Source organism: Rhyacophila brunnea, unplaced genomic scaffold (genome assembly GCF_057557595.1).
Source record: "Rhyacophila brunnea isolate RB1 unplaced genomic scaffold, BYU_Rbru_1.0 scaffold_23, whole genome shotgun sequence".
In the NCBI taxonomy this organism is placed as follows: domain Eukaryota; kingdom Metazoa; phylum Arthropoda; class Insecta; order Trichoptera; family Rhyacophilidae; genus Rhyacophila; species Rhyacophila brunnea.
In genome coordinates this window covers 28,250,247-28,311,194 of record NW_028232893.1, presented here as the reverse complement: position 1 = coordinate 28,311,194, position 60,948 = coordinate 28,250,247, and the positions used below count along the sequence as shown (strand labels likewise).

Below are 60,948 nucleotides of genomic sequence, written 5' to 3'. Positions count from 1 at the left end.
TCTGCTGCTACAGTCAACGTTTTGCGCATGTTTTGAGGAACATGCGCCAGGATTGAGCGTCTCAACCGCCGCGGTAGCCAAACCGCCGAGATGTAGTGCGTATGGTTTAGGCACTTTGCATACAAAAAACAATAGGCGGCCTACCGCAAGTGCGTATGAGCTCTAAAGGCATATCGCGCGTTCATTACGGCGTGATCGTGGAAGTCGTTGGAGCGCAGTGGCGCACCCAGGAATTATTATTGGGGGGGGGCCAAGAAGGAGAATGTAAATTAGTCCCATAGGCTCTTTTTCTTCTTCATATAAATATTTTTACATATTTTCACAATACATGGCGATATACATAAGGACATTTTCAACTAGTTGAAAATGTCCCTCTGAGGCGGACGAAACCGGTCCTAATCTATTTAATAAAAGTGGAATAAGTACTAAAAAAAAATTACGTTTTATTAAATTAAAACAACAATACAATATTTATTCCGAATTCCACCGAAAAAAATGTTGTTTTGATTTACACCACCACCGTAGTGGGTGTAGTCGTTCTTTTCGCAGAATGTTGCAGATTTTTGGTATTTTAATATTGAGGTTCCAACATATTAATTGAAGATGGACAAAAAAAGAATTATTGCCTTTAAATTATATACAACCTACTCAATACAACACAGCCTTATATCTCGTTTATCGGTCTTTTGTCTATTGCACTCGGTGTACCTACACCATGGCCCCCACATCCTGAAACGGGCCCTCAGGCTAGGGCAGTGGTCAGCAAACTGCGGCTCTTTGGCCCTTTGAGTGCGGCTCTGCCACAGATGCTCTCTGTCATATTTGAAATGGCTACAAAGAAGAAGCAAAGAAAATGGAAGAGGATAACCGTAAATGTAATGTTGAGTAGACCGAGACTTTGCGTTTATTCAAAACTTAAATGGCTTCCCGACCTGTATTTATGTGTCGGGAAAAATTGACGCATTCAAATTTAGAGAGATACTACAACTAAAAACTAGTAATTTTGCGCTAAATATTCTGTCGATGATGCAAGGAAGAAAGCAGCTGAGGAGAAGAGTCAAGAAAAATAAAGTTCTGTATTTAATTAGGTACTGAATAAAATCTTCCAACAATGTTAATATTGCAAGTTTTGTGGTTAGTAAAAAGATTTCCAAGAGAGGTAATCAAGAGTAAATTGAGAAATCGATTTATTGATGAAAACCTGGAATCGTGCTTAAAATTAAATCAACAACATACGAACCTGACTTACCCAAACTTTACAAGGAGATGCAAGGCCATTATTCACATTGAAATTGTCAGTCATTGTCATGATTCAATTGTATGGATACCTTACTTACATTTTAATTTTTATTAATAAATAAGATCATTATTACGTATTATATTCAGTTTTATTCAGTGTACCTACCTATAATTTAATTAGGACTTTAACTAAACTACCTACCTATATAATTTAAGTTTAAGAAATTTGGCTCTCAAAAGAAATCTCAATCGTTGTACTGTTGATATTTGGCTCTATTGACTAATGAGTTTGCCGACCACTGGGCTAGGGTATTTGACGGGCCCCCTATCCACCGCTTAGATTAAAGGCAGTGTGAAACACTACATTAACGATTTTCAAATTGTGTTTTAGTTCAAATTGAGGGTACTTATACAGTGAATTATTGGCGATTTTCAGTACGTCATCTACTTTAATAATGGAGCTGTCGACACATAATAATCAGAAAATATATTGGACATTTATATAAATTAAAATGTTCATAGTCATGAAGTATAACAGCGCCGCAGGCGACTTTTTTACTATTAAAGCTAATTTATGATATGTGTTTATCTCACTTATCTGGTCAACCCGACACGCCGGGCCCCCAGGCTAGACCTGTCAACCCTCCCCAGCCATGACCTATACCACTCCGGAATTCGGGTGGACACCGAGAATTTCATTAGGGAACGGGTTTCTAAAAAAACCTGACATTAGTGTTTCGAAATTTTTGTATTAGAAATTAAAATCTAAGAAATATTACTAAAAAGGATGCTGGAGAATTACAAATTATTTTTTGCCGTGTTGTTTGTCTAAGCCCAAGGTATAGTTTTTTGGCTTTCGATTTCAATATGTAAAATTATTCTGATGATTTTCATATTTTGGGGGGGGCCAAGGCCCCCTGCCCCCCCCCCTGGGTGCGCTACTGTTGGAGCGTACAACAATTCAACGGTTTTAGCAAGGTTTTAGTAAGAGTGTATTATTTTGACACACTGCATTTTGACATTTTAGCTCAAACACAGTTTCGTAAACAAACCATTCTTGAGATAAAACAATTCAATCAAATCCTCCGCACACAACATGACCAAAATATAACGCGTGAACAAGTTTAGCTTTATTTTTATACAAGAAGGCATCTGTAAACACTTAATTTGTACATTATACATGGATATACAAATAAGAAGTATTATACTAGCTAAGCTTGTGAAGGCGCAAGTATTAGTTTAAGTCAAAATAAAAAAACGAAAAGTCTGGGTATATGGGGACTATAGACGGTGTTTTGATCACCTACTCTTAATTCGTGAATTACGTCAAAACTATCCCGATGATTTTAAAAATTATTTAAGAATGAACAGTAGTTCATCATTTGATTACAGATTCATCCTCAATATCCCCGATCTCCTAATCCATATTTGACATGTTTTACGTTGGAAGCTCTTGGTCCTTCGTGAAGAGCAGCAAATCGTAATACCACAATGATGGCTCATATACCTACTTCATCTCTTCCGCCACCGCTACGTCGATTTTTCTCTACTTTTTTTTAACTCCTTCCGAAAAAACCCCCTAAGGCTTTGAAATTTGTTTACTACAAAGCCTCTATTAGCCTCGGGAAATCTTCTCTCTCTGAAGAAAATATTAATTATTTTTGCATACGCCACTTCGCGTAAATTTCTATTTTCATATGAGGCCGATTTGATTCTCCACAAACATGGGAATATTTTATACATGTCCATAAGGTCCGTAATAAATTGGCGAGAGAAATTGCGAACGTCTATTTGATACGAACGTACCAAAACGATTTGACGTAGGTACGGCACGCGTGAAAAATTGAACGCGACCAACCCCACTCTTTCCGCTGGTCGTTATGCGACTTTAGGCATAAAGCCCATTGACGCAGCGAGTGCGGCGCTCGCGCAAAATTTCTACAAGTGGCGCGTAAATCATCAAAAATACAACGTAATCAAATACGCCAGCGCCCACTGGACTTAACGATGCCTTGCGCGCCGCCTGCCGCATGAGTCACCGTTTTTCGCTTCTCGGCGATACGATTTAATGAAAATACAAAGAAGTCCATTCATTGAACACGGCTACCAAAATTACGCTGCTTGAGGCGTCGTCGATCGACGGGCCAAAAGCAATTATTTAATAACAGAGAACCCATTGTTTTATTTTATTCCGTGTCATTATATTTCGCTGGTTGAATAATGTCGTCGTAAATATTTATTACAAGCCCCGAAATAATATAATATTTTTATTGCTTTCTTATGAGAGACGCTGTAAAAATAATTGCTTTGTGCTGCTTGGGCCGCTTATTACATAGGTGAAGGGTAATGCGCGGCGAGAGACGTGTGATTATGGTTATGAATACACCGACTTCGCCCGCTCGACGCGTTCTGTGGGCACCATCGCTTAGACACACGGTCATTCCCGTGCGACATCGCGCACACGAGGTTTTTACGCAGACAAGATTGTGTCTATGCAGGCCACCATTCAATGTATTTTCAGAAAAATATTTATAATAATCTAAGAGAATAAATAATAACACAATCATTATAAAATAAAATCTATTAATTGCACCACAATTGAACTTAAGTATATCTAATTGTTATTTTATAATGATAATAATTTTAATCGTGAATATTTGAAATCAAATCAGCTGCACAATATTTTTTTGGAATAATAGATGACGGCAACACTGACATTTGCTTGTCACTTTTTTATAAGAATTTGTGAGAGCAAGTGTTATGAAAATTGTTATTGTGTTTTGACCCCCGCAATAATCGTTATTTTTCTTTAAAATCGTAAATATAATCTAAATTATACTACACTAAATGTCAGATCTTGTATCACTGTGTGTTATTCGCATTGAAATGGACGAAGACGCATCTTCTAATGGTATGTTTTTATTGTCTACTTTCATTGTTGTTTGTCTACCAGGCCTTGGCATGGCTCGTGTCTGCGATGACGATTTCGACATTATTGATTCGGTTAATAATTTAATCAGATTATACTCCATTGTTGACATTCATTACACTTATTATACGAAAACAACTCGATAATCAGTCGTTTTCTTTGTGATTGAATTCGAAATTTAAAAGTCCTTTTTTATAAGTAATTTAAAAATACATATTTTTCTGCCAATGACGCGCTACATAATAATAAATTTGTTCTTCTTCTTATTGTGCCATCCCCTAAAGGAGGTCGGCCACCATCAAGGCGATCTTATCTTTGTCGTCTGCTACCCGGAACAGTTCAGTGGAGCTGCACTCTTACCAATCACGGAGGTTCTTAAGCCACGAAATGCGGCGCCGTCCTCTGCTACGCTTACCGTTGATCTTTCCTTGAATGACAAGTTGGGGAATACTGTACCTTTGTCCTCTCATAATGTGGCCGAGGTTCTGTAGTTTCCGGTGGCGGCTCGGCGACTTTCTAGGTGGCGGGGTTTATCCATTAATTATTAAATATACATACCTACCTACTTTCTCATATTATAATTTTATTAATGAGGAAATGAGTAATTTTTCAGGATAAATAATATAATTACCTGAGTCGTTTCACAATCGCATCTAAAAAGCGTGCTTAAAAATATTAACTTAATTAATAGTAATAAATAGTACGCAGTTACCATTACAGCGAACGTTTTTACTCACCTAGGGGTTATTTGATTCGCTCCCCAGTATGCGTATACTAACGCTAATGCATTCACTTCCTTTGCGGAACGAGATTTGTACCGCGGCGACGGATTGTGCCTGAGTGACCCCACCCCAGTCAGCGAAAAATAGACGCCATAGCTTTCAATTTTTACATAGGTGTCACATAGCAATATGGCGTATTTAATTAAATGAATTATTTTAATACCGCGTAATCATCATTATGTTATTACATAACTTACAATCGTTGCTTTATTTATTTGTATAATAATAATAAATATGTCTATAAAATTACGACTGGTTGAGATGGATAAAATAAATTAAATAGTTCATTTAATCGCGTTATTAAGTAGGTATATTATGACAATGATACAAATATGGTACGTGAATTTTTGACATGATAACGATGTGGGGATGGTCCCTACAAACCCTTAAGGTAGAGCCGCCGCTGGTAGTTTCCTGGTTTTGATCACATCTCGAAAGCTTCAAGTCTCCATGACATCTCTTGGTTTAGCGTCCATACCATAGAAAAGAATTGAGAGAACATAACAACGTACCATACGCAGTCTCAGACCTAGGTTAAGGTCTCGATTGCTAAGGAGGCGTCTCATTTTGAGAAAGGTGCTCCTTGCGATCTCAATTCTAGTTTTTATTTCCTGAAACTTTATATGAAATTTATTAGGCCATGTAAATTTTTATTCGGTAAATGTGCCGCAGAGGTGGCCATGAGATTTTACAACTTTCTTTTTAGACCAAACCAAACCTAACCTAACCTAGTCTAACCTACCCCAACCTAATATTACCTCATATAATCTAATACCCCGTTTACACGTGCATGGATGTACTGTGCACAGTAAGAAAAAGTTTGGGGAAATATTTATTATCCTGCAGTTGGCAAGATTGCGTGCATAAATCAAACAAGATTGATTGAGCAAGTAAGATTATTTTTGATCTGCGCCTCCGCAGTAGAGCGATAGGGGCGGGGCGAACATGCAGGTAAAAACATGAACTACTCATTTTGAGCTCCGATTTTCAATACGACCTGTCAGATAGTAGTATAAAATGACAACCTCGTGTCTCGCTTATTCTTGAAGAATGAGATTGGAGAGACAGTCAGCACTTTTACGTGTAAACAGTTATTGTCATGACAGTTTAAAATAAGCACAATTGCCAACAGTAATTCCATGCATGTGTACAGGCGCTATTAGTTTGTGATAACGATGCATCAAAATGTATGACAATTTCAAATTTTCAACTAACGATTATTGGATCGAAAAGCCGATGCGCCGACAGAAAAAGGTATTTGTTATAATTGTCTACATGAAATAAACTGTTTTCGTAAAAAAAAATAATTATAAAAGCTCATGGCCACCTCTGCGGCACAATTACCTTTTATTCTTTTCAAGCGACATAATGATATTCGAAATATATTATTAAAATTATTCACTGCCAATCCCTGATCATGCCCTGCCGAGACCTTCATAATATTGTACGAAAAAAAGCTACACGATGACTCACATTTTAAATTTTCTCCCCCCATTTCAATCAAAATTTGAATATTTTTTAAATTAGGTACGTAAATTTATAGTGGAATTTATATAGAGCTTCCTTGCTTGCACAAGGCGTCTGTTATTAAATTGTTTATTAGTGGAATGAATCGATGAAACCAAAGTATAGTGTTGCAATTTAATTGATAAGGAGGCAAACAAGTGTCATGTCGTCTAGCTCAGTGCTTCTCAACCTTTTTACACCTGCGGACCACTGAAAATAGGAGAAACGTTTTGCGGACCGGACTGCTAACACAGAAATAAAAAATATTATTTATATAGTAACATACAGTGACGTCCCGTGGGGGTAGGCTGTAGGTAGTAGATTGAGCGTCGCTTGGGGGCGGCAGTTACTCGAAGGGTGGCAAATCGAGGAGAATCATTTGGAATATATAGAAATAGCTACCTAAACTTAGTAATAACGAAAATATCTTTCCATTAAAAAATTCAGCTCACTGGTTTTGTCGGGTTCGCGATATCTAGTATACTTACGTTGGCCTTGGACGTCTTTGGTGTTCAGACACGATACGTGCAGATTTGCGAATAATTAGTCTGATACTTTGTTAGTAATGTATCCATACACCACATTTCTTAGATATTGGACTCATGAACGAATGATAAGTCATTGGTAACATATGATAACGGGCGGCTCTGGTTGTGCAGTGCTTAACCTTTTTACTGCCGGTAGGAGTATGGCGTTCCGTTCACGGAAAAGTTCGCATCTTAAGACGTCATTGGCAGCCATCCGGTTATTAATAACAAAAACACAATCCACAAACACTAGCAGGTGCACGAGTTTTGAAGATTTTATTGGATTTTTTTTAGGCATTTGGATGCCAAAAATTTGCAGATCACTGGTGAGAAACACTGGCTTAAATGATGAAATGCCAATGGGCCGAACATCAAAAATAAACATTCTAACTTCAGTAGTAAGAAATTGACGGTAAATTCAAATGTTTCATTGGATCACTCATTATAAATAATAAAATATTCTTTTGTTTTAGATAACGAGTCAAAATGCATCAGCGACCAGGATGTGAGGAGTTCGCAGAAGATAACGGTTGAGACTTATGCCAGCAAACTGGCTGGACCTCAGCAACTTCATCTGCTTCCGATGGGGTGCTCGCGGGAAAGTATGACAATTTTCTTTTATACCTTACTCGACCCTTCATAACAGATAAACTGACGTATCCTAAAAAACATGCTTCTAATACCTTCAACCGTTGACTTTTTTATATAAAATGAATCTTCAAAAACATCTGCTTTATATCAAATTCGTTGTTTAAGGTTCCTTGGCTCCGAACGATGACAAATTGAGCGGCGCCGACGGCACCAGTAATCAGGAGGAGACAAAAGACTGCGAGGAAGTGGACTTCTTCTTCGGGAATCCGCTCGTGGAAGTCACTAAAGGGATTCTTCATCTATACAAGGAGAAGTAAGAAATGGATCGATATCTATGGTACGAGGGTGGGTCAATAATTCCTTAGAAAAAAGCATTAAAACAGTTTTTATTTTTGTATTTTTTTTTTATTTCTCAACATAATCTCCTTGGAGCTCAATACACTTGGTTAGACGTTTCTCAATTTTTTTTAAACCGTCAGAAAAATAAGTTTTCGGAAGGTCCTCAAAATAAGCATTTGTCCGATCGATGACTTGTTCATTTGAAAAAAAACGTTGTCCACTTAGCCATTTTTTTAAGTTTGGGAAAAGGAAAAAGTCACTGGGGGCTAAATCTGGCGAATACGGTGGGTGGTCGACCAATTCGAACTTCAATTCTTCAATTTTAGCCATTGATCGTAAACATGTGTGAACACGGGCATTGTCCTGATGAAAGAGGATTTTTTTCCTGTTTAAATGAGGCCGTTTTTCTTCAATTTCGTTTTTTAGCTGGTCCAATAAAGATGCATAATAATCCCCTGTTATTGTTTTTCCTTTTTCCAAATAGTCAACGAAAATAATTCCACGTGCATCCCAAAATACAGTAGCCATAACCTTACCAGCTGATTTTACGGTTTTCGCCTTCTTTGGACATGGTTCGCCTTTCGCAATCCACTGCTTTGACTGTTCTTTCATCTCGGGAGTATAGTGGTGTATCCATGTTTCATCTACAGTCACAAAGCGACGAAAAAATTCATCCGGATTGCGTTGCATGAGCGACAACAGGGCTTTAGAGGCCACCACCCTATTGCGTTTATTGTCGACTGTGAGCAAACGCGGCACCCATCTTGCAGAAACTTTTTTCATGCCCAATTTGTCATGTAAAATAGAAATGACGCTACCTTTTGAGATCCCTGTAACCTCAATTATCTCACTCAACTTTAATCTTCGGTCACTTAACACCATATCGTGGATTTTATTGATCATTTATGGTGTAGTCACCTCTACAGGACGTTCTGAGCGTGGTTCATCCTTTGTTGATGTACGACCACGTTTAAATTCATTTAACCAGTTATAAATAGTTGCAAGTGAAGGAGCAGATATGCCGTGAACTAAATCCAACTCATTTTTTATTTCCTTTGCTGTTAACCCTTTTATATTAAAATGTTTAATAACAGCTCTAAACTCAATTTTCTCCATTTTTGTAAACAAGCAAATTTTTTTTTTAAACGTACGAAAATAAAAAACAACAACCCGACCAATCTGATTGAAACTTCGCAGCATACTGAATCGGTAGTGCCGCTGCATGAAAACAAACCGCTTACAGTACTAGTCGCGCCACCTGTCGGCTTTTCTAAGGACTTATTGACCCACCCTCGTTTTATGTTATGAGTGCAAAAACCATGACTAGCTCCAGGCTTTGTGCGACAATTCTTTCCGTCTCAGGGAGGTTCTTTCCTGATGCAGATAGCAGTTAACAGTTGAGGTGTCATTTTTAAATCTAGTACTTATACGTTTTATAACTTTGCACTTTTTACTACACTGATACGCCTCTTTGCCTGATTACCTCGCATAAAATTAGATCAAATGAATAAGTGTATTAAATAAGGCTCTAAGTACCAAAAAGTAGTATTGCCTGTAGTTACAAAATACCGAGTCATTGCAGTAAAATTTCATGAAGCAGACCTTTTGAAAAATGTAGTTTTACAGTGTGAAGCAATCACGACAGCTTCTATAATTTTAGGTATTAAGAACTCGCACGTGTCAACACACCATCGTCAGCTATTTTATATTGAATGCCGTTGACCACTGCAGTGCTACTTACACCATTATAAATAAAACACGCCAACGGACTTACAACGTCGATAGGTTTAATTATTTTGCTGTATTTTTTTTACTTGCATGAGGCACTTAGACTATAGTTGAAGTTGTTGGCGTTGGTATGTAGAACATTTTTCTATAAAAATGTCAGTTTTTATGTTTTTGGTACTTAGCGCCTTAATTAATACACGTATTCAAATGATATTCATTTGTATTATTTCAATTTATTTATTTTTTAACATATTGTGGACATTACAAATTATAAGTTTAAGACGTTCACAACATGACATTTAGAAACAAAGAAATATAAAACAGTATTACATAAAAAAAGAGATAGATCAGTATAGAGATAGATAATATGCTATTAAACTGTAGAAATGTGTAAATACAAAAAATATTAATTAGATAGGTACAAGAAAGTACATCGGATGAGTTAAGCAGACACTATTTTAAGAATTTATAAAACAACGTCCACCTATACTCATCCTCACGTAGGTGGAATATATCAACACCCGAAGCAATTTCGTTGAACATAGTTATCGCCCTGCCAATTGGCATTACCAGTGGCAGGTTGGTTCTGTACCTTGGGAGAATAAACAACTGATGGTCTCTATTTCTAAGATAGTTATCAGGGGCACACAGGTCAACACTGCCCAGAATGGCAGAGTTCTCAGTTATACCTCGTATAAGTCGTAGTTCTAATATATATGTAGTAATAAATAAATAAATAGAATATCTAAAAAATATATTTTTAGAATTTCTTTCATCATTTTCATCCTAGAGCCGGAGTGCAAAGTTATGAAGCGTATTCTCTACCATTCATTATAATATGGCTTTTCGATCTATGGTCAAAAAATATTTTTTGGTATATAGAAGCATTGAAAAAAGAATAAAAGGCATGTAATACTATTTTATATTTACCTGATTTTTGTTTACGATCCGTATGTATAAAATTTTACACCTATCCCTTCTGTTTCAATTTCGCCACAAGTGTGACGGGGGCCTCTTTCAAATTCATTTTGTATTATTCATCCGAAAAGCAGCTACATAACACTTAAGCCCACTTATACTCGATCCGAATTAGGATGACAACATTCTGTCGCGCTTTGATATCTCTTTCAAGCAATGGCCCAGAATATTTTAGCGCATTACCACATGGTATCTAATATCAACATTTGTCAGTATGATGTAACATTTAACAAGCACTGGTGGGGTGGTATTTTAATTTTTTTATTGGTATGTAACAATAGCGAGGGGTGAAGGTGCGCTGTTATGATTTGATATAAATAGTGCACACCAAACTTTGTTAGTCATACTTATTTGTTTTTCAATTGAAATAAGAATACAATTTGCAGATGGTGCTGGTTAGTTTTTAAAATTCAATTAAACCCTGCCTAAATCAGTTTAGGTACCTACCTATGCTATGGACGATCTGACAATAAGAGCGCACACTTTTTCGGTCGTACTTATTTGTTTTCGTTGAATTAAAAATATATATTACAGATGGTTTTAGTTAGTTTTTAAAATTTATTAAGCCCTGCCTTCATACTTCCTGCCCATAATCGATAAAAAATATTCTTCTATCTATTAAATATCTAAAATTATGTATGGTTTAATGGTATAATTTTAGATATTTTATAGATAAACGATTCTTTTTACTATTATCTACTATGGTTTGGATTTTTTTCCGATCATGTCCGATCCTGATAGGATTATATGGGCCTCCACAGAGTGAAGGTTTGTTTTGACAGATTTTGTTTTTTACGAAAAATGGATGTCAGCCATTTGCTCAACCTATTAGGACTGATTTAAATTTGGAATGACACATTGAAAAACAATATGTGTACTTACCAGACCCAGGATTCGAACCTGGGACTTATAGTCCAACGCTTAAGCCGAGCGGCCACCGTGGGTGTATGGTTTGGATTAGGCACGGTTTAAGGTGATTCATCAGTGAAACAGCAAATAATTTTCAACCATAGGCGCGGCGAAATTTTGCACTCGCTCCCATTCGGAGAGAGAATGTAGAGCTGGAAACACGTCATTTTGCTTCGTGATGCGACGGCCGTAATAATTCTTAAATCGTGTAAAGATAACTTAAAACGTTACCCATTTACTTTAAAAAGAAAACATGTCAATGCATATATTATTATTGTTACTGATAAAACAATAAACAGAACATTAAATGGACACATGTTGGATTTATAAGACAAATTATATTTGGTTTGACATGCCTCATTTGCACCCGCAATCCGCGCATCGCCTAGCGACGATCTTTTTAGACCGTGTCTCAACTGAGGTATGGCCTTAATTGAATTTTAAAAAACTAACAAACACTATCAACATATTAATTGTAGTCTTCTTCTTCTTTCTTTGGCCATATCCGCCCCTTAACTGGAGCATATGGACACCACGCGGCGCTCGCCAGTCTTCTTGCTTCGTTCCAGGTCAAACCAGCATCCCGTAGCTCCGCCGTATACACTCTGTAGATTGTATTTAGCGGCCTTCAAGGTCGCCAAAATCCGGTCGGCTTGAAGAACAGGCAAACCAGGTTAAAGTTCTCTTCTGGCATCCGCAGCACTTGGCCGAGCCAGGTCCAACATCGCCTCTTCACTTTCAGCGTGATGAGAGGCTGCTTGGTGCGTTCTCTTATCTCCTCGTTGCTCCTAAAGTCATACCACTGCACACCCAGTATTCATCGCAAACATCTGTTTTCGAAGCTCAGTATACGGTTGCTCTGAGCCTTCGTAAGGTGCCATGATTCGCTACCGTAAAGCAGCACCGTCAGAATGCAAGCGTCGAATAGGCGGCATTTGGTTTTGACCGAGTACAATCGTGAGTCCCAGACATTTCACATCAAGTTGAATGTTGCTCCAGCCATTCCCATTCGGATAGCGAACTCTTTCTGCAAAATGCCATCTCCCGTGATGTGTACCCCCAGGTACTTGAAGCTGTCGACGCTCTCGATGTTTTGTCCATCGCTAATCAGAGGGAAATCTGGATCAAGACAGGTGCTTTTGCACAAGACGTTGGTTTTCTTCGCGTTGATTTTCAAACCAACGCGAGAGGAGTTGTTATGCAACCTGTCAATTGTCTCTTGAATGCCCTCGATTGAGTTGTCGAATAGGACAGCATCATCGGCGTATTCCAGGTCGCATAGCTTCACCGTGGGGGTAACAGGTATGCCTCGGTCGGGTGGTATTGACTTCCGTAGTATGAAGTAAAAGAGAATGATAAAGAGAAATGGTGCAAGGACACAGCCCTGTCGGACTCCGGTCGTGACCCCGAACCATTCCGTGACGGTGTCTCCAATTCTGACACAGCAATCGCTATTCTCGTGCAGGCTTTTGATTATGGCAATGATCTTGGGAGGGATCCCGTATGCTTCCAGTATCATCCAGTGGGAGGGGCGGTGCGGACTGTCGAAAGCCTTCTCATAATCCACAAAGTAGCAAGCCATCGGACTGTTCAGCTCATGGCTCTGCTGGAGAAGACATCGAAGGTTGTGGATTTGGTCTGCACACGCTCGACCAGGTAGAAACCCGGCTTGGTTTTTCCTGAGGACGTGCATTATTGGGTCCCTTATTCTCATCAAAATGATGTTTGCCAAAATCTTTCCCGGAACACTAAGTAGCGTAATGCCTCGGTAATTGTCGCAGCTTAGAGCGTCACCTCTTTTAAGAAGTGTGATGATTTCACCGTTCACCCAGTCCCTTGGGCATCGTTCTTCTTCCCACACCTTTGTCATCAGATGAAACATAGGGTGCAGGATTGCGCTCAAGCTGTACTTGAGGAACTCAGGATGAATCCCGTCTCCCCCCGGCAGTGTTGCCATCTTTTTCTATGCTGATTATAGTACAAAGGCGTAAAAATTATAGTATTTCCAAAAAATATATAGTACAGGAACATTTTTCGTCTTGAATCCTTTAAAATTATAGTATTTTGGTATATTTGGCGTAAAACTATAGTATCTTACATTTTTGGCAGAATTAAAATTATAGTATTGTACTATAATTATAGTACGGTTGGCATCACTGCCCCCCGGTGCCTTTCCGTTTTCCGGTGTCTTAGTTCAATGAAAACAAATACGTTTGACTGACAAAGTTTAATGTGCACTATTTATGTCGGATCTTAACAGCCTACCTCCACCTTTTGCCACTGGTAGGTAGTGTTCTTGAGTTGTTTTCTAAAATAAGTTATTAAACGACAGTGTCGTGAAATTATTGTCAAATACTTGATTGAATTATTTATGGATGTAACATACGTCAAAGATACGCCTACACAATGTTGCATTATATCATATAACAATGACAGCATGTCCAATTCAGCTAACAGACTTTTTACAGCCTATAATTATTACATGAATTTGACTAAGTATAGGGCCCACGTGTTAATAATTAATTAACTGTATTTATAATTTTTTTGAATTGCAGCGATTTGACCGACGCATCTGCCGAGGCACCTTCCCGAATCTTGTGTCTCCTGGCCGTGCCGGCAGCCGTGAGCTGCCGAGACCTGTTAGCGTTTATCGCCGCATGCCAACAGGATATTCAGCACGTGAGAATTCTGCGAGAGCGCGATTCGACGGCAGACAGATACATGGCGTTGCTTACGTGAGTAATTTGATAATGTTCATGGTAAATCACCGGTGTACATGTAGAGCAGTCATCTTTGAAGCCATGATATGATTTCCTCAAGCTTCCTGAGTGTTTTTGTAATTGTTGAACTTACTATAATACTAAACACACACAGTTTGACATACGAACGGAGTTCATTTTTATTTTATTTTCCCGCAGGTTCCGCAGTCGCGGCGCTGCTTTCGAATTTCGAGAGACATTCGGCGGCATGCCATACAGCAGTCTAGAGCCAGGTTTCACATGCCACGCCGCCTGGGTCAGGCGGGTCGAATGCTTCCGGGGCACGCCACCACCGCCCGTGCCGGCCACGGAACTTCCCACGTGTCCAGTTTGCTTAGGTATGGATTGAATATTATGAAGCAATTGATGTCCTATAAGTTTTGAAGTCACAGAATAATCTATGACAGTAAGAATCGAAGAAGACTAGCGAAGCGAATAATTTAAAAATATATGTGAAGATACGGATAATCACCACACGGACCTTTGCATTCAGAAATCCGGTGACATCATGAGGTAAAGTCCTTGTTTGAATGTTTGCACTGCAGCAAGAATTGTTAGCATATTTTCTAGGTCATATATCGATTCAATTAACAAACATTTTGGGGTTTTTCATAATTAGAAATTTTCCTGACATATTCACAAACCGAAATAGCACTGACGAAGAGTGAAAGTAGGCTGTTAAGATCCAACATAATAAACTTTGTCAGTCATACATATTTCATTCCATTGAATTAAGACTACAGATTGCTGATAGTGTTGGTTAGTTTTTAAAATTCAATTAACTGTGCGTAAACAATTTTTTTTTTCACAGAACGCATGGATGAGAGTCTGGAAGGACTGCTGACGGTGCAGTGTGCTCACGCTTTCCACGCAGGATGTCTGAGCGCATGGCGGGACGGCTCGTGCCCCGTCTGTCGGTGCGCGCAGTCTCCCGACCCGCCGGCCGCCTCCGAGTGCGCTCAGTGTGCGGCCGAAGGTAATTCACCATTAAACCATATTGATTTGCAATTAACAATGTCAAATCAACAACACGGTAACTGTTCAATAGGTGTGTACAAACTGTGCTCCTGTATGACTGAGAGACTTGGTATCTTGCCGAGACTTTGTTTAAATGACAATTCATTGGTTTATGAAAGTAAGGTATTCTGATTAATTCAATTGTTTATTGTTTGACAGGTCGTACAGGAGAAGCGGTCGAAGGAGGGGCACTTTGGATATGTCTGATCTGCGGCCTGGTCGGATGCGGCCGGTAACAAAATTATTTATTTTTAGCTATGCGAAAAATTAAAATTTAATACAAATAATCATTTTATAAGACAATTTTCATATCACACAATTTCTTTTGATGTCCTCCCAACTTATCTATTGATGACTTGAGTACTTGATGACCTGAGTAACTTGAGTACATGAGTAATAATTACAAGATAAAAAGAACTTTTTATATACCACGTTTTTAAATTTTCTGTTGAATCATATAAACTTGACAATTCTATGTATTAATAAAAACTTTTTATTGTACTTGATTGAAATACTGAATAAATATAGAATACTGAAATGTCATTTTGACATTTCATATTGATTTCCATAGTAATGCACGTATAGGCTCTATGTTACGACCGTGCTCCCTGGATAAACGTCAGATTTTTATACTCAATACTTGAAAGCATCTAAGCGAGATTTTTTGAGCATAGACAATCATCGAAAAAATCGCTATTATATGGCGAAAACGCTATTATAAGCGTAGACAATAAGTACAAATAGAAAAATCATTTACAATGTAAGTATAAAATTCAAACATTTTAAATTAACAAAATTCTTCGTTTTCAAAAATCAGTATAGCATAATAGAGTTCGCCAATGCATTTCATAAAATTTAAATAATTATAAAGTAACCTAAAACATTCGTGCACACACCAAAGCGAATTATTCGCCAATCAAGCTCGTATTGGCTTACGGGAAAGAGCACGCGACGTTCAGATTTCGGAAGGGAATTAAGTTATTATCTTACAAAGTTCAATATGGAGCGCTGCGATTGTTTGACGTTTCGGTATCGAGCATTCAAATAATATATCAATAATTTTATATTATCATTGATACAATTATTTGCTCCGACACTGCCATCCATTCGCATTTACCACGTCAAAATAACCCGAAAAAAGCACCCGCATCGATATGGAAGGTCCGGTCAAAAGAGTCTCAAAAAATAGCCAAATATATGACAAATTGATGGCTTTCATTGTATCTTTTGATCCCCTGCGTGAATAAATGTCACGTTTGTTCATTAACAACAGGTAAGTAGAGAGCATTACAGCGGCATAGGCTTTTTTTGAGACTCTTTTGACCGGACCTTCCGTACCGATGGCGGGTACTTTTTTTGGGATATTTTGACGGGGTACTTGGTGAATATTCGCGTTGGTTTGTGCGAGCCTTAACCTTCACATAAAAACGCTCTAAATAGATAAGTAGGTATGCGAAAATAAGGAACATTTTTCAAAATAACGTTATAGAAAACAATATTTGATATATAAAATTGAGCCGTGTTAACTAAACGACATTGTTATAATTTCTTCAATGGCTTTTATTTACTCTTTGATTAGTGATTGTTCTTATAAGATTGTAATATTTATATCCATAGTCAGTATTCCGTATTAACGCATTACCGAGAAAATTAAGATTAAAAAAAATACGAGGTTAGTTTGGTATAATATTTAATATGAAAGATAACACGCTTCATGCATATTTATGATATGTATATTATGCCGAAAGGTAAGTTTTAAGTAGGAAAAGTGGCATTTTAATGAAAACCAGTGACGTTTAATTTCAATCAGTGTGAGCCGTTTTATCGAGGCTATTTGACCGGGCCATTTGTTTGTGGAAGCGAAATATTTAATATCATAAACTGGAGCCTGTTTTATTTATTATACATTTAATTAAATGAATATAAATTAAATACGGAATACTGACTATGGATAAATATTATTAACTTATAAAAACAATCACTAATCAAAGTGTAAATAAGAACAATTCAAGCCTTTTTCACTCGTATTTCTTATTTTATTGATTAAATTTGAGTCGAAATTATCTGAAATAATAACAATATCGTTTAGTTATGTAACACGGAAATTTTTTATACAAAAAATATTGTTATCTATAACGTTATTTTGAAAAATATTCCTTATTTTCGCATACTTACCTACCTTTTCAGAGCGTTTTTAGACGAAGGTTTAAGCACGAGTGTCTTTGTGTCAAAGATTACTTTATAATTATTAAAATTTTATGAAATGCATTGGCGAACTCTAATATGCTATACTGATTTTTGAAAACGGCGAATTTTATTAGGTAATTGAAAATGTTTGAATTTTATTCGTTGTAAAAGATTTTTATATTTGTTCTTATAGTCTAAGCTTATAATAGCGCCTAAGCCATATAATAGCAATTTTTCCGATGATTGTCTATGCTCAAAAAGTGACGCTTAGATGCTTTCAAGTATTGACTATAGAAATCTGACGTTTATCCAGGGAGTACGGTCGTAACATAGAGCCCACGTATATATTAATAATTTAGTTGCTAGGACCCCCTTAGCAACCAACAATAATAACTTTCTATACAAAACAGAATTTACTGAAAATGAATTCAACTCTGCTTAAAAATGGCTTAAAGTATTAAAAGAATGCATTGTCGTCGTGTTCTGATATATTCTAAAAGTTTCAAATGTCCAGCTAGTCGGGAAGTTAGTTAAAAATCTTCAATCGTCCAATACAAATCTTGGACAAACAAAAAAAAATATGTACTGAACACACAAGATAAAATTAGTACTAGACAAAAAAGAATACGAGCTAATAAAAACGTGGTAAAATCTATACCGGACAAACAAGAGTACGAGCTAATAAAAACGTGGTAAAAATTAGAAAGAATTATCGACCGATCAGTCTGTTGCCAATTCTGGCACAAAGCTTTCACAAAAGTACTCTCCAACCGCCTAGAAATTGTGCTAGACGAGAACCAACCGAGAGAGCAAGCTGGATTCAGAAGAGGCTACAGCACAATGAATCATTTATACAGGTCGTCAGGAAAGTTATAGAATGCCATAATGAATATAGACTAAGAGTGGAGTTTCATTGATTATGAAAAGGCATTTGATTCTATCATGAAATCCTCAATTATGTACGCATTGGACAACTAAGGAATCTCTAGACGCTATATAAACAACCTGAATAACATTATATACAGTGGTGCAAACAGCCAGTGTAAAGCTTCATAAGCCATCTTGCAAGTTTCCTATTTAGCAAGGGTGTCCAACACGGTGACACAATCTCACCCAAATTATTCAACGCTATTCTGGAAGATCTAAATAGCTGCAGATTGCGTCTTAAACATATTGTCGAAAGCCGTTCCTTTATCTGTAGTCTTTGGATTACTGTGACTGGTTCGTCCTGTGCTCTGTCTGAGAAATATGTAGCATTCGACGCCGACACCACATCTCAAAGGCATCAATTGCCTTTCCTCCCTTACACTCAGGGTCTATGAAGTAGTTTCACTACTAAAGCCTTTCTATCCACTCAGCATTGACAATAATCCTATCATTTGCAGATATCAAGCTGGACACGCTGTGCAACATTTCAAGGCGTCAAATCATACGTACGCTCTGCAATTAGGATCCAATAGAGTGTGGGACTACGCCGGTAAGTGCAGCAATCACATATTATTATATTGTCACTTCTATACAACATAGCTGGCATCATAAGCTTAAGACTGGTTGTCACCTTCCGCATTTCACGCAGAAAGCCATGAGTCAGGATTTTATAGTGAAAGAGAGTGTGATAAATAACAATAAGCAAATCATGAATGTAGGACTCAATGAACGTATTTATTTTTACAGATATTTTACTGTCAGCAGAAACATAATACTATATTGTTATAAACCTTAAACTTCATTACAGAAAAGGGTGGCTTCTTATAATATCGTCTCTGTTCTGGCAGAACACACTAACTGGAGAATACTAGTTTTGAGTAATTTGACTTTGAAGTTGTTAAAATGTTTGAAATGGTCTATCATGTGAGTTTATTAAGTAATCGTAAAAAGGATGACTTTAAAATAAAGACGGTTTATTCATTAAGAAGGTTTCCAGACGGTAAAGTTTGAAATAAGGAACATTTTGGTACAACTAACTCAATATGTCATTTTTTCGAATTAGTGTCTTCTGCCAGAACAGTGACGATATATTCTTTCCTGTACCCAAACAACAAATTGTAATTGTTGCGTTTACCAGTGGAGATTCTACATAGAGTACACTACACTTTGTCAGTCATACTTATTTGTTGTATATTTCTGTAAATCAGGTCGAAGAATGGAGGTAGGCTGTAGAGAATCGATATAAATAGTGTACACTAAACTTTGTCCGTCATAGTTATTAGTTTTCATTGAACTAATAAATACAAATTGCAGATGTAATTGGTTAGTTTTTAAAATTCAATTAAACCCTACCTAGACTACACCATGATGGTAGAGGCAGGCTGTGAAGATCTGACAAAAATAATGTACACTTTGTCAGTTAGTCTTATTTATTTTCATTGAACCAAGAAACAAAACAACAAATTGAACAAAATTCAATTCAACCCTGCCTAAACCAATATCTATTATGGTTTGTGTTAAGCGGGATATATACTTAATCGAATTTTAAAAACTATCTGCAGTTTGTATTCTTAGTTCAATGAAAACAAATAAGTATGTCTGACAAAGTTGAGTGTGCACTATATATCTAAGATCTTCACAGCCTACCTCCACCCTTCGGCACTGATGTCTATATTCTAATTATTATTATGTTTAATTGAACGAATATTCAGAGATCTACTCGAGTAACAACTCTTGACAATTTTATTTTCTCTCCTTCACACTGGTGATCGTCTGTCAGTGTTCCTTCACACTTTCTACTCGGCTGATACAAATAGGCTTGAGATATGAATTTAAAAATCAACAGAAATAGTTTGGTCAAATTAATCAAAGCTACAATAGGTAATATATGTTATGATCTGGTAATACCTCTCTTTCCAGGCGATAACTTCGTGCATCGTCTTCTTCAAAACAAGGGTGATGGTAAACTGGTGGCGACGGGCGGGCCGACGGACCCCGACACTTGCTATGGCCCACCCGACCAGGAAAAGATTGACTCAATTCAGCTGGAGTGCGCCCACCTCCTCACTACGCAGTTAGACCATCAGCGCCACCATTACGAGGAGATATTAGCCAAGTAATACCACAAAGCTGCATTGTTAAAATCTTGATCACTCAATCACTTCTTGATCATAATTAATGTATTACTGTGCATCTATTCTATACACAAGACTGCTATTGTCGGTTATCGATGGTAATTTTTCGTATTCTTGTATCAAAGTATTAGCACTTGTACCACTTACAATAAGTTAGTTTTAATTATTACAATAAGTGCTATGTTTTAACAGCACCTCTCTTGGCTGTGATAAATTTTAGAGCGAGATAGACAGTTTTGACTGTTTAGACGGCCAACTTATTAGAGCTGAAAGTCTGGAAGTCACATATTCAATATTTTGCAGGACAGCAGTTTTAACATAATTAATCTGTCAAAAAACTCACTCGCATTTGGACTAAAACTCCGTATGTTAGAATTCCGCACTTTTGCAATTAATCTTTTTGCTACTTATAGCTTAAAGAAGAAATGCCTTAGATTGGACATCCACTCTTTCTGCTCTAAGCCGTCGTTTTAGAAGTAAGTATTTTGAAAACCATGTGACATTGGACTCCCAAATTTTAAGCATTAACAGAAAGTGAATACACATTTAAATCTGCATACTTAACTCAAAAATTATAAAAATGTGACTTCCGCACTTTCAGCTGTATCGAAGTATTATAATTATTATAATATGTACTTCGATACAAACATATGAAAAACTACCCTTTATAGCTGCCGATAGAAGTCTTGTATATAGAATAGATGCGCTGATCAAAATCAATAATCTATTTACTGTAGTACTTTGCAATTTATGACAGGAATCTTGAATTTGAATATTCTATTGATAATTATAATAAATTATGTGTTGAAATATGTATAATTTGCTTTTGTTTTAGAGAGAAAGCGGCTGCATCGTCAGAAGCGCAGGCTCTTAAAGAGAAATTGGACGAAGCCGAGCGCTCTAGAAACCAACTCAGCAAGAAAATGAACAATCTCACAGCCAAGTAAGTCATTTTTAGTCAGTCAACAGGAAACCACTGATTGTCGACTGTTTCATCAATTTTTATCATTGTTATACCTGCGGGTCTATTCTATACACACGCCTGCTTTCGGTCCGCTACGGCAGCTAAATTGGGTAGGAAAGTATATTTACATTGTATTCTTATACCCCGTTTACATGTGCATAGATTTACTGCTTTGCGGTTGAAAGTGGGAGGTGATGAGGTGATAAAGGCAGCAACAGTGTAGATGGATGTAGATGTTTATTGTCTTGATGCAGAGTACAGAGAGTTACTATGGTTGGGAGTAAATATTAATGGTGCAGAGTAATTGGGGTAAGCTCACCTTCAGACCGAGCCGTGATTCAGTAGTGATGATGATCGAGTGGAGTGACGAGTTATGGATCGTCCTTACTTTTTATACCCATTACATTAATACATTACAAGACTCATTGTCGCAATTAAATAAATCATAATAGACACTGTTGATCTAGGTTATGACTGAGTGGTATCATTATTACACTACCGGCAGTCGTATTATTGCGGCCATATCAAGAAAATGCACTTGTAAACACTTATTATCGTGCAAGTTGCAAGATTGCATGCATGGATCAAAAAAGTTCAGACGCTTCTGAATTTTCACATGACAGTTGGAATATGTGCGATATAGGTATTATTATTTTATTGCAGAGTGTCGTCGCTTCAAACGCAGCTGGCGGAAGAACGCGTGATGGCACAAGAGGTGATGAAAGCTCGCGAGGAGTTGACTGCTCGCGCTAACACTAGCGACGCGACGATAGCCGACCTGCAGGAGCAAGTGAGGGACCTGGCCTTCTATGTGCAGGCATCGAATGCCATAGAATCTCGCACCGACTTCCAAGAGCTTCAGGGCGGCCAGGCAGGAGTGGCGCCCGCACAGAAAAAGAAAGGGAACAGGAGACGATAATCAGTACTCACCGGAATAGCAATCATTGAATTTTTGTCTTCGTTAATAATATATAGTATTAATAACATGGTGTTTGTCTCCTATTGTATATTTTGCTATGATTTTTGTGTGGAAAACGGTGGTAAGAATTGAGTTGTCTAGTGTCATAACTCACATATTCCAAAAATTGAGTTTTGAGATAATCGCAAAAAAACACCCGAGCACTGTTTTTTGTAATTAGAAGAAAAGTGTTGAACTCCCTTGAATATTGATGAGTGAGTGAGTCGATCTACATTTTTTTTTAGGCTGCAGGCTTCAGGCTGCAGACACACAGCACACTATGAGAAATAGAGCTCCCTGATTAGTTAGAAAGGCATTGATGACAGAACTGACATTCATTGAAAAATGTGAGTTACACCAACAGTCAACTTTGTCAACGATTTTCACATGGCTTAAAGTAACTTTTGATAGCCAACTATTTTTCTTTACATAGTTTAATGCCTTTAGAATCACTTGGTATATTCAACTCAAAAATTACAAAATTGCAAAATATGAGTTATGACTCGTGCCGACTCAATTCAACAAATAAGTTATATTTGGATTGTTGGAACGATGAATGGGCTTATGGCTTGAAACAGTAATAACTCAAATAAGGCTAGGCGCGCGTAAATGATTCAGGAATCGGCCGATTAATCGGACTCGACCCATATCCTCGGTTGAAACAAATATGGAAGTTATAAAAGTCACACGTGTCATAATTAATGATTGTGTCAGGTTTTAGTTCATCGGTGTTTATGACCACGATTGTAGATTGTAAATTTTAAAACGTAACTATGCTTAATCGAGTTGACATTTTACAAAATGATAACCGATATATTATATAATATTAAATTCTGCAGGTTGGTTTATTATTATTAGTCAATAGCTATTTCGGTTGCAACAAAAATGATCTGATTCACTGTTTAATTTAAATAATAATCGTCGCCGCTGTCATCCAACTTCTTCGATGGCGCTACAGCTCAAGTCGAGCCCTGGCATCCTCCACCGCTGTCCTCCAGCCGGAATGGTCTTCCGCACGTCTTTTCCAGTTTATGATTTTTAGCAGCTGGTTGGCATCTTTTGTATTGTTGTCACCCCATCGTGTGCGTGGCTTTCCCACTGGCCTTTTCCCCCCTGGGTTTCCTTCGAGGATCATCTTCGGTATCCGTGACTCAGGCATGCGCTGGACATGGCCTGCCCAGTTTAGCCTCTGGAGTTTTATGAAGGAGGAGAGTTTTGAATCTTGGTATAAGCGGTATAGTTCCGTGTTGTACCTAATTCTCCACTCCCCACCATCATTCATGGGTCCGTAGATCCGCCTCAGGATCTTTCTCTCAAAGCAATCCACCATTTCAGCTGCTTTCACATTTAGTGTCCATGACTCGCACCCGTATGCAACGACTGTGCGTATGACGGTTTTATAGAGCCGGGTCTTGGTTTTTCTATGTCATCCAACACCGCTCTAATATTTATTATCAAATTATGTATCTATGTATTCCTAATTTACTTGCCCTGTAAGAATGTTCGATTTGTATCAAGTGTTCACAGCATTTTTTCCATTTATTCGGAGTGTAACTAAGGAATGAGGGCACTGTTTGCAAACACGGCTTGTGCCCAAAATCATATGCGGCAAAATGCAATAAACTGTTTTGCAGACTAATCAAAAACTAATTCATATAATTTTTTTTATTTCATTTGTATTTCATTAATTTATAGATTCCCACGAGCTATCAAATATCGATTATCTATTAAGCGTTGGACTATATAGCCGTGGGTCCCAGGTTCGAATCCTGGGTCTGGCAAATACACATATTGTTGTATTTGGAGGAGGCCTCTGTGGAGGCCCATATGATCCTATCAGGATCGGACGTGGTCGAAAAAAAAAAAGTAGTAACATAATATTTGTTTTACTACATGCTGCACTTGCAATGACATGACTAATAAAATTGTAGGTTATGTTGATATGTTTGACGTTTCAATACAAAATTTTGGTGTTCGGGTGGATACGCCAGCATGAACATACCCGAATTTGACTGACATGTCTATCAACCTAAATTTTCGCTGTATTACGAATTTACCAATTATTGGAGATAGCCGCTGATAACCGCCTTGTGTATGGAATGGCTTCCGTATTAATTTAAACCAATGAAAATAACGGAGACGTGCTAAAGTGCTAATTGTTAAAAATAGCTGCGCAGGCTGGGTTTGAATGTGAAAGTTGGATTGAACTGTTTCGGCAACTTAACAATTTGAATTAATCCGCCTATGTCAAAATGCATCCAATTACGTATCTCTAAAATGTTAGATCACAAAACCCTTAAGCTGAGCACCTATTGGTTAATGTGGAACGAGCCGTCTTTGAAATTAAATAATTATGGAATAAGCTACATTTGAAAGTTTCACGTTATTTTGATTTGATTTGTTGTATTTAATAATGCCGGGTTTGAGGCTACTGTTGAGAAATTCCTATAAAGTGTATTTTTCTTTACAAAATGTCAATCAAGGTTAATTTTTTAACAATTTCGTAACGAACCGTGTTTGCAAATTTGAATAACTGAAGTTCTCCGTATTCATTGTTGCTTTTTGGAGTACTGAATAATGTGCTCCCTGTCACATCTACCGCTTCTTTCTTTTCCCGCATTATGCATCCCTGAATTGTGCGAATAGGTATGCTTGTTTCGTTTTTCGATTTAACAATATTGTTATATTTAATAATTACGAGATAAAAAGAACTTTTTATTTACAACGTTTTAAAATTCAGTTGAACCATATAAACTTGACTTGACTAGCTTAAACGATCAAAAAAATTTGTACTTGACATGTCGTCGGTGTTTTGTAAAAAGGGCGAATTAACCAAAATGTTATTTTACAGGAGGAGGATTTTTAACTTTTGACACTTATTTGTTTATCACCTGTGGATGATTATAAATATCTAATAAGTTTATAATAAAGCTTAGAAAGTATAATGTCATTATAATAGGTATTATTATATAATATTTTAAAAGGCCTAATATGTCACATTTGCTTTTTATTTCGTAATTTTAATTAATTTAATTTTAGTCGATTATCGTTTTTAAGTGCTTTCCCGTGGAGATACAAATTCGCTGTTTTTACACAACAAATCTAGTGGGGTACATATTGTATTTTCGCCAAAATGGTTGATTCACCCTTTTTACAAAACAACGACGATGTCATATTGATTTCAATATTTTTTTTATTTTTATATATTAATAATTTTGTTGCTAGGACCCCAGAACCAATAATGGTGTCGAAATAACTTTTCATACAAAACAGAATTAACTGAAAATGAATTCAATTCTACTTAAAGATGGCTAAAAGTATCAAATGTCTAGCTAGTCGGGAAGTTAGTCAAAAATCGATTGCAAGATTTGTACCGGACAAAAATTACTGGACAAATAAGAATACGAGCTAAGAAAAACGTTGTAAAATTGTATTGTTTTTTCATCACTTCTCATCACATCACCAAAAATATTCTATCGTGTTTGTCCTTTTAAAGGTTTTTTCAATCGAGACTAAATTAAACGAGATAAAACTGTAAATTGTATATTAATGTGTCGTGTGGACTGGCACCAATGTTAACACAGCCGAGGTCAGGGATGTACTAATTGGTTACATGTAAATTATACGTAAAACATTTCACCGTGGAACAGTTCACCGTGAGCTTTCTTCTTTCGGAAAGAGATGACCGCATATATTACACGGTCTCCAATTTTATAAGATTCAATATGAACATTAATTCAATTTTCATAGCTGATTCCGACAAGAACCGTATTTTATTTAACTCATTCAGCGCTGATGGCACAGCTGTTGTGCCCTTATTAGGGGGCCATTAGATATAATTAGCATGTTATTTAAATGGTCTGCGGCGAAGCGGTTAAAGATGAATTTTTTGTCAGTACTAACGACCCACAGAGGTTGGACGGTCTTTATTATACGGCCATATATTTCCGATACAATATTTCACGGTGAAGTGTGATACGGCGAATTGCATACGTATAAGTTTCCGGACACGGTACTAATTACCCCAACCTACTTCATGCGCAAAAAAGGAGATGTGCTTCTGCGCAAGTTCATGCTTAAGTGGTTTAGCTTTAGTGTGCAATGAAACATAATGTTATGTACACACATATTAGTATTGCATTGTGAAAAGGGCTGTGCTTGTGGTAGAGTAATTTAATTTTTTTTATGTAAATTTGCTTTACGGCACTTAGGATTTAAATGTATAATGTCAACAAACAATTGCTGAGCTGAGTATTAAAATGATTGAATTGTAAATTCTACATAATTAATTGTTTTCAACAATCTGGTAACGATAGCCGAGCGGTTTACGCGTCGGCTTATAATTTTGTGGGTCCCAGGTTCGAATCCTGGATCGGGCAAACACACATATAGTTTTTCATAGTATGGAGACAAAGTATGGACCTAATAGGTTGAGCAGAAGTGGCTAACATCCATTTCTCGTAGAAAATCAAAAATTTGTTAATACAAATCTCCACTCTGTGGAGGCCCATATAATCCTATTAGATTCAGACTTGGTCAAAAGAAAAAGTATAATATACGTAGGTATATATGTAGGTATTGTTCTCAAATGTTCCATAAGATTCCACGATAAAAAATGCCATTTCTTTATATTTATGTAGTATTTTGTATTGTTTGAAGGGATACATAAGCCCAGTCACACTTTGAAAATCGTCTCGACTGGGATATAGTCATAAATCAAAACTGTGCGCAACACACGGCAAGCCAAAATGAATGACGAAGTGTGACATTATGGGATGATACCTGCTGCATGTCATGTGAAATTTGTTGCATGCGACGTGTGATGTTTTTTCAAACTAAAAGGTTGCAATCATGCAGTGTGCAGCGGTGTTTTGTGAGCGCCGACATATTCGACGTATTGCAGTTGTGGCAAGTTTAGATATGCGAGTCAGCCAACAGTGGCAGAGAGTGGAGATAGGCTGTGGAGATCTGACATAAATAGTGCACATTTATAGAGCAGATTGATGCTTAGAAAATAATATTTCTTTAACATTTTGAATATATTATATTATTACTTGTAAGTATTTTATTATATAGTTTGACGCAATAGGGAAATCTCTGGTGCCGAATGAGTAATTTGCTGGGGGGCAATATTTTACCTCACCAGTAATTTGTATTCTTAAATCAATGAAAACAAATAAATTTGATTGACAAACTGTAAACTATTTTTGTCAGATCTCCAAAGCCTACTTCCACTATGAGTGTTTTTTTTTCGACCATGTCCGATACTAATAAAATCATATAGGCCTCCACAGAGTGGAGGTTTGTATTAAAAGATTTCGTTTTTACGAAAAATGGATGTGAGCCACTTGCTCAACCTATTAGGTCCATACTCGGACTAATACACAAATTGAAAAACCATGTGTACTTGCCAGACCCAGGACTCGAACCTGGGACCCATGACACTATAGGCCGATTTTTAAGCTGCTGTTTAGGCAGGGTTTAATTGAATTTTGAAGATTGCTTACATCTGTAAAATTTTATTCTTAGTTCAATGAAAACAAATAAGTATGACTGACAAAGTGTAGCGTGCACTATTTATGTCGAATCTAGACAGCCTACCTTCACCCTTCACCACTGGTAATATGTCTCTAGCATAAAAGGATATATCACTCTTGTGCCCGAAGGGGTGATTTGTTTATAGGCATTATATTTATTATGTAAATAAATCTGGGAGTCTCAGAATTTAATCAAATGCTGACATGTAAGATTTTTGAATATTAAATAAAGATATACATTTTATATGAAATCTCTTTATTAATGCATATTTTAGCACCTGTCCTAATTCAGATTTCCCCATAATAAACGAACTGGCAAAAGTTCAGACTCTTGACAGGTTTAAATACTTCTAAAGCGAGCTCACTATCGGAATGGTAATGGCTGGGGCTCTTTGAATAAACCTGCATGATTCCATTCATCGAATTTCGGTTGCATGACTCTATCAAACGTGGACTGGATAAATAAAACCAAGTAATACGTAATTTGTACAAATGTTTATTTCATCAAAAATAATATAATTTACAAAAATATTCCTATGGCTATCAATAATTTCACAGAAATACATACCTATACAAATTGTGAGTATCGCAACGATTTTCAGTGAAAGAAAATCAAACATACTTTATTGATTTACCATATTATAGGATAGACTTTTAGCTAACTTCATGTAGGTTTAACGCATATACAATTTTTGACATTTAGGCCTTCGCTCATGGAGAAACTAAATCAGACGAACTGGCTGCTGTTGGAACTCATAAACTGGGCAATGACTGATGCTTCGAACATGGCGCTACTGAAACCCACTTGCAATGATAATCGCATTACCTCAAACTGTCAAACACATCGTCTTTCCTACTTCATTCTAAGCTTTATCCGTAATATATTTACGGGAATATTCTGGCAGCCTGTAATTATACAGGCAGGAGTATTTCTCAACTTCTGCCACAAATTTTAAATTAAAAATCGGTTTGCCCGTCTTTAACTTTTGACATCTTGACTTATTGCTTGTTCAGTTCAGTTCAGTGCTACCAATTTTGATAAGAAAATATGATTTTTCATCGAATCCACTGATATTGGGAGATACATAAACTAGATACTGGCTGGAATTTTAGTTTCAGTCTGGTTTTTTTGAGTATTCTCGTGAGCTGAAGGCCTTAATAAAACCATCAGAGCCGTTCAACAGTGTGCCTATTAGTATTAGGCAGTAAGCAGCCAATGAAGTGTCAACAAATTGGTGCAGCAGGTGAGTTCAAACTGTACATAGTCAGCAAAAGATTTCAAACCTCATTGACTAACCAATCCTTCTTCAGCAGGATCGTTTACAAGGGGCACTTTTATTGTTCGCATGAAGTAAATCAATGACTTTCAGGGAAAAATAATGTGTCGCCGAGGCATACTTAAAAAGACTCTTGGCTCAACGTTAAATGCGTACATGATCTGATACAATAAGGATAGTAAATTGTACTATAATCTGCTCGCTAACTTGAGTGTGATTGAGAGATTGCGATTGAACATTCACGCAGTCTGAGCGGGAGGATTAGTCGTTGAAAGCGGAGCAGGTAATCTCTTGACGGCAGGACGGTTAATTCCGTGTAGACTGGATTCGTGTTTTTCCTTGTGGGCTTTTCTGCTGAAGCGGGCGTCACAAAGAGAACACGGGAATCTCTTCTCTCCCGTGTGGGTCACTAAATGTTCTTGTAGACCGCTGTAACAAAAGAAAAAGTGATTTTGTAATACGCTTAATGTGAAGAATGGTTCACGGTCTTTAAGTATACTGAAGATATTTGTAATACCTAAGGGTACGTATATATAAGATTTAATTAATCATAGTTAGGTCAGTAGCTCGGGAGATAGAGCAGTCACCCGGACAATGAAAAATTGTGAGGTTCAATTCGTTCTTGGCTTAACTTTTTTCTAGGATTTTTTCTACTTGTGTCTGTTTAATAATGAATAAAAAAATAATATAATATTGCTTTTGATGTATGTACATCTCGATAGTCAGATGGCAGAAGGACCAATCTACACATTTTAAATTTTGAAGTTTTCTTCCACAAAAGTTGTTAAATACAGTAGGCGCTCGGTAATCTGATGTTCACCAATCTGGCAGGTCCAATAGTCCGGTATTTTGCATCGCTCGGCAGTTCGGTGCCCTTCCAGAACTGCTGAGGAAGTTTTGAATATTGAACATGATATTGCGACACAACCTATTATCAATATGATTAAGTAAACAATGTTACCAATTTTTTTCGTATGTTTATATAAACTAATAAAAAATTTTTCTGTGCAATTTCCTATAGGTGAAAAAATATGGGTGCCGGATTACCGGGCGCCTCCTTTAGTTACATTAATCTACAATGTAGCAAAAGGACACAATATCGTCTCAGCCCCCAAATCTTGAAGCGGACCCCTGGCCAGGATATATCGTACCCCCGCAACTAAACCGCCACAAGCCCAAATTCGTCAAGTCCAATAAGGCAATATATATATATATAATATATTTTATTATATATATATATAATATATATATAATAAGGCATCAAATTCAAGTCAAATAATTACAAGATAAAAAGAACTTTTTATATACTACGTTTTTAAATTCGGTTGAATCATATAAACTTGACAATTCTATGTATTACTAAATACTTTTTTTTGTACTTGATAGAAATACTGAATAAATATAGAATACTGAAATGTCATTTTCACATTTCATATTGATTTCCATAGCAACGCACGTATATATTAATAATTTAGTTGCCAGGACCCCCTTAGCAACCAATGATAGTGTTTTACATTTTACAAATTTTTTCCGAAATAACTTTCCATACAAAACAGAATTAACTGAAAATGTATTCAATTATGCTTAAAGATGGCTAAAACTATTAAAAGAATGCATTGTCATCGTGTTCTGATATATTCTAAAAGTTTCAAATCGCTATCTAGTCGGGAAGTTAGTTAAAAATAGATTGCAAGATTTGGACAAACAAGAAAAAATTTGTACTGGACACACAAGAATACGAGCTAATAAAAACGTGGTAAAATTCATTCAGTATCTAGATATATTTTAAAAACACAGTACAAAAATGCGATAGGTAAAAACTTCGAAGCTGATTTTCTCTATTTGACGTTTTTTGGATTGTGGCAGTTTAGTTGCGGGGGTGCGATATGATAGGCTCTACTTAGTTCACCTTCCTTTTTACTCGTATTTTCTGTATTTTAATTTAAATATTGGTAACAATAAATATTTATGTCATGTCATAAACGCTTCAAATTTGTAATGTGTCATGTATAATAATATATAAAATAAATTTGAACTGTATGTTCACTCACAAGGCAAATACAAAGCTTTTGTCGCAGTGCGGGCAGTGGTGATTCCGGATATTCTCGTGTCTTTTGAGATGGTAGTACCGAGCCTGAGGGGAGACGAACGTCTTTCCGCAGTCTCCGCACAGGAAGTTTTTCTCTTTCGTGTGAAAATACCTGAAAAAACACGTATAAACAGATTCGTTAGTAGTCACACGTAATTAATCGTAGACCAATCAAAAGTGACACAAATCCGAAATTTCAGAAAATTTTATATGTAGGTACATTGCTTCGTATATAGAGGGATGTATATTTGATGAAATTGTTCGCAGAGTAAAGCTAGGCTGGAGTGATTTTGGCCGCCTGAATAATGTCTTCAAAAGTGACCTTCCACTGTGCCTAATGCGCAAAGTGTCCAGCCAGTGTGTGCGTCCCGTAATCACATATGCCTGTGAAACATGGACCCTAAGTAAAAGAGAGATCCAGAAACTTAGAGTAGCTGGCCATAACGCGAAAGGACAAAAAGGGGAATGAGTAGATAGGAGAACAGACAAGGGTTTGCGATGTAATAGAGCTTGCTAAAAATCTCAAATGGAAATGGGCTGGACACATAGCTCGAAAGAAGGACAATCATTGGACAAATTTAGTCATCCAGTGGTATTCAAGAGGTACAAAACGTCCGCAAGGTAGACCTATGGATCGATGAAAGTTCTGCGGAAGTATGTGGCAATGCAACGCACAGGACCGAGAGAAGTGGAATCAGCTTGGAGAGGTCTTCATCCAGTAGAGGATAGATTCAAGCTGATGATGATGTCATTGCCTCGATAGGATGTCAACCAAAGTTTTTTAGAGTTCTTTACTTGAGGCAGTGTGGACAAAATCTGTGGCTTTATCCGACTGCTCACAGTCTGATACTGAGATTGCCCACCATAGAGCTTATGTCCGACAATAATTCCTCGTCGATAACCGGAAGCCGCTGTAGTCGCATATGGAAGACTTCTCAGTGACGTACCTGTCATGATGAAGTGTGTTTAAATAATGTATCGGCTCTCTTTTTAGACTCCTTTTCTTCTTTGCACTAAACCAAAAGTGTACTAATAATAATTTTAATATCACTCCTGATTCTTTTATATATATTTTTATTATAAAAAGCATCAAATTACGTAAATTCATAGATCCGTACACCACGGAAGCGTAAAATGAAATGAAAAATTTAAGGGCGTTCCTTATTTCAAAAGTACGATTAACTGCATAGGAGTGGCATGTTAGTTCACAGTTTTAACACGTGGACTAGAAGTTCTTGTTCGACAATAGGTCTTACATATCTGTTTCTTTTATCATAGACAAGTAGCCGCCATACGAGTTCAATAAATTCATCATGAATATAGGCACTAACCTGATGTGTACAGTGAGTTGTTGCTTATCTCTGGCAGCGTGTGAGCAGTACTGGCAGATAAAGTTTCTTTCGTCTGTGTGTACTTTACTGGAAAAAAAACATGATTATGAGAAACGAGGCAAGTACATAATCTAAATTATAAAATTTAATTTAATTTAATAAAATTTGTCACTCAAACGTATTTGTTTTCATTGAACTGACTACAATGGGTAGATAGTGTTTGTAAGTTTTTAAAATTCAACTAAAGCATGCCTAATCCAAGCCGTAGTAGATAATACGAGGGTGGGTCAATAAGTCCTTAGAAAAGCCGACAGGTGGCGCGACTAGTACTGTAAGCGGTTTGTTTTCATGCAGCGGCACTACCGATTCAGTATGCTGCGAAGTTTCAATCAGATTGGTCGGGTTGTTGTGTGTTTCTCGTACATTTAAAAAAAAAAATGCTTGTTTACAAAAATGGAGAAAATTGAGTTTAGAGCTGTTATTAAACATTTTAATATAAAAGGGTTAACAGCAAAGGAAATAAAAAATGAGTTGGATTTAGTTCACGGCATATCTGGTCCTTCACTTGCAACTATTTATAACTCGTTAAATGAATTTAAACGTGGTCGTACATCAACAAAGGATGAACCACGCTCAGGACGTTCTGTAGAGGTGACTACACCAGAAATGATCAATAAAATCCACGATATGGTGTTAAGTGACCGAAGATTAAAGTTGAGTGAGATAATTGAGGTTACAGGGATCTCAAAAGGTAGCGTCATTTCTATTTTACATGACAAATTGGGCATGAAAAAAATTTCTGCAAGATGGGTGCCACGTTTGCTCACAGTCGACAATAAACGCAATAGGGTGGTGGCCTCTAAAGCCCTGTTGTCGCTCATGCAACGCAATCCGGATGAATTTTTTCATCGCTTTGTGACTGTAGATGAAACATGGATACACCACTATACTCCCGAGATGAAAGAACAGTCAAAGCAGTGGATTGCGAAAGGCGAACCATGTCCAAAGAAGGCGAAAACCGTAAAATCAGCTGGTAAGGTTATGGCTACTGTATTTTGGGATGCACGTGGAATTATTTTCGTTGACTATTTGGAAAAAGGAAAAACAATAACAGGGGATTATTATGCATCTTTATTGGATCAGCTAAAAAACAAAATTGAAGAAAAACGGCCTCATTTAAACAGGAAAAAAATCCTCTTTCATCAGGACAATGCCCGTGTTCACACATGTTTACGATCAATGGCTAAAATTGAAGAATTGAAGTTCGAATTGGTCGACCACCCACCGTATTCGCCAGATTTAGCCCCCAGTGACTTTTTCCTTTTCCCAAACTTAAAAAAATGGCTAAGTGGACAACGTTTTTTTTCAAATGAAGAAGTCATCGATCGGACAAATGCTTATTTTGAGGACCTTCCGAAAACTTATTTTTCTGACGGTTTAAAAAAAATTGAGAAACGTCTAACCAAGTGTATTGAGCTCCAAGGAGATTATGTTGAGAAATAAAAAAAAAATACAAAAATAAAAACTGTTTTAATGCTTTTTTCTAAGGAATTATTGACCCACCCTCGTAGTTAAAAAATATTCATTTATCTACAAAATTATGCCATTATATCATACATACCTAATTTAATTAAAAGGTATCTAAAAAGAAACTTACAGATGCAATTGCAAGCGGCTGTTGATTGGGAAGGCCTTCCCACATCCAGCGTGGGTGCAGCGGAAGGGCAGCTGGTCCTGGTGCCCCAGCAGGTGTGTGCGCAGTGTCGCCGTACGCAGGAATACTTTCCCACATATCTCACATTTAAGCTGAGAGTCCCTCTCTGAATGCTTTGTCTTATGAGCATACTCCGAACGGAAGCCTAAAAATTATTCATATTAGCATAAGAACTCCAGATAATGGACTCATATTCAAGAATACTCCACACTAGTACCAGTGGCGAAGGGTGTAGGTAGGCTGTAGAGATCCGACATAAAATTATTTAGTCTATGGTTGCAAAGCTGACGCATTGGTATGATGCCAAACATAAAATTCGCATCAAATGCAAGCGCAATATTTTCGGTAGCGGTTATATTGCGAATAAAACACATTGGTGAGTGGGCTCCTTAAAGCGTTGGGAAAAAAGGGAAAAAGAGCACACGGTGATATCCTAAAAAACTTAATATGACAACAAACAATAATTATTGTGAACGTTTTTAACGGCGTAAACAAAGAATAGACAATAACAAAAAGTAGATGTGTGTTGCAGTCTTACTTTTTTGGCATATATCACAGAAATACGGTTCCCCTGCAATGTGCGCCTCCGCATGTTTTTTCAGGGTGTATTTACTCAAAAAAAACTTATCGCAAGGCTCGCAGTGAAAGGTCTTCTCAGGCATAATGGATCCACCGTCCATAACAGCACTAGCTGCATCACTCCTGCACCTGAGTTTCTTTTTCTTCTTCTTCAATTTCTTCCTCTTGACTTTAGGCGCGGGCATCTCGACGATTGCTACGTCCTCGGTGCCGTTGTCTACTAATACATTCTCTTGGCTATTGATGATTGGTTGTAGGCTATTTTCAGTCTTATTGCTATGGTCCATTTCATCGTCGCAACTGCTGTTCTGAAGATCGGGAAATTCTGACGCATCGTCAATGTCTGGCTCATATTTGACTTCCAGCGCAGTTGATACTGAAAGGTAATTAAAAATCAAAAAAAGTAGCCAGTGGTGCAATTATTTTCCTCGCTTCCTATTAATTTTTCAAAAAAAACTGTGCCATTCAATGAAAAAATGTTATTCATACAATAATTATTGTAAGAATTGTATCCACTCACTAATATTATGGAAGTTTCATTGATAAAAAATGTGCTCGCCATATCGTCGCTGTAGGATTGGTTTGTCGAATAGACCAAATGTCAAATGTTCAGAAGATGAAAAACAAATGTCATTATCCTATATTTAACCACATGAAGGTATTTAAATTGTTATTTTTAGAGCATATGAATGCTGTATTCATTACAAATTAATTTAAGGAAATGGATGGTTCTGGTCCATTTAGATACAAAAAAACATTCTGCATTAAAAGGTTGATTTCGACAAAAACAGATATTCAACAAACCAATCCTATAGCGACGATATGCCTACCTTGATTATACATGTGCTCCTGATTAAAGCTTAGTTGGGAACTCCTGATCTAAAGTTATTGATATTTAGGTACTTTGGCAATCAGGATAATTATACAGTCGAACTCGGTTATTACGAGGAAGATGGGACCGACTGAATTTGCTCGTTATAAGCATTACTCGTTATATAACATCTTTCGCGCCACTTTCCATTTAAGCATAGAACATAAAAAATCTGAAAACCATCGTAAAAATCCCCGAAACAAGTATGGTATTTATAAACTACATAAGAAGTTGTTTATTGTAATAAAATGCTGAGCCGCCGGCGCTGGTAGGTACCTCTTGACTTCACAAAGCTTGGATTTTTTACATGCAATTTCAACCATATGTGTGGATACTTTTTCAATGTTGTCGGCAAAAAAACCAATTAGATACTTAGACACTTAACTAGTGTCATAAACGTAATCCGATTCCGGCGGCATCAGTCTAGTTAACTGCCCGGTCGGATTTTATTGCTTAGAGTTGAAAATATTGTTTTTAAACGATCGACACATTAACAGTTTTGTTCGGTATACCAGAGAAGTAGATCGTTATAAAAGTGAATAAATGTATGGAGAAAATCATAAACTAAAATTGTCAATGAATGTTTCCTCATTACATCCGAGATCGTAATAACCAAGTACGACTGTATTTTCAAAAATTGAAAGGGGTATATGAAATTACCTGCATCATTTTGAAATACATTTTCTTCCTCTTTTAAATCGGTTATTACGGTTGAAACATCTTCAACATTGTCGTAATTATTACGTTCAGCATTACTTTTGCATGAAAACTGCCGATTGACGAGTTTGGCGTGGGAATCTTCACAGAGAATTTTGAATTTGTAAGCCGATTTCAATTTACTAAGGCACTTCTTGCATATGTGTTCAGGGAGCCCATCATTCTCAGCCGCCTGAAACATCGGTAACATGATAATTTGAGAGACCCTGACGATAACATGATAATTCCCTAGAAACCACAGCTGGTGAGTTATAGCCTCGCAAAAGAAACAAATGGCTTGGTTTTTTTTTTACTACATGCTGAAGACGAGAAGCAAGAACCCTTGTTTTTTTTTATAGAAAATAAAAACAATTCAGGGTAATTGTGCCGCAGAGGTGGACACGAGCTTTTATAAATTTTTTTTTATGAAAAGTTTATTCCATATATAATACCTTTTTCTTAATCGTTAATTGAAAATTTGAAATTTTCATACACCATTATCAAAAACTAAAATTATATATTATGAGGTAATATTAGGTTGGGTTAGGTTAGATTAGATTAGGTTTGGTTTGGTCTAAAAAGAAAGTTGTAAAATCTCATGTCCACCTCTGCGGCACATTTACCCAATTCAGAACTTGCTTTGTTTGCAACATGTTGAAAACGTCGATGTGACGTCGTCGTTATTCACAAAACACACGCTGGTCGAATGCGACTTTTTGTTTGAAAAAAATATCTCCTAACAAGAAATGAAAATATAAATATTAAATTCTACAGGTTTTTTAAAAAAGGTTTTGTCGATAGCTATTTCGGTTGTAACACCATAAGTAGCTCGTTAAAAAAGTGAATAAATGTATAGAGAAAATCATAAACTAAAATGTCAACGAATGTTTCCTCGTTATATCCGAGATCTCGCTATTTCCGTGATTGTAATAACCGAGTTCGACGGAAATCGGCGGCGCTTAATCGTCGAGGATGAAGAACTTTTCCGGAGGACACCGAGACCCGCCAAGGGTTGTGGAGCCGACTGATGATGATGACAAATTATGTCAACTAAACAATAAATACAAGTTGTCTAACTCAGGGTTTCCCAAACTTTTTCTGCAATGGAACACTTCGCAAGCCCGGAAATTTTAACGGAACACTTAGTTTATTTTGTAAGTTATTTATTAGCGCAGCTAACCGTTCTGCCAATTTTGGCAACTGTCGTTAAACTGACAAGACTTGTCAGTCGGTCAGTTAAAAACAATATACCTACCCCATCTTTTTCATGCGCACGGTGTGAGAAAAAATGGTCCTCAGTCTGTACCTAGATCATGGCCCCCACATCCCGAAGGGGGCCCCCAGGGTAGGATCTTTGGTGGGACGCCTACTTATCGCTAAGGTTAAAGGTAATGTGACGATCTACAGTTGCATATTCCAAATGGTGTTCGAGGTAAAATTAAAGGTATTTTTATTATTTGTACAGGCGGACCTCGACTTACGAACGTTCGACTTTCGCACAATTCGCTATTTCGCACATTTCAAAAAAAATCGTTTTTTTAAAACGTCGCGCTGGTCGTGGGGTTAAGATATCCCCTTCTCGCTCGCTCACAAGCAAGTGCATTTCTTGCGTCACTTGCATCCTGCTCGCACCTGTCACTTTGCTTGTGAGTTAACTAGGATAGGTGGCTTGCGCAGAAGCGCGTGCGGGCGTGTCATGTTGTGCGTTTTGCTAATTTTCTTCATTTGAAATATTTCACCCTAAAAATTTATAAACATGAGTGAGAAACGGAAAAACTGCAGTGTTGATACGAACAAAAAAAATCAAGGACTTATAAACTTCACATGACGTTCTGATTGCGGTGAATCTTTTGCTTCAATCGGACGTTCGTATGATACAAACAGGTCTACTACGATATGTTCAATTTTGAAAAATAAAATTAAGGAATACGTTCAAAATTGTGGAAATATATTATCTTTAAAGGTTGTTTCTAAAGGACACGGCATAGTTATGGATGAAATGGAAAAATATTTGTCATCATGGATCGACGACCAACATCAAAAAGATGTCCCTCTGAATATTTCAATTATTCAAGCGAAGGCTCTTAGTTTGTACAAAGATTGGAAGGCTAGAAAAAGAAGATTCTAACACGATTTTTCAAGCAAGTAACAGTTGGTTTATATCAATTCACTGGAAAATCGGCTGATGCGGATAAAGATGCTGCAAAATAATTTATTTCCTTATTACCCAAAATTATTGAAGATGGAGAATATTCCTCTAGCAAAATATTTAATGCAGATGACACAGGTTTATTTTGGAAAAAATGCCTAGTCGTACATTCTTATCTAAGGAAGAATCAGTTGCCCCAGGGCATAAACCTTCTAAAATCCGATTGACATTGCTTCTTGGTGGAAACTTGGCTGGTGATTTAAAATTGATGCCAATGTTAATTTATCAACCAGAAAATCCCAGAGCATTGAAAGGGAAGGATAAAGAATTGCTTACAGTAATCAAATAAAAAAGCCTGGGTTTACTGCGTTAATATTAAAAGATTGGTTCACTTTACATTTCGTGCCAGCAGTGAAGCAATATTGTAAAGTTAATGATTTACCATTTAAAATATTTTATTTAAAATAAGAAAAAGAAGAGTGGCAAAGAGTTAACTCTTGATAATTTTTTAAGGGAAACACCCGCAAACCCCACTTAAACATGTCTTTTAAACATCTTATATTTACTTGATAAATAAATATTTCAAAATACACACAATTTTTTTTTTTTTACTTCCCTCTACTTTCGAACATTCAACATTCGCACACCTTTTCAGGAACCAATTATGTGCGAAAGTCGAGGTCTTCCTGTATTTTTAATACACCCACTTTTATGTTGATATGCACAATTATATCGACAATAATCAAAAATTGTAAGTATGGTAAAACCACACATTATTAAATGTTAGTATCCTTGAAGTGAAACAGCGCCGCAGGCGACATTTTTTACTATTAGTGCATGTTTGTGATGTGTGTTTATCTCACTTGGCTGGTCGATCTCTCAAGTTGCCCTCCCCCGTAAGCCTAGGCCCCAGGCTACAGACCTGTCAGCCCCCCCTGTGGGAGCCATGACCTATCTAGATACTTAACGTCATAAACATCAGTGGAGATTGATCATCACTTGCCTTTCAATATTAAGTCAATACTTTAATTATTTTAGTTTTACTTATTTTACTTCTACTTAGTAGAAGATCTTTAAATGTGTTGCAGTGTATAAAACCTTTCCAAATGGTCGCGGAAAATAGTTTGGGAAACCCTGGTCTAACTTATGATTTCTTCGAGTATATACCTAGGTACAGTCGATAGTTTTAATAAAATAGAAAGTTTTTCTTCCACACCGATTTCGACTATTTTTTGCCAGATAAATTATTTGTTTCGTATTTAACATCTAAGGATTAATAATGATACGCTATACTGACCGAAATCGTTGATATCTTTAATATAGCCTCGGCGCACGACATTTGAATGTGACTCAAGCAATTTGTTGTAAATAGCGGCTTCATTTCGCCTTGTTCCAAGCAAACGCGGCAAATCTGTTTGATTTTCATCGTAGAATTAAACAGAATATACTCTGATGACTTTATAGATTAAATTTAAAAATAGTTTGTGTGAATATTTACTACAAACGAAAGCAAAACATACATAATTACAACACGTAAACATTACATTGACATGTTTGCTGTCAAACGTACACATAAACAATGAAATTAGTTGTTGTATACATTCCATAAACAATTGTAGCATTCCTTCTTCTCTCATCAGAGGATATTTTTAAATTTTGACAGGAACATAATTTATAATCAGACCTGTTCTTGAAAATAAATTTATTATATTGTATTGTTCCAGCGGACAATTAAAAATGATTATTTTAGGTTGCAAAGAAATATTCGAAGTAGGTAACATGACGTCGCCATGACATAGGTAATAATAAATTGTTAATAAAATCATACACTATATTGTTCTTTCAGTTAAACATCAGCAGTTACATTGATAAAATCAATATCATAATAATGAGGTCACTGACTACCCGGTAGTTACCTGTTGAACAAAAACTATATCTATGTACCTACATACATACAACTCAAACAAAATATTTTACCTTTACATACGTCATATTCACATTACATTAGCTATAATATTTATCACAATAAAATGGCGTCGGGTATCTTTGCGTTATTGGAATATCATTAATTTGCGTTAATAAATATTTTTAATCGCCCCAGAAGGCTGAAGTGTTGAAAGTGGATTTTTCTTATCACACGTAAAATCTGTTGACAATCAGCTGTTTTCTTTATTACATCTTGTAACTCTGTGTCTACCTGTCAAAATCCTTTCATCAGGTGGTTGTGAATAATCAATGTGCAATAATTGAGTAGTATAAACTATAATGGTAGGCAAAACAATGTTTATATTTATATTACACACATTTAGAAGGCTTCGAATGTTTCTTTGTTGTTCCAGACTTTATATAAACATAGATTACATTGGTGTAATGATGCCCAGATGTCCTGGGTCGTAATTCAAGGCCGTGTCCTGATTCTTCGTTCAAGCCGGCCCGGGAATATCCGAGCGCACTTTTTGAATGACCTGGAAATTTCGAGTAGAGTAGGGAAAATTATTTCCCCGGTCGCAGTCCGTTAACGTTCGATTTTCAAAACTACTAACAAAATGTATTATATTGACTTTCAGCTGGAAAGTGAATTGTCAAATGTCGACTTTCACGATACTTTCGAGTCGCTATTTCAAACCGGCACCGACCCTCTATCCGTACACCTTCAATCTTGCAACGAAGAATTTGCCGAAAGAACCGTAACAGAGGCCTGTGCAACAAGTGTTTCGAATACAAATAAAACTACAGAAGAAAATGCCAATACCGAAATAGAAAATGTTGGAGGTAGGTTTTGTGTTATTTATCGCCGATAAACAGTTATAAAAGATAAACAAAAAACTCTAGCAAACTTTCTTTCCAATTTATTTATTATCCATGTTTTCCTATTGTAATTAGAAATATCGGTACGAGTCGGTTATGGGGAAGCCAGCGGCAAACACATTTTGGAAATAGCCGATATACTGGATTATTTGTTAGGTTGGGTTAGTTTAGTTTTACATTCTTGAATTCATGAATTTTGCCCAAAATCTGCTATGACAATTAGCGCAGTTCCCGCCTGGCTTCCCCATAACCGAATTGTACTGAAATACCTAACAAATATTTAAAAATGAGTACCTATAGACCAGTGATTCCCAACGTGGAGCATATGCTCCACCGGGGGGGGGGCAATTTGAATGTTTCGGGGGGCAAAAAGATCATCTTGAAAATGATTTGAAGACAAAGCATAGCACAAGGATCGCACTAATTTTCTTTCGAGTTGTATTTAGGTATAATATATACAACGTAATATACTTACATATTTGCTTACGAAAGTTAAATTAAAAATAGTATTGCCTATGTGCATTTTTTATATAAAGCAATTATTTTTTTTTTAGAATTAGGACGTAACTATAAAATTTGGTAGGGGGGCATGGAGATTTTTGAAGCGTTGAAGTGGGGCTTGGCAGAAATAAGGTTGGGAAACACTGTACTATAGTATAGACCAACTTCTTTCTATATCAAGCAGTGGCGAAGGGTGGAGGTAGGCTGTTAAGATTCGACATAAATAGTGCACACTAAACTTTGTCAGTTGTACTTATTTGTTTTGCAGAAATTGCATGCAAGTAAGGCGATAACATGAATTAGGGCACGTAATATTGGGGTCCACCGAAGTTACTATTCATGGAAATTTTTTCAAAAGTGTCATGTTTTATTCATGGCAGTCAACTACGCAAAAAAGTGTCTCTAAACTTAGGTCGTTTTTTTATAGTACCGCATGACCATTTATCATTTTTTTTGGCAGAAAAAATTTGTCCCACGTAGACAATTATATTAAATACCCTTTTCTGTCGGCGGAGATGCTTTTCGATCCAATATTTGTTAATTTAAAGTTTGATATTTTCATACATTTCGATGCATTATTATCACACACTAAGCTTGGGTTAGGTTAGATTAGGTTGGGGTAAATTAGATTAGGTTACGTTAGGTTGGGTTGGGTTTAGTCTAAAAAGAATGTTATAAAAGGTCATGTGCGGCACCATTACCAAATTTTTGTGTTTAAAGTTAGTATAAAATATGAAAAACGGACACACAGATATTTTCATACATTTCGATGCAGCATTATCGCACACTAAGATTAGGTTAGGTTGGGTTTGGTCTATTAAGAAAGTTATGAAAGGTTATGAGGTCATCTACGGCACCATTACCGTTTTTTTGTGCTTCCTTCTCTTTCGTGTGAAGTCTTCATTTAAAATATGTTGGTATTGTATTGTATTTGGTTTTCATCGTGTATTCTGCCCACTTTTTTGCTGACAAGACATGAATTATTATCTCGTGAGAATGGATTCTGTAAAGAGCCCGAAACTTCTAACCAATAAGGATACACAGTGACAATACAAAATCCAAATAACCTACTTTCTTACTTTATTTAAAAAAAAAATTAAAACCCATATGCAACCTGGTTGGGAATCACTGTTTTAAGAGATGTTTCAGTTTCGCTATGTAGAAATAAAAGCACTCTTTGTTTTGATTTCAGATTATGAGTGTGTTATATGCGGCAAAATATTTGCCAAACCGAAGCAATATCATGGACATCTGAGGATTCATTCGAAAGACAAGCCATGGATGTGTTGTGAGTTACCTAGCAGTGTTGTCAATAAATATTTTTGTGCGCAGGGCCGATACTAGCAACTGCGAGATCCGATTTCAAGGCCCCCGGGTAGGATCCCCGACCGTTAAATTCTTTTCGAATGACAGATAACGTTTTTCGTCAATCGTTTACTTGAAAATTGTTTTTATTGTTTAATTCAATTTCGTTATTTTAATATAACATGTAATTGAAATGAAGCAATTTATCAGATACAGTGAACCCCTGATTTTACATATTTGAAGGAACTGCCAAAAAAAATTGTAAATGCAGGGTAAATTACGGATTGAAGATTTAAATAAAATATATTAATTATTCATGCAAATTGATTAGAGCATATTATGTCATAGCGTTCTTTCACCCTTTTTTGAGAATGTTTCCTTTCTTTTGAACTGATAATTTTTTTCTTTGCCGAATGGGCGTAAATTTTAGCGCATCGTAAATTGAAACTCTGCCTTTCTTGGTGGTGTGGCTAGTGTGTCTCTGATAATTATCTTAGGAATCGAGGGCATCCGTTATTTGTTCTCCCGAGGTGCAGAACTAAGCTGCCATTAGTAATGTCAATTGGGAGGGCAATAACTATGTTTAATCAAATCGCTTCGGATATTGATATATTCCTCTTACATGAGGGTGAATTTAGGTGGACATTGTTTTATGAGTTTTTAAGATAGGGTCGATCAACCTAGTTCACTCTGCGGGCTTCCGTGTATTCTTTTTTTTCCTAATTTATTATTGTATTATTTACTGACAATTACCCCGTATTTTTATTTAAAAAATTGTTAACACTTAATTTAATTAGTTAGTTAATTTGTCATGTTCATTATATGTAAAATAAATAAAATTTTAAATTTTAAATAAACTTAAACAACCGCATTGTATGTGATGTAACTGCAGCTATAACGTCTGTCTATAAATAGATCCCGCATCTGAATAAAATTAATTTGTAATTTGAATTGAATTTTAAATATCTTAAAGTAAAGTCTTTGATCTGAAGTGTTTCTGTAAACCGTTGAAGCTATTGTTTGCTGGTGTAATCCTTCTTCTAATTTCTTGGCCAATATCAATTGGAGAGTCAAATGATCAATGATACAATTGTATGGATGTATATTTTCCAGCGACCTGTGGAGAGAGTTTCACGAAGAAGTCGCAGGTGGCCCGGCACAAAAGGGTGACACACCTCAACACTTTTGACCCTCGATTCTTTTGCTCCGCTCCGCAGTGCAACAGATTCTTTGTTTCCTCGTCACTTCTGCAGTACCATGAACGACGCATGCACAATAGCGGAAGGTAAGGATTATGTTCTTGTTATGTGTGTATTCCTAACGGATAATACAGCAGTGGGGAAGAGTGGAAGGTAGGCTGTGGGTAACAGAAAAAAATGAAAAGCAATATTCACAGAACTTGAATTTACATTTTGTTTTATCGTCAGTATCTTACTGATACAATTTACTGAACATAAAAATATTATATTAAGGTTAGTCGGGGGAATATGCCTAATTTTTACTTTGATGGATTACTGTTATATATATACTGAGAATATTTTGAGTAAATTTGTAAATAAAGTACAACCAAAAAAATGGGTACTTCCTAGGTTTTATAAGCGTATTTTTTTAATTTAAAATTTAACAAGACCAACGGCTAGCATGTGTTCTCCGGTACTAATGACCGATCTTAAAAATGGTTACTGCACCGATATCTAGCGATGTACGAATAAATTATTTGAGCTTTGGCGTCTTCCCCCATTAGGCATATAACCCCGATTTACCTTATACTTTTTTATATATTTTACTAAAAGAAAAAAACCATGATGCATACCACATAGAGTTTACAAACCGAAACCGGTTGTCCGGGTAAACGTGCGTTTTTTAAATATCCAAAAGTCGGGTAATTGTACTCGACAAACCGGCCAAAATCTTGGCAGGTATGAGAATGAAAGAGACAATTAAATATAATGGAATAGATTGGCAACACACAACTTTACATTGTCAATAATACCTTACCTGTGTTTATTTATTATCCATGCCAATATACTAGGTCAGTTGGCTTGCATCTGGTCTTTGCAGAGTATATAGTTAAATTTCCGACTAAACGACTGTCCTTTCTGCTATGCACTATTAAAACTTAACTTAACTGGTTACTTATTACAAAATAAACCAAAAACCGGGTAGTATTTTTACCCCGGTTAATTGGATGGGCCAATTCCCACGGCTTGATTTGTCGATTTCGCTAACCTTGTTCTACTGCAAAGTACTGAGTTCCGATAAGTGGGGTTTGGAGGTGCAGTGTGTATGGACGAATGCGGTCTCCAAATGCTATATCGATGTAGACACGAAAATTGCCTCTGCGTTGCTTTCTGAGTAGGGTTTGGCAAGACGCACGCGAGTCTTGTCGTATGAGTGCCAAAAGTGCACTATTCTTTTCGGTTCACTGATGATTGGTTACAGTATTTCGTTAATTATTTGTTTTCAGGTCACATATTTGCAAAGTTTGTGGAATTGGATTTTTCAAGAGATCCTATTTGAAAGAGCATTCTGTCATTCATGAAGGTGATTATTTAATTTTTATATAATTGTGTTTATATTGTATCGGGCTCTAGAAGTTTGGCATTACTGGATATATGTTATATGTGGCAATGGTCATCGGTAGGCAGCCGTTTCCGTCTTTCCGGGGATTCTTAGCACCCTCTGCCTTCCCTTGCTGATTGCTGCCGTGATCAGTGTCAGGTTGGCTTCCGGAGAATAAACAGCTGAAATGGAGATTGGCGGGGCAGATTGCTCGCCGAAAGGACGCCCGCTGGACAAATGGCGTCATCCAATGGTACCCAAGGGGCACGAAACAGCCACAGGGTCGCCCTAAAAGCCGCTGGATTGACGAACTGATAAAGTTCGGCGGAAATACGTGGCAGCGAACGACACAGGACTGAGAGAGTTGGAAGAAGCTTGGGGAGGCCTTCATCCAGCAGTGGATTGACCCCGGCTGATGATATTGTATTGGAGGCCTTCACCCAGCGGTGGATCGTCCCTAGCTAATGATGATGATATATATAACAGTGGCAGGTGGTGGAGGTAGCCTGTTAAGATCCGACATAAATAGTGCACTCTAAACTTTATTAGTCATATTATGTTGTACGGTATATACCATTAAATTCATTTATATGTGTTAATTTTCCATGCTTTTCTATTATGACTTGGTTTACGCAGGGTTTAATTGAATTTTAAAAACTAACTAACACCATCTGCAATTTGTATTCTTAGTTTAATGAAAACAAATAAGTATCAATGATAAAGTTTAGTGTGCACTATTGATGTCGGATCTTCACAGCCACCTCTGCCATTGATGTATAATAATGTGATTGGATTTATTATATGAGAAGCTGCTTATGATTAATTATGGGGTTTGAGTACCCAAAGGATACGAGTGATATCCAAATAAAAAAAAATGTAGCCATGAATTTTCACTAGAAAAGAATAGAGACAAGTAAATGTATCCTTGCCTTTCTTTCATTTCTTTCCTATAATTAAATAATTAGGTTCCAATATCTGCGTATAGATGTTGTTAATTTAAAGTAACATATATTATTTAAATAATTTTAGTCTAACGTGTAAGTCCTCTCTCCTAGTATATGGTCCAACCCGAGATACATCTGTGCGTGAAAATAATATTCAAATGTTCTGTAAACAACTTCTTCTTTCGTCGCCGTATGTCTTATTTTCTCATTCTATATGAATATTAATTTTTAGATTTAAAATATCACCCGTGCAAAACCTGCGGAAAGTCTTTTACCAACATAACAAGTCTACAGACTCACGAACGCTCCCATTCTGTTGGGATACACAAGTGTGACCAGTGCTCGAAAACATTCAATCAGGTAAAGTCTTGGCAGTGTTTTATTCGTAATACCTATTGATCGTGTGGTGTGACCTGTAGTCGGCCAGCGATACTAATTTTTCAATACACATAATTTGGAACACCTCTTAGAAAAATATTTTGGTAATAAATAATTTAGTGGACTGTATTTGCTTAGGGTGGAATGGTGGACTGCGGAACTAGGGCACTAAGCTTTTGTTGGCGGTAGGCAGTCACTCATTTTTTATTTATAGTTGTATCACTATTTACTTAGATAGCTTTGGAGTTAACGGTCTTAGCAGGCGAACGGCTTAGATGTTCTTAAAACACCCTGTAGTTTGGTGTTTATTGTTTTAATGTTGGAGGGTACTTGTAGTTGTTGACAGTATTAAGGTCGATGAAGTACCAGAAGACACAGAAATTGTGAATTGTTAGAAATCAGGCCGTCAGTGCCATATAGCGAAGACTCCAACTAGGCGATTATTTAAAGTGTACTTTGTTAATAAAAATCATTTTTAATTGTTTATTGACGTATTTAAATTCTTAATCATATATATACGACATCTATCATTGGCAAATTAAATTGTTTTTATGGAATATATAAATATGTTAATATGCAATTAAACAATATTTTTCTTAAGGGGGGACATGCTCAGCGTAGGTCAAAATGGAACTTTTGTTCTATTTTCAAAGCATGATCCTGGACATACCTTAAACGTTGTAGATAATCTATTTATATAATTATGAAGCCTTATTATCCTTTATATTTATTTTAAACATTTGATGACTGCATAAAGTATTTTTATTACATAATATAAGTATTCTTTTAAACCTCTCGCTCTAATGTTTTAGAATATAGTCATATTTCAGTACATAAATGTGCAGTGGATTTATTAATTTTTAAACGCATTTATAAAACCATCAGTATAATTTATATCGACATTATTATAGTGAAATATTTACGATAAAAAATTATATTGATAATCTCTGTGATCCCAAATTTGACAAGAATTAGGCATTTTATTATTCAAAAAATGGGCAAGATTAACACATTTGAAGATAATTCTAAAGATACTGATTATAAGCTATGTCTTTGACCATTCAAGTGTCATAAACATCCTACGAATAATGATTGCTTTATAATAATTATTGACCTAAGAATAAGGTAGTGTTTTTTTGAAATACGCCATTTCTTTTGGCATTCCCCAGTGGTTAAGCTACAACATACGGCCGTAGCCATAAATTGACAAACTATAATTGAAGTAGGGATTAAAATGATGTTAACGCGTGTGTTTGAACATGTACCGTTTAAAAAAAAAAATTCGGTTAGGTTAGTTAGAAAAAAAGCTCCATTTTGACCCACGCTGAGCACGTCCGCCCTTAAGAAGGTAGGCTTTAAATAATCGCCTAGTATGGAGTCTTCGCCACTGATATACATACGGTCAAAACTTTGGATTAATATGAAATCCGTTTTTATATTTTTATTATTTAAATTAAGTACTAATTTAGTTAAATAAGTATTTAAGTTACTCGCAATTCATGCTTTTATCATGTTGACCCAGTCGCATACCGAAGTAATATTGAAATTGTACTTTTTTCAGGAGACGTTGTTGAAAACCCACAAACATGAGAAGCATGCCAATGGTGCAGAAGAAACACGCAGAAGTAGAGTCAGTCGACGATCTTTCTTAGGAAGTAAACCAAGACATTACGAAAGGTCCACTTCAAAACGGAATATTAAACAACCGCAGGACGCATTTTCAACGTAAGAAAGTTTGTATTTATTTATTTACCCAATTATTTCAAATTGACAAATTGAAACGCCGTGATGGCAGTGGCGAAGAGTGGAGGTAGGCTGTGGAAATCTGATATAAATAGTATACAGTTAAACTTTGTCAGTCATACTTATTTGTTTTCATTGAACTAATCATACAAATTGCAGATGATGTTGATTGATGATGATGCAGACACATTGATCGCCAACTAGTTTTACATAAAATAGTTAAAAAATGATTATTTGTTTCTAAGGTATTATTTGATAGGTTATGAAAGAATATAATGTTTTTTTTTAATTTTGATGATTTTTTTACGTAAATATTGGTTTTTATGATGTGCCGGCCCCATGTGTCCGTCGCGGCGCCAACAAGTTAATTTATTATAGTGCGCCGGGCCGGCCATTTCGCCGGTCACCTGTCCATATGTGTTGACGAGAGCATGGTGCCATTTCGAGGTCGAATTATATTTAAATTTAGATAGTATAATAAACAGAAAAGGCACAAATACGGAATAAAAGTTTTCAAATTGGGTAGTATAATACCTGGATACACATAAACTGGAAATATACGTATAGGTACATACATTATAATCATTTTTATAATTCAATTTTTTTATTATTTACATAATTTTTATAATCTATTTATTTTTTATATCAATAAAAACACATTTACAATTTAAAAAAAAAACTTTTTTTTCATTATGTACATTCTTTACATTAGTGAGCCTATATTTTGTGACTGGGAAGACATATTTTCAGGCCAAGTGGCAGTAATATACAGAAGGGCCATGCCGGTCACCGCGTATCGAAAAATTCACTGAGCGCGTGCCCGCCGGCGCTGTAGAAGTTCTAAGGTAGGTCTTCTTTGCCGGTCACCGGTGACCCCCATGGCGATTAACGTGTTAAAAATCAATTAAACCCTTCCTAGATACACACCATAATAGATATTAGGTAAAAAATATTCTTCTCTATAAAATTATCTAAAATTATGACATTAAATCATACATTTTATAGATTATTTTTTATCTTTTATGGGTTGATTTTGGCAGGGCTTAATCGAATTTTAAAAACCATCAGATCTCTACGGCCTACCTCCACTATGAGTGTTTGGTTTAGATGGGGTTTAATTGGTTTTGAAAACTTACCAGCGACGCCTGCAATTTGTATATGCAATGCAATGAAAACAAATAAGTATGACTGACAAAGTTTAGTGTGCACGTCGAAACTCCACAGCCTACCTCCACCCTTCGCCACTGTCTGATGGTGGTATTCATTGGAAGGGTACATCGTTTGTCGTTATGAATTTTTATTTTTACACCGGGCATAATGTTTGGAGAGTTTTAAACAGGGGGCTGTTGTTCGGATGGTTTTGTCCAGAACGTAATCAGTAGAAGTTACCTAATATGGTACTCATTAATAAATTTAATATTAAATTGATAAGTAAGAAGATCTTGTCTCTTCCCATGAGTAAATTTCTTTAGTGTTTATCACTCAGTATTCACCACATAAAAATTGTTTTTTGACATGTGTTACACTTAAGTACGTGGTGAGTTTCATCAACTATGTTTTTAGTTATGAAATAACTTTTACTAGGTTACTATAATTATTATAATATGAAATACAATAATGACTGCTTACTGAGTATTGTACTGTTTTATTTCATTTATAGAGACCAATTAAAGAACGCCGAACTCGGTGAAGGAGAATTCTCCGTACAAGATGATAAGGCACACACATTGTTGACGGAAGCGGACACGGCCGAGAACTGTATCGCTATCGAGAAAGAAGTCATCGAGGAGATATTTACGAGCCTCGAGAACTGTCCGCAAATGAAATACCTCGATAACGCTCCAGATAAAACTGAGTCGTCGTTTGACAGCTGCCGATTCTTCGATGACGACGAAATCTCCATCGAAACGGAAAAGATCATCGAAGAGTTGGATATAACGATAAAATCGAAGGGTGCCGGTGAAGCTATCCGAAAAGAAATCGCTCACGATTTAAATTGCGAGAAAAACGATTCTGGCATACCACCAACACCGTATGGTATGACTAATTTCGAATCGCTCGCGACCTTAGCTGTCGAAAATATCGATAATAATGAATATTTTAACGTCGACGATTTGAATCCGTCGTCGTTCAACGTCAGAGACATCACTCCCGAGCTAATCGGCGATAAACAAAATGATGCAGACAACGTTCAGATGATGTATAGTACGGATACAGGGACCAATTGTATTTTCTTCCATCACGAGTTGATAAATTTTCTTGAATCGACCGATGTTATACAAGACAGCGCGTCAGAAACGCAATCACTAATTGCGAATACGACCACTGACACTAAGGAAGAAAGAAACGATAAGGAGACGACTGTTAGCTTCGATAAGAATGATAATAAAAAGGCTGTCAAAAAACACTCAAGGCGTAAGAACAATCGTGACGTGACAGGCAAATCTTTATTGAACAATAATTGTAATTTTAATAGAAATTCTCGTAATAATTCTAAAAGTCTTAATAATATACTGAATATCAAAAGTGTTGTGACTGACGACAAGGCGGTAGAAGAAGTTGTAATTCCTAAACATATCGATAACGTCCAAAAGGTGAGGGCTCTGTCATATTTTTATTTTTTATATTTACCGAGTTGAGTGATGAAAGTAGTTAGCCAAAGTTTACACGAATTGACCTTTTCGTTGCACAATGATGGGTTGACTTTGTAATGATAATGACACCGTTATTTAAAGAAGACAAGCGGTTGCCATTTAAGGGTGCTATAGCACAACCAATATAATACCCCGTTTACACGTGCTTGGATTTACTGCTGACAGTACAAAATGTACGTGTAAACAAGTATTATCGTGAAGATTGCATGCATGTATCAAAAAAGTTCAGAAACTTCTGAATATTCACACGAAAATTGGACTGTGCAATATTTTCAGTAGAACAGTAGTAGCGAACCTGGCGGTAAAAAAATGGACTCACCGCGCAGAGACTCATTTTGAGGTTAACTGATTTTCTTCTTCTTGTTGAAGCTGAGGTTGAAGTTGAAGTTGTCTGATGCGATGTTGTCATTTTATGGTACCTACTATTTGACAGGTAGTGAAAATCGGTTAACCTCAAAATTCGTTCGTAGTTGGTTTTTTGGCCGGCAGGTTCGTTACTATCATTCTACTGCGCAGGCGCAGATCGCAGATCAAAAAACTCTCAACTGTCACATGAAAGCTCAGAAGTTTCTGAACTTTTTTGATTCATGCATGCAATCTTGGAACTGCAGGATAATACATGTTTACACATACATTTTCTTGTTATGGCGGCAATAACACGTACTTTCAGCAGTAAATCCACCCATTTACGTGTAAATGAAGTGTTACTCTTGAAGAATGAGATTGGCGAGACAGTCACCACTTTATGTGTATCTGTATCGCGATAGTTTAAAATACACACTATTGGTGCCAGTAAATCCATGCTCGTGTACAGACGCTAGAAGAACGCTTACGGACAGTGGAGAGCATAAATTTATAGTCAACTACTCTACTGCAAATGTACAACTATATTTTATTATATACATACATATTATTAGTAGCGATGTGCATAGTGCTTCATGTAAATCTAAAAAATAATTTGATTAATTTTTTATAAATGTTTATTTGTTTAAGGAACCTCCGGACACGGATAATTTATCGGAGAATCCTCAAAATCTAGTTGATAAACAAGAAGTGGTTCATCTTCAACTCTTCGCGACAGACGATGTGGACACTTTCGTAATAAGCATCAACAGTGATCTGGAAGCCAGTACCATTCAGAGACTGATCAAAGACGGAGTTCTGACCATAGATATCAATGAAGAAGACGAGGAAGCGGAAGAGGCAGATAAAGACATAGACAATCAGTTGATAAGCGCAGAGTTCTTAGATACGACGACGTGCGATACGATATTTAAGAACGTCGAACAGTTATTCGACGATACGATTAGTTTGGCCGGGGACGATTGTCAACCGTTGTCGCAAAAAATGTCAAATGATTGTCAAATTATGTCACCTGACTGCCAAATAGTGTCACCGGATTGTGAAATAGTATCGGACGATTGTGGAGCAATATCGCAAGATTGTCAACCGATGTCACAAGCATCTCAAACATCGTCGAACGATTGTCAAATAATATCACCTGACTGTCGAATAGAGTCACCCGATTGTCAAATAATATCAGACGATTATAAAGTGATTTCACAAGACTGTCAAAAAAGAGCTCAAGAATCTCGACTGATGTCACCAGATTGTCAAGTAATATCACCAGATTGTCAAGTAATGTCACCAGATTGTCAAATAATCTCATACGATTCTCAAACAGTGATGGAAGATAGTCGAGCAGTGTCGCGTGTTTCTCAAACACCCGAACGTCAAATAATAGCACTCGACAGCCAAACAATGACGCATGATTTTAATTTTAATAACCTAACTGAAGTGGACATAAAAGCACTCAATGATCCTGGTGTGAAATGTGACAATCAAAAAGACGACTCAAAAAAAAACAAAACGGTGAACAGAAGAGTGTACGTGTGTCGAATTTGTGATAAGATTTTTAACAAAAAAGACAATTTTCAATCTCATATGGGTTAGTATTAATATATTTTTTAATCAACGTTGAATTAAGGCCTTTCCTAGCTTCTTCCACCAGGCGCGCACGCAAGGGGGCCAGCAGCTTTGTTCAAACTTGCAGCGAATGTTCCAAAACATGGTTGTATCAGCGATAGATGACATCTCTATGGTCTTATTGAATTTTAAAAATTAACTAACACCATCTGCAATTTGTATTTTTAGTTCAATGAAAACAAATAAGTTTGACTGACAATGTTTAGGTGGTGTAGTATGGTGGATGTAGGGTGTGCCATTTTGTTGGCATTCTTTGTTGTTGAATCCGTTGATTATTGACTGTTTCAGGAAGCCACGATGGTGGTCCCAAGCGCCATAAATGCGAAGACTGCAATCAGAAGTTCTCTTGGCGGACGACATTGACACGTCACAAGTCGGCCAAACACGGACCGAGGACCACCTGCCCGTATTGCTCGGCGTCTTACACGACTTCGTCACAGGTGAGACATCATAACCGTCAGCTTGGACCAAACCACTGCCACGCGAAGTTTCATATAGCTCCTTCCGCTCTTATCGGTCTCACACTTGATGGGTTCGTTCATGCAGCTGATTTTAGGACGGTTTTAGGATAATTTTGTGTCCCTCGTATCATCCAAATGCATGATGAAAAAGTGACCGGCTTTTTCATCATGCATTTGGATGAAAATTTCGAAAAATGCTTTATGTATTTATGTATTTGGATTGTCTTAAATTAACAAAAAAAGAGATTCTTCCAAATCGTTGATAATTTTCTACAAACACGTACATCAATTTTTGGCAGTTTTGAGTTATTTGATGTAATGAATTCAGAATTTGAATACGCACATATTCCACTAACAAGTATCTCAAAATATACTTAATATATAATATATATAATAGCAATTACAAAAAAACATATCACAATAAAAGACTCCGACCAATGATTTTACTGAAGTTCTTTCTCGCAAGTCAATATACGTGTTTACTGAAGTAATATTGTGGAATGATTCACAGTAAAGTTGTAACACATTCTTGTATCTTCGACAATATGACTGATCGGTCGAAAGTATAGTGATAGGTTGAAGAAACACAACATTTTTTCATGAAATTATGTCTAACTATACTAAATAGATATTTCATAGAAGAATTTTTTTTTCTGAATTAAAAACTGAGAGAATAAAGTTGTTTTATGCCTCTCCTGAAAAGTTGTGTTTTTTTAGATACGTGTAGAAAAGACACGACAAAATGTAGTTACTATGGAATTCTTCCAGGTTCAGCAGCATATTCACCAAGTTCATCTCCAGAAGAAGAAACACATGTGCAACTTCCCTGACTGTGGACAGGCCTTCTTCAAGAGCTCGTATCTCAAGATACATCGCAGGTCCAAATCAATTGTACTAATAGACAGTAGTAATAGACATTCGGATTAATATTTCAATGATATCTTCAATGTTAATTTCTAAGCTTATTTACTAAGCTAGCGCCATCTGGATGCCAGGACAACTAGACCCTTGCCATGTTGGTGCTAGTGTAAAGTTGGGGCAATGATTTGAGTTACCCTATCTCCACCTGTCATGTATATGTAGCTGCGATTTGTGCACGGCCACCTTTTATGATGCTATAAAACGGGTCAGAATGAAAAGATTTTAATACCACTCTTTGTCCCGAAACGAAGCTGCACAGGACTGATGTAGCAACCATGCACATTGGTGCTAAAAGAAAATAAAAAAAGAATCTTGACTTGCTCTGCCGTCATTTATCTTTAGTGACATTGAGTGTCCGTATAATAAAACTCTACCGAAACAGGAGTCAGGACAGTCAGGAGTTGAAAGTGAATCTAAGGAGGGATCGGAATTATTCCGTCCTCCAAATGATCCAGCAAATTTTTCATATGCCTCAAAGTTGGTCTTGGTTGATATCAAGTCGGTGTGGCCAATTGAGCCCGTGTGTGGACGGACCCTATCAAACAGCTCCGCTCGGTTGGATCCCATCAGTGGGCAGTCGTGCCTGTATCTGCATTCCGGCCCATATCCTATCAAACGAAAACGACATTCCCAACCTTTTTTGTTTGGCGGAGCCCTTGAAACGTTTTGTAAATCTCAGGGAACCCTTGCATGATTTACACATATTCAGTGTCAGAGACGCACGGCCATTGTGGGCAGGTTATTGTATACCTGACACGAACGTCAGCAAATCAACGGCGTCCAAATGCATATGCCACAATACATTTTCGACTTCAATTGATTATCTTTAGTAAATAACTAATAACCCACGATGGCTGCACAGCTTAAGCGTCGGCCTATAGCATTGTGAGTCACAGGTTCGAATCCTGGGTCTGGCAAGCATACATATTGTTTTTCAATTTCTGTATGAGTCAGAAGTATGCACCTAATAGGTTGAGCAAGTGGACATCCATTTCTCATAAAAACAAAATCTTTTAATGCACACCTAAACTTTGTATAGGCCCATATGATCTTATTAGGATCGGACATGGTCAAAAAGAAAAAAAAAACTAAAAAATTATAATTGTTTAACTGACCGATATTTTGTCAGATTTGCAAAGCGAAATGGTTTTCAACTAATATAATCATTACGCTAAGTCAGTGTTTCCCAAAGTGTGGTATGCGTACCCCCTGGGGTATGGGAAGAGATTGGTGAGGGTACGCGCTGCACCGGGCCTTGGGTGCGCCTGGTGCATCAAGCATTAGTACAACATCGATACAACAATATCCATGCTAGAAGGTTTATCGCATGCGGAAGGGAAGAAGAACAATTGTTGGAATTAGCTTCAGACGGATTCTTGAAAAACAAATATAAGGAGTGTACTTTAACATCATTCTGGTTGCAAATGCAACATGTGTATCCAGTTTTAACAGAGAAAGTCCTGAAATACAATTTGCCTTTTCCAACTTCATATCTATGTGAAGTTGCTTATTCAGCATTTATATCATTAAGTCAAAAAAAAAGGAACAGACTTTTCGATGTGGAACCGCATCTCAGATTAAAATTAATAACCAGGGAACCAAATTTGGATGATCGGTCATCTCAACATAAACAATTTCATCCTTCTCATTAATTATAATGAATGTTATTTATAATATAACTTTTATTTATATTTTATTATGAATGAATTTTATTTTTCGTTTATTATTATTATGTTTATGTATTAAAAACGAAAAAATAAATATATTTTGATTGTTATTAAAGTATTGTTGTTTTTATTTAATAAAACGCATTTTTTTTGTAGTATTTATTCCACTTTTAATCAATAGATTAGGACCGGTTTCGTCCGCCTCAAAGGGACATTTTCAACTGAAAATTTCAGGTCATTTTCAGTTGAAAATGTCCCACTGAGGCGGATGAAACCAGTCCTAATCTATTGATTAAAAGTGGAATAAGTACTACAAAAAAAATGCGTTTTATTAAATAAAAACAACAATAAAATGCAGTTGCACCATGAATTGACAGTTAACAAAATAAAAAAAATGTTATTAAAGTACCTATATTATGCATTTTTTTTTTGACGAGGGGTACTCAGTGTTACAAAAATTATAGAAGGTGTACACAGATGTCAAAAGATTGGGAAACACTGCGCTAAGTAGTCAGCTGCACTTTCTTTGTTTAGGATCCGCTCCGTCTACAAAGGAAGGTTTTCTTTGATGTCTCTGGTGCTATACCAACATTGACATTATTATATTTTCATTTTTGCAGAACTCACACCAATGAACGTCCCTACAATTGCGAATTGTGTGGAGTATCTTTTTCTTTTTCGTCACACCGGTTACGTCATGAGCGTATACACTACACTCCGCCGCCGTTACATGGACAAAGGTGAATTTTACGCACATGCAAGATTATGTACATACTATTTTTTTAATGAAATCTTGTACACGAGGTCTGTTCATAAAGTATCCGGCCTTTGACTTGTCCCTTTGACGTCTGAAATCTTATTCGTTAAAACAGTCTGCTTCGAATTGCAGCTAGTGATCTCGCAATTCTTGGAAGCATTTCTGGAATGCCTGTTTGGGAATAAACCGTCATGTTTCTCATGATTAAAATCCGGTCCAGTCCAGCCTGGCACCTATATTTCTTGAAGAGTTTTTCTATTAGGAATGTTTCTGATGAATGTCTGGGACTCAAGATTGTACTCAGTCAAAACCAAATGCCATTTATTCGATGCTTGCATTTTGATTGTACTGCTTTACGGTAACGAATCATGTCACCTAACGAAGGTTCAGAGCAACCGTTTATTGAGCTTCGAAAATAGATGTTTGCAACGGATACTGGGAGTGCGGTGGAAATTTCTTTAAGGGTAACGAGGAGATAAGAGAACGCACCAAGCAACCTCTCATTACGCTGAGAGTGAAAAGGACGTTGGACCTAGCTCGGCCACATGCTGCTGATGCCAGAAGAGAACGTCAACCTGACTTGCCTGTTCGTCAAGTCGTCCAGATTTCGGCGTCCTGGAAGACTGCTAAATACTATTTATATAGCCTATACAACGGAGCTACAGGATGCTGGTATGATCTGAAACGATGCAAGAAGACTGGCTAGCGACCAGGATTCTTAGAGGCGCCGTGTGGTGTACATATGATCCAACTAAGTGGCAGATATGGCCGAAGCAGATGTTTCTAATGTGACTCCGAATTATGTATGTTATTGCTTATATACCATTGAATCACGTGTCCGGAAATTTGTACACCCACGGTGGCTGCGCGGCTTAAGCGTTGGACTATCACGCCGTGGGTCTCAGGTTCGAATCCTGGGTCTGACAAGTACACATATTGTTTTTCAATTTGTGTGAGTCAGGGTGTGGACCTAATAGGTTGAGCAAGTGGCTGACATCCATTTCTCGTAAAAAACAAAATCTGTTAATACAAAACTCTCTACCCTGTTATCCTATTAGGATCGGACATGGTCGGAATGCAGTTCGCCGTATCACACTTCACCGTGAAATGTTGTAGCGGAAATATATGGTTTTATATTAAAGACCATCCAACCTCTTTGAGTCGTATAGTACTGACATAAAATTCATGTCTAAATAAAACACTGTTCCTGTCGGTTTATAGGAAGCCAGCGGCAAACAAATTTTGAAAATAGCCAATATACTGGATTTTAGGTTAGGTTAAGTTAGGTTAGGTTTTCTTTCTTGAATTCAATATTGAGAAAATCATTTCCGATAAGAATGCTCACGGTGAACTGTGCTATGGTGAAATTTAATACATATACAATTTACATGTAACCATTGAATTTAGGATATTATAATATTGGGCATAAGAAAAATTACGTTGGATATAAATATAATAATATAACATACATAATTTTATTTTGAAAAACACTTTCGAGAAAATATATTATAACCAATAGAAAAAATCTTTTTGAAAAAAGTAAAACACCCGGCAGGAATTGAAATTATGTATGTTCAATAATTAGAATGGTACATAAAAGAAATAGCTAATTACAAATAATAATATAATGTTTGTTTCTTTTTTTTTCAGGATTTTACGATGTAATCAGTTGGATTTGACCAAGAATATCGTGACGAGCCAGTGGAATATCAAAAGCCATTGAGTAACTTGAGTTGTTAACGGAACCTCATCTGACCTGTCCTCTCTTTTTGTCATCGTGATACATATCATAATGCGTGAGACGTGAATACGACGCAAACGTGTCATCGAATGGCCACTTATCGAAGCTACACACACTACTGCATCCTTTTATTAACAACTCTCCTCTTCAGATTTCCAGTCGGTGACTGAGTTAAAATACAGTAAAACTTCGCCAGTAAGAACATTGATAATTCGAAATTCGCCGTAATTCGAAATTTTCGCGAAAAAAAAGTCCCTTGAACATTATTTACATATAAAACCATACCTTCAATTCGAAATGATTTCATAGTCCTGGCATATAAAAATATTTAGCCAGTCCAGCCACTGAAAATTGCGACAGACTTTTCTTAAAACATCAAAGATTACTTATTTTTTGAAGGTAATAAAAATAATCCTGACATTTTATGACCCAATTTGGTCTATGATCGGAAACGAAATTAATGAAAATCAAAAAAAAAAATTTTTTTTTAAAATTTTAATATTTTTCCCCTATACATTTTATATTTCGTAATTCGAATTTTTTTTCAATTGTCGGTCCCATGGAATTCGTATTAACGAGGTTTTACTGTAGTTAGTTATCACAGATATCGATGTTATGTGTTTTTTTAACATATCGTCGCTTAAGAAATAACACCGCGGAAGTCAATTAATTAAAATTTTCAGGGGCAAACAAAAACCATCCAAAACCAATTTTTTGAGACGGTTTTTGTTTGCCCCTGAAAATTTTAATTAATTGACTTCCGCGGTGTTGTTTCTTAAGCGACGATATGTGCTATTATGACACAAATGCGATCTATGTGTCATAGAATTAACAAGATATAAGGACTTGGCACTGAACTGAACCAAAGAAATGACGCTACCTTGTGCTCGCTATGTGATCTGAAGGTCCAAATTTTCTATACTTAATGTCAGTATTATTTTATGTCATATTTATTTGATAGGTAATAAAATATATATTTATGTGTTATTTTTATTCTTTGATTTCATCCCGCTTTTCTCGTTTGGTATTGCTGTAGGGAAGGCGTGCATCATGGGTAGAGTTGGGTTTCGGGAATTCTCGAGAAATTTTCAAGATTCTCCATCCCGAATCTCGAGAATTGAAATTTTTAACATTTCGGGAAATCCCGGATCTCGAGAATCTTTTCTAGGGATTTCTTTATTTTCAAATATTAATTGAAAAAACGACTTTTCTAGATGAAAAAAGTGGACGGAAAATACAAAACGTTCAAAGACTGATCGGGGCATTTAACACAATTAAGCGAACATCGACTCGAAATGAGCGCAATTTCAACATCGCGGAATTTTGTCTCTCAAAAGAGTAGGTACGCGATTGTCAGACGCAGCCATTGAGTGTGTGTTTTTTTAAATTCTATTTTAATAACTAATGTTTTGAATTATTTGTGTTTTCCTACTTCTATTTTGTTTGTCTTCTTACTTGAATAAAAAAAATCATATTTTTTTGGAATTTGTCTGTTTTTACACTGATTTTAGTATTTCTAGTTTTTTTTAATTTGCTCGATATCTCGAGAATTCTTTCCTGGAAATCCCGAATCTCGAGATTGAAATTTTCTCGGGAAATACCCAACTCTAATCATGGGACGTGAATGATTCACCCACAGTAAAAGCAAGAGTATTTACATTCATGAATGAATTTAATGGACAAATTAATTGCAACAATTTTGTTTTTAAAATTGTGTCAAGATTGGGTTTAGCTCTTCTAAAATACTTGAATCAATTAAAAAATGCCCACGATGGACGAGCGGCTTACAATGTCGTTAGTCC

The 60,948-nt window shown here is 36.5% G+C and overlaps 3 protein-coding genes across 3 annotated transcripts; 2 read left to right on the top strand and 1 right to left on the bottom strand.

The window, feature by feature from the left end:
- Positions 1-3,934: 3,934 nt before the first annotated feature.
- LOC147069797 (BRCA1-associated protein) lies at positions 3,935-24,330 on the top strand. The gene is made up of 11 exons (XM_085950560.1): positions 3,935-4,150; positions 7,457-7,585; positions 7,740-7,887; positions 14,084-14,263; positions 14,447-14,625; positions 15,099-15,263; positions 15,464-15,536; positions 18,877-18,968; positions 20,339-20,534; positions 21,389-21,496; positions 22,181-24,330. The coding sequence occupies exons 1-11, from the start codon at positions 4,087-4,089 to the stop codon at positions 22,434-22,436; spliced, it is 1,590 nt and encodes a 529-aa protein (XP_085806686.1). The 5' UTR covers positions 3,935-4,086; the 3' UTR covers positions 22,437-24,330.
- A 4,158-nt stretch (positions 24,331-28,488) lies between these two features.
- LOC147069796 (uncharacterized) lies at positions 28,489-40,299 on the bottom strand. Its single transcript, XM_085950561.1, has 7 exons — positions 40,016-40,299; positions 36,534-36,762; positions 34,962-35,378; positions 34,367-34,568; positions 32,710-32,796; positions 31,341-31,490; positions 28,489-29,718 (listed from the first exon to the last, which is right to left on the bottom strand). The coding sequence occupies exons 1-7, from the start codon at positions 40,142-40,144 to the stop codon at positions 29,529-29,531; spliced, it is 1,404 nt and encodes a 467-aa protein (XP_085806687.1). The 5' UTR covers positions 40,145-40,299; the 3' UTR covers positions 28,489-29,528.
- Positions 40,300-40,714: 415 nt separating this feature from the next.
- On the top strand, positions 40,715-59,615 carry LOC147069795 (uncharacterized). Its single transcript, XM_085950543.1, has 13 exons — positions 40,715-40,986; positions 41,286-41,490; positions 43,220-43,315; positions 44,446-44,617; positions 45,800-45,876; positions 47,071-47,198; positions 48,778-48,941; positions 50,620-51,553; positions 52,607-53,561; positions 53,888-54,039; positions 54,829-54,938; positions 57,269-57,388; positions 59,056-59,615. The coding sequence occupies exons 1-13, from the start codon at positions 40,984-40,986 to the stop codon at positions 59,126-59,128; spliced, it is 3,189 nt and encodes a 1,062-aa protein (XP_085806669.1). The 5' UTR covers positions 40,715-40,983; the 3' UTR covers positions 59,129-59,615.
- Positions 59,616-60,948: the final 1,333 nt, after the last annotated feature.

What these genes read in the sequence shown, in the direction of transcription:
- LOC147069797 (XM_085950560.1), top strand. Translation starts at nt 4,087, where the DNA reads ATGTCAGATCTTGTATCACTGTGTGTTATTCGCATTGAAATGGACGAA. An exon ending in CGAAGACGCATCTTCTAATG is followed by an intron (nt 4,151 to 7,456) that starts GTATGTTTTTAT and finishes CTTTTGTTTTAG; the next exon opens with ATAACGAGTCAAAATGCATC. An exon ending in CTTCATCTATACAAGGAGAA is followed by an intron (nt 7,888 to 14,083) that starts GTAAGAAATGGA and finishes TTTGAATTGCAG; the next exon opens with CGATTTGACCGACGCATCTG.
- LOC147069796 (XM_085950561.1), bottom strand. Translation starts at nt 40,144, where the DNA reads ATGAAAATCAAACAGATTTGCCGCGTTTGCTTGGAACAAGGCGAAATG. An exon ending in CAACTCACTGTACACATCAG is followed by an intron (nt 31,491 to 32,709) that starts GTTAGTGCCTAT and finishes GTGTTTTTTCAG; the next exon opens with GTATTTTCACACGAAAGAGA. An exon ending in AAAAGCTTTGTATTTGCCTT is followed by an intron (nt 29,719 to 31,340) that starts GTGAGTGAACAT and finishes CTTTTGTTACAG; the next exon opens with CGGTCTACAAGAACATTTAG.
- LOC147069795 (XM_085950543.1), top strand. An exon ending in CCGCAGGACGCATTTTCAAC is followed by an intron (nt 48,942 to 50,619) that starts GTAAGAAAGTTT and finishes TTTCATTTATAG; the next exon opens with AGACCAATTAAAGAACGCCG. An exon ending in CCGCCGTTACATGGACAAAG is followed by an intron (nt 57,389 to 59,055) that starts GTGAATTTTACG and finishes TTTTTTTTTCAG; the next exon opens with GATTTTACGATGTAATCAGT.